Source organism: Equus przewalskii, chromosome 9 (assembly GCF_037783145.1).
Source record: "Equus przewalskii isolate Varuska chromosome 9, EquPr2, whole genome shotgun sequence".
NCBI classification, from domain to species: domain Eukaryota; kingdom Metazoa; phylum Chordata; class Mammalia; order Perissodactyla; family Equidae; genus Equus; species Equus przewalskii.
In genome coordinates, this window is record NC_091839.1 from 64,702,235 (window position 1) to 64,766,498 (window position 64,264).

General features: G+C 36.1%; 1 protein-coding gene across 1 annotated transcript; it reads left to right on the plus strand.

Annotated features, from left to right (window-relative positions):
• The first annotated feature begins 27,260 nt into the window (after positions 1 to 27,260).
• Positions 27,261 to 46,414, plus strand: LOC103549615 (amine sulfotransferase-like). The gene is made up of 6 exons (XM_008518063.2): positions 27,261 to 27,406; positions 29,210 to 29,418; positions 35,062 to 35,188; positions 36,041 to 36,135; positions 43,599 to 43,785; positions 45,249 to 46,414. The coding sequence occupies exons 1-6, from the start codon at positions 27,265 to 27,267 to the stop codon at positions 45,368 to 45,370; spliced, it is 882 nt and encodes a 293-aa protein (XP_008516285.2). The 5' UTR covers positions 27,261 to 27,264; the 3' UTR covers positions 45,371 to 46,414.
• The last annotated feature ends 17,850 nt before the right edge of the window (positions 46,415 to 64,264 follow it).

Consider the following 64,264-nt stretch of genomic DNA (forward strand, 5'->3'; position numbering starts at 1 on the left):
TTGTCATACAACCATTGCTTATGTAAAAGTGACAGTGGTATCACTGAGTAACTTACGTCATGCATCCTGGTCCTGCCCCTCTAAGGCAGACAATAATACCAGTTATTAATATAGGAAAGCTGGGAAGGGGAGTCAAAAGTTCCATTTGGATATTTGAAATTTGAAATCTCTGTTAGATGTAGAATGGGAGACATCAAATAGATAGTTTATATGACTCTAGAATCAAGGGGAGAAGTAAACTACGTAGAGATTGTACTTAAAGTTATGTGATTGGATAATATTACCTAGGGATTAACTGCAGAGCAGGAAGAGGAGAAGACCAAGCCAAATACATGGGAATCATCATCACTTGGAGGTTGGACAGAGATGGAGAAGCCAGGAAAGAGGAAGGAGCAGTGTCTCAGAATGACATTGCATAAATTAGAGAAAACCCCAGATAACATTTCCTCAATAGCAGAGGGATTGAGTTTTTCTCACAAACCATGCAGGCCCAAGATCAGAATGAACAAGTCACATGGACTTCTCATCTCAAAGCTGTCATCAAGGACTTGTAGTCTTCACACTTTTCTACTCTGACATGATAATCCACCTCCATGTCCCAGACGGCTACCAATTTTGCTTTCCCAGGGTCTCTTTAAAAGAGTGAAGGAATCTTTTCCCAGAAGACACTCAATAAACTTCTTCTCCTGTGTCGCTGGCCAGAAGTATATCACGTATCTGTGGCAAATCAATCACTGCCAGGAGACTGGGACCAATATGATTGGCTTGGACCAGCCCAATTGTACTCCTTCAACTGGTGATTAAACTGTTTGTCCTGAAACACATAAAGGAAAGATTTCCAAACTAAATGGGAGCTCTGTTGATATGAAAGAAAAGAAGAGGGAATAGTTGTTGGATAGTATAAGTATCCCTTGAGGTAGACTGAAAGCCGGGGATCTAGGGTTTGGTTAGGTAGGAAAAGAAATTGTTTAGAGAAGGAGAAAGTGACCAACTGTCAGATGCACTGATAGACTGAGGAAGATGATAGAGAATTGATCCCTTGATTTGGAAACTTATAAGAAATGTGACATTGACATTGAGGGTTCAATGAAAGAGTGGGGACAGAAGCTCAATACTGTTAAGAAGTTTAGCTCAAAGGAGGCCCAGAAAAGGAGCCAAAGAGAATGATCTAATAAAGAAGAGATAATTAGTGATGAATGGAAAGAAGGAAATAATTTCTCAAACAAAATGATTAAGGACAGAACAAGGTTTCTCAATAGCAGCACTATTGACATTTTGGGACACATAATTCTTTGTTATGAGGGGCTGCCCTGTGCACTGTAGGGCATTTAACAGCATCCTTGACCCCACCCTAGTCAAAGATGCCTCCAGACAGTTCTGAATATCCTCTGGAGAACACGATCATTCCAACTTGAGAACCAGTAGGGTAAATGAAAGGGGATCTTAACCACGAGCGGAAGGGCCGACCTCTAATAAGAGCAAAAGACAGTTTACACATTTCACTTTCTCTTCTTAAAGAAGGAAGGCAGTGAGTAGACACCAATAAGGATAGATATTCTGATTTGCAAGTCATTAACTGAGGGTAGTAGATAGGTGGAGCAGAATGTTATTGAGATTTGTGAAGAGAAAAGAAAGTATCAGAAAAAAAGTGAGAAAGCAGAAATTTTAGAGAAGTAGAATATGAGAATTGTGGCTCTAAATTTAAAGACCAGGCATAACTTTTAAGTATTTGTCTTTTTTTTTTTTTTTTTTTTTGGTGAGGAAGATTGGCCCTGAGCTAACATCTGTTGCTGATCTTTCCCTATTCCACATGTGGGACTCCACCACAGCATGGCTTGATGAGCTGTGTTTAGGGCTGCATGTGGGATTTGAGCCCGTGAACCCCAGACCACCAAAGTGAAACATACAAACTTAACCACTACACCACCAGGCTGGACCCTGTATTTTTCGTTTTTTCCCTAATCACTATCAGATTCTTGAACATAGATATGGATACATAACAATTGTGTATAAACAGAGTTAGAGTTTGCCAGCTCATTATAGTAGAGATGAATGGAGCAAGAGAATTTAAACAAAAGGGATTACAGTGTTAAAATATGAAGTCTATGGTGGGCAATGAGAAAAGTGAGGGTACATGAGGGTGATGGAGAGTGAAGAAATGTAGGATGAGGAGACCGGAGATCTGAATAATGCTGACACATCACTGGAATAGGAACACCAGAAAAGGACTAAGAAGGATAGGAGGCGGCAGTCAGATAACAACATGCTTGAAATCACAATTTAAGTTAGGGCAATGTCTGGTGATTTCTTTACTCAGTCATTCAAAGTTTACTTGCCAGGCACTGTTCTAAGCACTGCAAACACAGCAGAGAACGAACTTCTACCCCCTCGTGGTTTTACGTTCTAGTTAGAACGATAGAAAATGAAGAAACAAATAAATATATATTACATCAGTGGTCAGTAAGTGCAATAAATAAATAAAGGCAAGCTTATAATAACTGGGTTAAAAAGACGGTAACTGAGGTTGTTTGAGGAGAAGTTGAAGAAATCAACCTGAGAGGCCTGCAGGGCTAGGACAAGAGAAAGCAAGGGCAGAGCCTGAGGAGTAAACTAGACGGAGGCCAATCCTGCACTCGCACAACCCGGAGACCTAGTCCCTCCTTCAAGTGTGTGCCCAGGGGCCTTGTTTGCCTCACCCTTCCTGGCCCTGCTGGAAGACCATCCACATGAACTTTGAAATAATCCCATGAGTGACAGGAGTCAAGGTAGAAAGGAAGGTAATGAGCCACGAACTGACATTCTCAGTGGATGGAGGTGACTGACCCAGGGAGGGAGGGAGAGGGGAAGAGAGAATCACTCCATAGAGAAGAGTGATTTGCTCTGAAATTCCTTTAAACTTCAAAGGAACTAGGCACTTTGAGGGAGAAAGAGGACAAAATCAACTGGAAGTGTCAAAGGGAAGCAGGGAGGGCACTAAGAGCAAAGAAGGTAAGGAATAGCCCATGGCTGAATTAGTAACACACCTAGTTAAAAGAGTATAAATATTAGAGTTAACATATTATATATGATATGTATTCTAATATTCTCTTTAATGTAAATTATTCATATATACTCTTTAATTTTTAAATTAGCTGTATTACACATATATCCAAAAAAAAAAAAGACAAGGTGAGAAATAAAAGTCAAATGTTAGAAAATAAGAATTCAAATGGCTATTGAAAATTAAAGTCTGTAAAATGCTGCATTTGCGAACAGCTGGATGAATGGAGCATCAGTGCAATGAGAGGAAATAATGAAAAGGGCAGTTACCTTTCAGCAGTCACAGGCTTTCTGTTTCCTACTTTGGCTTTTTTGTTCTTCAGTTCTCTTGGAATCAAGTAGTGCGGCAGGTGGGTAGAGAATAGATGAGGAGATGGTCTTTCACCAAAATCTATCTTTTGAAAGAAGTGCTCAGGAAAGGGTACGTGATCAACTGTTTCCAGATTTTTGGTTCTTTTGCGATGTTCTTCAAAATAAATCTAGCACAATAAATGCGGAAAACAGACGATTCCAGTAAGATATTATTTTTTTTTTGTTTTCAATAGCACAGGAATTTTCCAAAATTGTAAATAGATATGCCATCAGGTCTTAAATCATGTAAAATTTGTTATTATGCTTGGTATAATGATAATTTCGTCTGGATGGGATTTTTTTTGTTTAAAGCGTAGTTTGGGTAGAAGACAGCAAATATTGCTGTTATTTTTCCTTTTAAGGAGAAGGTCCATTCAAAACTCCATGGGCATTTGTCACATAAATTTATTCTTGCCTCCTTCTCTGTGCTTTCTTCTGCTTCACATAAGGTACTTTTAAATTGTCCTATATGCCTACTTTTATATTTTTTTCCTCAGCCCCAGTCCTACAGTGTTAGCTAACGTAAGCACAGAAAAATAGAATTCCACTGAAGTAACTTTTAATATTTCCTACCTTCCCCATGTTTTCTCACATTGCCCATGATTTCTACTTAAGGAAATATGTTTATTATAAATACCTAAAGGAGAACCTGTGACACCCACATGTAGACAGAAGAGGAAAGATGATAGCTAAAGTGGGACCCCTGGTTTTTAGTGGGATATGAGAAATCCTCGTGATGACTATTTCAGTTAATTTTAATTAGAGTGGACACTTGTGACCAAATATGTGGGTGAAACTGGCTGCTTTACTCTCCTCACATTTCTTTTGCTTGTTTTATATAAGTAACTATCAAGACTTAAAAGACACCGGCTATAAATGTCGTGCTTCCGATGTTTCCAGTCCAATGTTTTGAAAGGACTTAACCTACCAAAAAGGTCAGAAGTCCCAGTGGGGATACTAACCAGATTTCTGAAGTGAGAAATCTTACTGGCCCCCCATCAATTCCAATCCTAGCCTTTCTTCCCAAAGACCTCAGCACTCGTGCTAAACAACTGCACCTGATGAGCGAGATCATCGCGGGGCATACGTTCCCTGCTGGCAGGCACAGGTGGTGTCTGCCTTATCTGGTCCTCTGACTGCCTTAGTATTGGTGGTTATGGTTTTCCAGTGGTGCCCCAAGAAGACTATGACCACGTGTGCCTACATAGTATCATGGCTGGAGCTAAAACACAATGAAAACTCATTGTTAGGAAGCTCAAAAGGGGTTTCTTACATCTTCCTCCTTTCCCATGTAACAGATACTACTTCTGCAGGAGGAATCACAGCTTCGGGGGGACTGAAGGGTTACCAGTCTTGACCTTAACAGGTCCGCAGGGATTCAGGAATATGAGGACTGGAAGACTGCGTCCCCCAGGCAAAATAGGCTTCATTCTTCTCCCCCGCCCCACTTCTGCTTCTATTTCTCCTCCCCTTTCCCTCCCCCAATCCTTTTTCGTGCTTCTGTCTCTCTCTTTCTTTTTTTTTCCCCCTTTTTGGGCAACAGGTGTTATTGGAAAGTGATATTAATCATTCTTTTCTATTCATGCCATATTAATACCACTGATTCATTCCAGGCCCTCCCTTATCTGTTTATTCTTTTATTCTCATTTCCTACTTCCATTCCTACCCCTGTCTAAACCATAAGCAATCAGTCCTTGGGGTCTAAAGTTCAACCTTCTGTTTTAATGTATTCTTATGAAATGTGTATTGTTGTGTGTACCCGTATTTTCAATCTATGTGCATCATTTCTTACTTTTTCCACTATGCACCATGGCTTTAAGCTCCATTTTTGTGCTACTGCTGATCCATTGCTCCTAATGTCTGCTGCCTGATATTCATGGTGCACAACCCTGCATTGACCTATCCACTTTCTCAATGATGGACACCCCACCACAAACAACGCTGCAATGAACATCCTCACTCATGTTCCCTATAGACCTGTATGAGATTTTCTTTAGGATAAATATTCAGGAGAGGAATCTCTTGGTATGTTGTACTTTGTCCAGGTAGTGGCAGATTTCTGTCCAGGTAGTGGCAGATTGCCCTCCAGAGAATGGCTGCTTCAATATACTCTCCCATTGACAATATGCTAATACATGCAGATATCTATCCACTGCTTGCCAGCTATCAGCATTACTCATCTTTCTAATTCTTGTCAGTCTAATAGGTATAAAGTAATATCTCATTGTTAGCCAATTCTGCGTTTCTATGTTTATTTTGGGGGGGGGGTGGGTAATTTTATTCCGCAAATTTTCAGTTCATTTCTTTGGCTATTTTTGTACTGGGATTTCTTTCCTCTTCTTGTTGATTTGTAGTCTTTATATATTCTAGATATTAATCCTTTTTTTATTTTACACATTGCAAATATTTTCTCTCACACTGTCATCTATTAAATTTGTCCTTGGAATTCTCTGTAAAGTAAAATCCAAAATTCTTAATTTCCATGTAACTGAATTTATCAAATATATTGCCCAGATTTTCTGCTTTGAATATTTATTTACGAAGCTCTTCCTTATTCCTAGGTCACAATGTTTATCTTGTACATTTTTTCCTAAAATAATTAGCTAGTTTTAGCTTTAATATTAATGTCTTAAATACAAGTAGAGTTTACTGTTGTATGTGGTGCTAGGGATCCAGTTGTATTTTCTCCATAGAGCATACCAGCTTTCCCAACACTAAAGAACCCAACCTTTCCCCATTAATAGGTGAACAATGCTTAAATTTATATTGAATTCCCTTATAAATATAGACTTATTTCCCAGGTATTTCCTGTTTATTTTGCTTATTTGTTTTTGTGTGAATACTATACTGTTTTCCTAACTATAGCCTTGCAAACGTGCAAATATGTGGTATATTATAAGGTGATAAATATTATATTTATATTAGAAAATAAAACAGCAAATAAAATTACAAGTTTTTTGAGTAACGCTGAAGTTTTAGTTATGACCATCCAGAATGCCTTCACTGACAACATAATATTTAAATAAGGACACAAAGGAGGGGAGCGAGTAATCCATGCAGATAACTAGGGGAAAAGCATTCCAAGAAAGAGAAACAGTGAGTACAAATAGCCTGAAGCAGAACCATGTCTATTATATTTCATTAAGAGCAGAAAAACCAGTGTCACACTGGTAAAAATATTAAGAATATTTTTTCTACCCAAATTTATAGGAAAATCAATACCAATCCTTGTCAAATTCTTCCAAAAAATAGAAGAGGGTGGAATACTTCCAAACTCTTTTTGCAATGCCAGCATTACCCTGATAGCAAAATGATACGAAAAATTACAGGAAAAGAAAATTACAGGCCATTATCCTTGATGAACATGGATGCTAAAATCCTCAACAAAATATTAGCAAACGGAATTCAGCAATACATTAAAAGGATCATGCACTATAATATAGTGGGATTTATCTCAGGGAATAAGGATAGTTCAACATCTGCAAATCAATCAAGGTGATACATCGCATTAACAAATTGAAGGATGAAAAACGTATTATCATCTCAATAGATGCAGAAAAAGCATTTGACGAAATTCAACGTTCATTCACAATCAAGCTCAACAAAGTGGGTATACAGGGAACATACATCAACATAACAAGGGCCATATACAAGCCCACAGCCATCATGCTTAATGGTAAACATTTGAAATCTTTTCCTCTAAGATCCAGAACAAGACAAGGATGCCCACTCTCACTACTTGTATTGGAAATCCTAACCAAAGCAATGAGGGAAGAAAAAGAAATAAAAGGCACTCAAATTGCAAAGGAAGAAGTAAAATTGTCTCATTTGCAGAAGACATGATTCTATGTATAGAAAACTCTAAAGCCTTCGCCAAAGAACTATTAGAACTAATATATGAATTCATTAAAGTCACAGAATACAAAATCAATATAAAAAATGAGTTGCATTTGTATATACTAACACCAAGCCAGCAGAAAGAGAAAACAATCTCATTTATGATAGTATCAAAAAGAATAAAGTACCTAGGAATAATTTTAACCAAAGAAGTGAAAGATCAGTACATTGAAGACTATGAGACATTGATAAAAGAAATTAAAGAAGAAACAAATAAATGGAAAGATATTCCATTTTCATGAATTGGAAAAATTCATATTGCTAAAATGTCTATACTGCACAAAGCAATCTACAGATTCAATGCAAGCCCTATCAACATTCCAATAGAATTTTTCACAGAAATAGAACAAACAATCCTAAATTTTGTGTGGAACCACAAAAGACCTGGAATTGCCAAAGCAATCTTGAAAAAGAACAAAGCTGCAGGCATCACACTTCCTGATTTCAAATTCTTTTACAAAATTATAGTAATCAAAACAGTATGGCATTGGTCTTTGAAATGATATTTTTGGATATGACACCAAAAACAAATGCAACATTTGGGACTACTTGAAACTAAAAAGCTTCTGTACAGCAAAGGAAACCATCAACAAAATGAAAAAGCAACCCTCAGAGTGGGGGAAAATATTTGTAAATCATATGTCAGATAAGGGGTTAATATACAAAATATATAAATAACCCATACAACTCAATGGCAAATAAACAAACAATTTGATCAAAAAATGAGCAGAGACCCGAATAAACATTTTTCCAAAGAAGACACACAAATGGCCAGCAGGGACATGGAAAGGTGCTCAGCATCGCTAATCATCAGGGAAATGCAAATCAAAACTACAATGAGGTATCACCTCGCACCTGTTAGAAAGACTGTCATCAAAAAGACAAGAGATAGCAAGTGTTGGCAAGGGTATGGAGAAAAGGCAACCCTTGTGCACTGTTGGTGGGAATGTAAATTGATACAGCCACTATGGAAAACAGTATGAAGCTTCTTCAAAAAATTAAAAGTAGGACTACCATATGATCCAGCAATTCCACTTTTGGGTACATATCTGAAGGAAACAAAAACACTAACTCAAAAAGATATATGCAACTCTATGTCCATGGGAGTATTATTTATTTATTTCCAAGACATGGAAACAACGTAAAAGTCCATTGATGGATGAATGGACAAAAAATATGTGGTATATATAGTATACCATGAAATATTATTTGGCCATATAAAAAGAAGAAATCCTGCCACTTCTGACAACATGAATGGAACTCTACGGCATTATGCTAAATCAAATAAGTCAGACAGAGAAAGACAATTACTGTATGGTCTCACTTACACGTGGAATCTAAAAAAACCCAAGCTCATAGAAACAATGAACAGATTAGTGATTACAGAGACGAGGGGTGGGTGTGAGGGTAATGGGTGAAGGTGGTCAAAATGTACAAACTGCCAGTTACAAGATTAACATGTTCTTGGGATGTAATGTACAACATGGTGACTATTGTTTCCAAAACTGTATTGCATATTTGAAAGCTGTTAAGAGAGTAAATCTTAAAAGTTCTCAAGACAAAAAAAACATTTATAACTATATGCGGTGATGAATGTTAACCAAACTTGCTGTGGTGAGCATTTCACTATATATAAATATATATATATATACAATTTCACTATATATATAAATATATATATCAAACTGTTACATTGTACACTTTAAACTAACACAATGTTATACGTCAATTACATTTCAATAAAACATGGAAAAAATGTTTTTTAAAAAGTTACTGATACGTATAAAGTAAAATCTGAATGTCAAAGTGTGTCAGCTTCATACGCTTGTCCACTCCCCATACAGAAGTACTGCCAACAATTGGTAGGTATACTTGAAATTTTTGTTTATACTGAAGAGGTCCAAATATGCCACCCCAAATGTGCCACTTTGGCATATTATTTTGAGCTGAAATCACATGAGAAACAGCAGGTGAAAGAATGGCTTTCTGAACTCCCTCTTTTACCTAAAAGCAGGTAGTTAAATTTCCCACGAGAAAAGTACCAGTACCTGTGCCAGGAAGAAAAGAAAATTCTTATCACCAGAGAATGAGAATCAACCCAAAAGTGGATCTGTACCATAAACCCACTCAAATAACCCTTATTTTCCACTAGTTTCCTTATTTATTTCCTACTTACCGTCCCACAATTTACTGCCCCTTACACAAGCCCCTTTGTCTAGTCACATGCCCACATTTTTATCGTTCATTGTATAAAAAGATATATAAGCTTTTAGGCCTAATGGCTTCTCTGGGTCTTTATTTTCCTTCTGAGACTCCTATGCACATGTAAAAATGTTAAACAAATGTGTACGCGTTTCTTCTGTTATTGTGTCCTACATCAGATTCTTAGGCCAGTCACAGAACCTGAGAGGGTAGAAGGAAGCATTTCCTCCCCTACAATAAACACTAATATGCATCCATCCATTCATATATCATTTTTCTACACTCAGTCAAATTATGTGGTTTGTGTTGTTTTTCTTTCTCTGTTTCTGTCTCTGTGTCTCTTCCTTGTCCTTGGGGGAATGCACATGCCCCACATCTGAGCTTCTACTTGATTGTAAACTGGATAGGAAGGAACACTGGGCATGTGATGTGTAAAATTACACACTATGGAACGTTGAGGCCTATGGTACAACAGGTGAGAATTATAACTAGAATGGCGATAAATCACAGTCCATTCAAGTGAGCCATTAAGGCTATTTTTAAATATATATCAGTATCTAATTCTTGATGTTCAAGAGCACCATGAAATGCAGTGAAAATAAAGAAATTGCCTTTAGCAACAGGTAGTCCAGGAGCCAGAACATTCACATCTAAAGGAAGTGGTACTTCAATTAAAAATACTTTGGGAAGTGGCAGGGAGAATGTGAATACATGTTAAAAAGTGGGACAAATAAATAGATCAAAAATATTTATGGTAGCCAAAATATACTGCTTCTGTGTGCAATGTGGAACCCAGTCAAGTGGGAGTTGTGATGAAGAAGAGATTGGGCTGCTTGGAGCTTGTGTAGAGTTGTGTGGACATTATAAGAATAGGAAATATTTTTTTCTTCTCATATTTTACTGAACTAATAGGGAATAAAGAAACACAACAAAAAGACAAAAAGGGACATATCGTGAGTGGGCTCTATTCCTGGGGAGATAAAATATTTAAAGGTAGGGAAAAGTTTAGTGTGATCACAAGAGGGAGGAGAATAGAAAACAAACAAGCTAGACCTAAAATCTCCTTCTACTATCAGACATTACATAAATTCTACTGTCTCATATTATATTTATATTAGATACGACTGTAAATAATACTGCCACAGTGAATTATATCTTTGTTATAGTATAATATGTTCCTAAATCTCTGAATAAATACATTGGACCCATATCATGGCTAGGTTTATTGAAAATCAAAGCAACACAATTACAAAATATTTTTCCCTTCCATGTAAGATGAGATATCTTACATACATTTAGCCTAGTGTTTAGAAAAATCACCAAACAACTAAAACTACATAACTAGTGCAGTACAGATAAGCGAAGTGGAGCACAGTATGTCACTGCAGACGGTGCCCCTTTGGTATGTGAATTGTTTTGAACTGAAGGCAATTAAGACCCAGCAAACTCAAGAAAAGCTTTTTACCTCTCCCTTAAGTGTCTGAAGGAATTCAGATGGGGCCTGTACTAGGAAGGGAGCTTTTACTAGAGATTACCTTTTATATCAGAAGACTTATCTGCATGGCTAGACAAACTTCTGTCTATGAAACATTTGTTCTTCTCATCTTCCTGTGAATTGTCTTGCTCCCCTCTGAACCCGCAGCCCCCTACTACCTTCACCTTAGCTCAAGATGGTATACAAGCCTCATCGCCAGACTGTCTTTAAGTTTTCATATCATTGTGGGGCTCCCATAGATATCTAATCAAATTTGTTTTTCTTCTGATAATATGTCTTACATGAATTTAATTATTAGACAAGCCAAAGAACCTAGAAGAGTGAAGGAAAAACTTTTCCACCCTACACAAGAGTGCAACTACACGCCACAGGAGTTAGCTGAAACGAAGAGTGAATTCTGATGCAAATGCAAGTAAGAAGCGTAATTGTGTTGCTGCTCTTGGAGAAAGATACAGACGAAGACTAAATATTGCACAAAGAGATGTATTGATTGAACGGTTAACAGCGCTCCAAGAATCAATAATTCACTGAAAAGGAAGAATTAGGCTGATGCTGACATGCACATCTTCCAATAGACAGGTGCAAAATTCTGATCAATTGACCAGAAATAATGGATGGTAAATGGTTTAAATAGCTCAAAGCTACTCAGGACTGCTGGGTAGGGTTCAAAGTCTCAGCTTTGGAATAACTCCATAAAGCAAGGATGCTTTTTCTTGCTGTTCCACTCATGACTCTCTTGTGTCCACAGACTACCAGTAAAACGGTTTGAGTTGCTTCCACTTCAGTAGCACTACTATCGGGGCCTTTAAATCTTTGTGTTGTTTCTTATGAAACAGAATTAAGAATAGATATACTATGAGGAATCAAGAACATGAGGGAAGAAATCCATGTCTACAAGTAGCAAATAGTTTTACTTTGAAGGATTAGGCATTTTTTTTTAAATTCTACAATATTTTTGACAAAAATATAATGCTTATTTGACTACCCATCATGATTTTTCTGCTGTTATTCCCTTCAGTTGGGCAAATGTTGGTAGAGTCTTCATACCACTATATCACAGAGGTAGAGATAGGTCCTGGGGTCAGTTCCTCAGGTACTGTTTTGTGTCATCTTTTCAAGGCTTCCACACTCAATTATGTCGGTTTGTCTTCTAAAGCATGGCCATAAAAGATAAATATTCTAAGGTCTATTCAACTTCCCTATATGTTCACTTGCATCATTGACCTTATCTGCTGCTTCTCTTCTATTGTTAGTGCTTCTTGAGTAAGAGTTATTTCTTCCAGTGTACTAAGGCAAATCATGACTCTTTTGCATGTGTTGATGTTACACTGGGCACACTATCTGGTTTGGAACATAACTTAAGTCCTCCCTAACATATTTCCCCTCACCCCTATTCTCTAGGCACTGCCACAGGCAAAGCCAGCTGGTATTTCTTGGAACTACTCTTAGTAGCTTTGGAGTTCACAGCTTCATCTTTCCTACTGTCAGCTTTCATTAGATAAAAATTTGATCCAAAGGAAGGTTTCAATCTCTTTTATTGGAGAAATTTTTACTGCTAAGAAAATAAGGGTTTAATGTGACAGAAATTTGACCTTGTAATTATTCAGATTCGCTTTTCTCACAGTGATTTCTCAACTTAAAAAAGTAGCCCATTTCATGAAGACGTAGCCTGTTAATGGTTGGAAAAGAAGAACTGTGACTCCCTTACTAAGGTGAATAACTGAGGAGAGTTAACTGAAACTTAGGGTTGTTGAACTTTTAATTTTTTTGCTAATCTCCTAAGAGTGTAAAGATGAAAATAGTACCAGCTTAAGGTGTTTAAGCGCAACTTCTGTCCTGTTACTGACTGACCACTAAGCTATGATGGACCAGACTCAAATATGAAACATGACTTTTCAAAAAACTCTGAGTGGAGACATCAAAGACTGTATGCTGCTGGGGAAACAAACTCCACAGAATTAGTTCTAGAACTCACTAAAGAAAACAATGAAAAAGAAAGCAACGCAAAAAAGTCGGAAACAACAGCCACTTCCAGGAGGAGATTAGAATCCAGAGTTACCTAAAATGTCCAGTTTTCAACAAAAAATACCATACACCAAGAAACCGCAAAATGTGACAAATATGCAGGGAAAAAAGAGAAGTTAATAAAACTGTCTCTGAATGGACCCAGAGGCTGGATTTTGAAAACAAAGAAGCTATTAAAAATATGTTCTATTTGATGAGTCACTAGAAGAGCTCAACAGCAAGTTTGACCTAGCAGAAGAGAGCATCAGGGAACGTGAAGTTAGATCAATAGTGATTATCCCGTCTGAAGAATAGAAAGACAAAAGAATGAAGAAAAATGGACACAGCATCAGAGACCTGTGAAAAACATTAAGCATACCAACATATGTGTAAGAAGGAGAGAAAAGGGAAGAAAAAATATTTGCAGAAATTGTGCCCCAAAGCTTCCCTAGTTTGACAAAAAAACATTAATCTACACATCTGTGAAGTTCAGCAAACAACAGGTAAGATAAACATGAACAGATCTTAATAGATTAAGACAATCAAGACAATGGTGGCCTCTGAGGTATGCGAGATTTACAGGAAAAGGGTATGTGGGAACTTTCTGGGTTCAGAGAAATGTATCTATTTTACAAAATCCATCAACATGCATGTCCTTTTCCTTGTCAGCCTCTAAATAAGCAATTCTTTCTATGTGTCAAATCAGAGACAGAGTGAGACACAAGTCAAAAGGATTTTTTAAGGAAGTCTCTTTTGTTTTCTACTCAGTAGAAATTGCTGGCACTGGTTTTTGGCCATCTGCAGGTACAGCTTGGTTTTAAAATTTTGCATTAGTTTTCTGTTACTGCTGTGAGAAACTATACAAACTTAGCGCCTTATAACCACATAATTTCATTACCTTACACTTCTGTACTCCAGAAGTCCAAAATAGGTCTTACTGCGATAAAAGCATGGTGTTGGCAGGGCTGTGCTCCTTTCTGGAGTCTCTAGGGGAGAATTCCTTTTCATGCCTTTTCCAGCTTCTGGAGGCCCACCTGTATTCTGTGCTCATGGCTTCTCCCTTCATCTTCAAAGCCAGCCCTGCTGGATCCCTCTGACCTTTCTTCCTTCATCCTTTCTTTCTTCCTTTCAGTCCACGTCGGCAGCATTTCTGCTGCCACAAACTTTTTTCCCAGCTGTATTGAGGTATACTTGGCAAATAAAGTTGTGGATTTCTGAATTGTACAATGTGATGATTTGATATATGTATACATTGTGAAATATTTACCATAATAGTGTTAATCAATACATTCTTCACCTCACACAGTTACTTTTTTTTTTTTTTTTTTTTTGATGAGAACACTTAGGATCTAGTCTCTTAGGAACTTTCAAGTGTACAATACGATATTATTAACTACAGTCAACATGCTGTATATTAGATCCTCAAAATTTACTTATCTTATATGACTCACATCTTCCATTTCCCTACCTCTCAGCCCTTGGCAACCACCAGTTTACTCTATGAGTTCTATGAGTTCAACTTTCCCTTTTTTTAGATTCCACATTTAAGTGATACCATACAGTATTTGTCTTTGTCTGGCTTGTGTCACTTAACATAATGCCCTGTAGCTTCATCCATGTTGTTAAAAATAACAGGATTTCCTTCTTTTATATGGTTAAATAATGTTCCATTGTGTCTGTACATTGTCTATGCCCATTCGTCTGTCAATGGACACTTAGGTTGTTTCTAATACCATGTTCCTCATTTCCATCTGAGCCCAAATTTCAAATGGTGAAAGAATACTGTTAACCTCGCTTCCTGCCCTGTTCTCCATCTCATTCTACAACATTTAGGAGGGGGTGGACAAATCAAGGTTTATCAACAGTTAATATCTGGAACGGCTAAGTCTTGAGGGTCTATGGCCTCCAAGTGATAGATGTTAAATCTGAGACTACCAGGATGAAGGAAAGATCATGATATGAGAAGTGGCCAGGGAGCTTGTCCATGAGGCTGAAAAAGCGTGTTGACAGAGGTACTATGGAGGTGTGCAGAAACAGAGGTGATGATATGTTATAATCCAACAGATTTAACAAAGGAAACAATAAACGAATCCGCAGGACCCTTTGCACTCATCCTGTTTAACCCATCATTCCAGTGATTATGAACTCAAGAAGCCTGAAACTCAAATAATCCATGACTTTCTCATACTTATTGCAATAGACCGCTAGGCTTGTCATAATAAAGTAACACAGACTGGGTGGTTTACACAACAGAAATTTATTTTCTCACAATTCCTGAGGCTAGAAGCCCAAGATCAACGGTTGGCAGGGTTGGTTTCTTCTGATGTCTCTCTCTTTGACCTACAGATGGCCATCTTTTCCTCTTTGTTCTTCATGTGCTCTTCCCTCTGTGTGTGCTTCTCTGTCCCAACCTTTTCTTATATGGACAGCAGTCATATTGGTTTAGGGCCCACCCTAATGACCTTATTTTAACTTAATTACCTCGTAAAGGTGCTATCTCCAAATATAGTCACATTCAAGGTACTGAGTATTAGGGCTTCAACATATAAATTGGGGTGGGTGGGTGGGGCACAACTGAACCCATATCTTATCCAGCCTGTTAATGGACAGAGTTAGAAGCAGAAAGTGGTTTTCTGACTGACTGGCCTCTGAACTTTTTTTCATAATCCAGAAAGCTAGTAGATGTGAAAATTAACAGTAGTGAAACACAAAAGAATATAGATTAAAATAATTAACATTTAATGCCACTTTACCATATGCCAAGCAGTGTTTCAAATGTTAAGTTGTATTTTTCCATTTAATCATGAATATCAATCATCTTATGTCACGGTACTCTTATTATCCTCATTGTATATTACTAGTGTGGACAACATTTGAATTTAAGGTGCCTGGTTCCAGCATACACTCTCAACATTTGCCTATAGTGCCTCCTTAAAACCTAAAAATATAATAATTTTATTTAAATATTTATGAAGAATTTGGACCCATGATATAACTGTTACTTCAGAAATACAGGGGAAGGAACAGCAGAAATAATATCTAATGTTTATAACACTTTCACAAGTGCAAACTCAGCTCATCCTCTGAGTGCATACACTCAACAATCCCTTTAGATGGTTGGATTATTTCCACTTATTCCTTTATATTGCCTTTCTACCGTTTTCTGCTCTGCTCTTACCTGGAGCTGCCACTGTATCAATGGGCAGCTTTGCCTTCTGGCTTCTGGTTTGATTCCACCAATGGCCCTGGATGAAGGTTTGAGGCTGGTAGGAGGCTGAATTGGGAGGGCTTCTTCCTGGTTCCCTGCTTGGAATGTCTCAGAAGCCTAGCTGTGTCCCTATGTCCTATGAGGAAACCACCTACACACAACTCTCTGGGTTCCGTTTACAGATATTTCCTCTTGTCTCTATTAGGCCTTAAGTACCCTTCAGGTTTCCCCGATGCCAGTCCACATCAGTGTGAAGAACCTTTTTATTAAACGTTCATCAATCTGAGTTGCCATCTAGTTCCTGTGGGTGAAAGGGTAATATGTGCTATTATGATTCCAATTTAAAGGGGCATTATTTATAATTCTCATTAAGGAACTTGGGGTTTAGAAGAGGTACACATGTGGCCCAAGGCCCAGTGAGTTGCAGAATTGGGATTCAAATACGGCCCTACTGCTTAACCATCATACTGGACAGCAATAAAGAACATGTTGGAAATAGAGTCAAATAATATATAATAAATTACGTTAACTATAATAATTTTTATATTTTTCAAGAGAAATGGAGTGATATAGAATCTTTGTGAGTAAATACTTTATAGGTTTGCCATCTTAATTAGAAGACAATGTTTAAAGCAATTGACTTATTTGTTTATTTATGATGAACAAGTATTCGCTGATTGCTCCTTCTGTGCTAGACCCTGAGGTTATAATGGAAATATAAAACTAGTCCCTGCTCTCAAAGAAATTAAAACTTACACCCAGCATGATTGTGCAACCATTCAAATGAATACAAATGAGTTAAGCAAGAGATAGTGAACAAGTGAAAAAATTAAGCCATGTGATAAACAAGGTATCAAATTATGGAGTTGTTCCAATTTAGTAAAATAAAATTCGGGCAAAGGGCTTTGGAATAGCACTAAAAACTGACTCTAAGAACAGCTAGCTTTAGAATTATGTACTTGGCACCAAAGTATACTTTAATTTGCCATATTTTACAATTGCAGGAACCGAGATTTAGATCAGTTAAATAACCTGCCATTCAAATAGTACTTCAGAGAACTGCGATAAGACACCAGGGCTGGTCTTCACCTGAAGCCTAAGTGGTTCTTATCTACCACGTAATCCCTAGTCCTGAACATACACATGGAGGTCAGGGAGAATTTGGTACCAGTGCCCCCAAGTTCTCACCTCTTCCTTTGTCTTAAACCAATTTCCTCCTCATCATTTGAAGCATGAGAAGAATGGTAGCTCCTCCAAATTCTCTAATAATACTCTTTTCATGTAAAATACTTTTATACAAAAATATTTGAAACTTAGCTAAAACAAACTTGTGAGAAAATTTGTAAGACGGCTGTAAATAGAATACACAAAAATTGACTTTTTTACTTGGGCATGTGTCAGTTTGGGCTCTCCATGAAGTGGTCACTAAAAAACTAGAAACTCAAGAGATTTCTTGGGGTTATACCTGTGAAGGCTAAAGAGGCGAGAACAAGAGCAGGTGGGGAGTCCCTCCAGACTGTGACACAGTTCTGACACTTGTGAAAGGAGAAAGGAAAAGAAGGGGAGGGAGGGCCTCAAACTTTTATGCAGCTCTGAAAAAGGCTTGTCAAGGCCAACGAGAGGGCCAGAGCCAAGATTTTCCATTAGAACAATCCTCTGTCAAGCATAAAGGGCCTGGAACTAATACCACTTCCACATTCACTGCCTTAAAGCAGCCAGGGGAGACTGTGACTTCAGTGTGGAAGCTGTTACAGATCCAAAGCGGAGAAACTGGAGCCCTTCAGCCAAGTACAATCTCCATAGTAGGTTCTCTTAGTAGAGCATAGAGGTTCCATAGTAGGTTCTCTTGAAGAGCAATCAGAGAGGTGCACTTCCCAGGTTGGGAGAGACCAGTTCCAGTTACAAATAGAAATGGAGGGAAAAGCAAAAACTTACACAACATGCAAATACTATAAAATACTTAACAAGTAATTTAACAAAAATGGTACAAGGACTTTATGAAGATAATTCGGAAAAAAATACCTGATAAAATGATGAGATGTGCTTCCTATAGAGAGAGCATTAAGTTTAAAAAGATATTAACATTTCTCGTATTTACTTATACACTTCTCGTAACAACAGTCAAAAACCTAATGACACTTTTGAAAAACTAAACAAAGTAAACATTAAAAAATATGTGTGAGACTCTTCAAAGACATTTTCAAAAAGAGTGAACAGCAGTGTACATACAATAGGCAACATATCCTACAACATATTTAAAATATTATAAAAGTATAATCAATATAGGGTGGCAGTAGGACAGAAATAGATAAAAGTCTAGAAATGAATCTTAGTACACATATGAAATAATATGTGACTTCAAATCATAGGGGGATTTACTCACAAAATGATTGAATAATGATTGAACTAAAATTAATTCCTATTGATATTATCAATTATGAAACTAATATTCCTGATAAACTAAATATTTGAAATTAAAAAAATAATTGTAAAGGAAAGAGAAGTACATATATCATATTGTTTTCTATTTTCTTGGAGTAAGTTAGACTTTTCTAAGTGAGACAACAAATCTAAATGCCATAAAAGAAAAAATTGACAGATCTCATTACTTCAAAACGTGCATTTGTGTATACAGAAAGATATCATAAATAGCATGGAATGACACGCCACTCACCCATAGGGGTAATGAGTACATCACCTTTTAGCATCCATATCTTAGCCCTATGTAAGAGACCCCAGCAGCCACTGGGAGAAAAATAGGAAGAATTTAAAGAAAAAAGTGGTAGGATCACTTTAAAAGATTCACAGCATATATACATATATATATATATATATATATAACACATTTTATGAGAAAGATTGGCCCTGAGCTAACATATGTTGCCAATCTTCTCTGTTTTGCTTGAGGAAGATTGTCGCTGAGCCAACATCTGTGCCAATCCTCTTCTGTTTTTCATAGGGGATCCAGCCACAGCATGGCCTGACGAGTGGTGCCAGGTCCATGCTTGGGATCCAAAGCTGCAAACCCCTGGCCTCCAAAGGGGAGAGTGTGAACTTAACCACTATGCCACCAGACTGGCCCCTATATTCTTTTCTAAGTCCCTCTGGAGCTTAAAATATGGTTACCCAACTAATGAATTCTTTACAAGAATCAGAGGAGAAAGTGATCATCAAAATTGAGACCAGAATTAGTGACCTGAAAGATGAAAAACAAAATATTGAAAGCATAGACAGAAATGGAAATCAAGAATTGAAAATTTGAGAGCTTTTAAATTTGAGAAGAGGTCCGGGAGACCTGCTGTGATAGTAGTAATTCTAGAAGGAGCAGAATTAAGAGGATGGTTTCCTTGTTTCTCAGACAGATCAGTTTCTGAACCAGCTAGGTCACGTATCAGTTGTCTGACCGACAGTTAATCTTTGGACGTCTCACTTTTAGCGGTGATGTTGGCAACATCCAACTCACTGGTTTATTTTAAAGCTAAATATTATGATGAGTTTTAGTTTTCTATTGCTGCATGACAAATTACCAGAAGTTTATACTTTAAAACTTCATCCATTTATTATCTTAGAGTTCTTTAGATCAGAGATTCAGCATGGCATGGCTGAGTTCTTTGCTTAGGGTCTCACAAGGGTGAAATCAAGGTGTTGGCAGGGCTGTGGTCCTTTTTGAAGGCTCTAGGGGAAGAATCCACTGTCAAGTTTATTCAGCTTTGTGGAAGAATTTAGTTCCTTGTGGTCATAGGAGTGAGGTCCATGTTTCCTTGACAAATGGCACCTTCCATCTTCAAGCCGGTAATGGCCTGTTGAATCCTTCTTGTGCTTCAAATCTCTCTGACTTTTTCTTCTGCCTTACAGGTTCATTGGATAACACTGGGCCTACCTGGATAATCCAGGATAGTCTCCAAACTTTAAGGCCAACTAATTGTTAACTGTAATGACATTTGCAAAGTCCCTTTTGACATGTAAGACCACATATGCACCGTTGTAGGGAATAGGTCACGGGAACTTCTTGCACGGGGGATGGGGAGTGATAATTCTGCCTATGACAGAATGCATGTTTGAAGCCCAATGTTTAATGTATGGAAGGTGCTCATCATTTTCTATGAGGTAACAAGATGTCCTTTTGTTCACTCTCCTCTGCCTTTTATAGGGATGGCTAGAGAAGGAATTGGGAAAAGTCCCTATCCCCTTCTTAATCAACTCTTTTTCTCCATTCTGAAGCTTTAAATTCTTGGAGTAACAGAATCCAGGAAGGCAGTATGTGATGGGTAGAAAAGTAGTGCAAAGTTTCAAATACAGAAAGGCGTAAGGCCACAAAAATGAGGACACCTCACAATTAAAGAATAGCATGGACTTGTTCACTCACTAACTATTAAAAATGGACATTCATATCAGAATCCTTGTCAATAGAGACCGTGGCAAAGTGAAGTGGGAAGTGGGAAAAGTGGGAAGCTATTCAGAAGGGTGCAGTCTGGCAAAGGAAGCCCAGTGGGCCTGTGGGCTCAGATGGCCAGTAACATCATCAATATTCCAGACTGCTGACCAGGTATTATACCACGTATGTTACCCTCCACACTTCCAAGTGAGAAACTGGGCCTCTCATCTCTACACCCTGAGAAGGTACCAAGAGGAGAGAACCAGGAGTCTGGGACATGTGAACATGGATAATAATACTGATAGAGAACACTAGGGGGCCTTTCATTGTTTTATTATGAAATACAAAAAGAATAGATAATACTATAGTGAACAGTGTACCCACCAACCGTCTTTAGAAGAAAGATGTGGCCTCACCCTCATTGTATTCCTCTCCACATGAACTCAACCACCTCACACAGAGACAAAAGTAACTACTTTACTGCCTTTGGTCCACAGATACGTGTTTCTTCTACTTGATCAGATGTTGTCAAACTGCTTTCCAAATTGGTTGTACTCCTTTTTACTTCCACTGTTAATACTTGAGAGTTCCTACTGCTCCACATCCTTTCCTGCATTAAGATCACCACTTTCTGCTAATCAAATGGATATGAAGTAGTTTTAATTTGTATTTTCATGATATTAGCAAATAGAGCATTTAAGAATATTTTTTAATTCCTTATTTAATTCCTTCTTTGTGATTGTTTATTCATAATTTTTGTCCATTGTGTTATTTATATTTTTCTTACCAATTTATAGGAATATTTATACATAATGAATTCTACTCTTTGATAGTTACATGCATTACAAATAATCTCTATTCTATGGAATTTGGGTGAAATTTTAATTTTTATATAATCTCAAACAAATAAATGGTATAAAAATAGGACAAGGAATTTTGTGTACCCTTTAACCATAATCCCCAATTATTTATATTATGTCTCAGTTGAGTTATCATTATCTCTCTCTTTCTCTCTACTATTTGTAAAATCATGCCCCATGATTACTAACTACTTGTGTGTGTATTTCCTACAAATAAAGACATTCACACAGAATAGTTACCAAAATCGGAGAATGTAACATTGACACAATACTATTATATAGCCTACAAATATATTCAAATTTTTTCATTTGTCACAATTATGGCCTTTATGTATATTTGTTTTACCTGGGACAGGATCAAATCCAGGATCAGGCATTACATTTAGTTGTCATGTCTTTTTAGTCTGCTTTAATTTGGAATATTTTCTTTCTTTTCTTGGTTTTACTTGACCTTCGTATTTCTGAATAGTATATGTAAGAATGTTGTTCATTGAGTTTGTTTCCTTGTGATAGAGTAAGTCTGTACATTTTGACAAGAATATGCTAAAATTATGTGTCCGCAGTGATCATAATAAGACGCCCAATAATTTGGTATATCTCAATATTAGTGATGTTAGCTTTGATAACTTGGTTAAAATAGTGTCTTCCAGGGTTTTACACTGTAAATTTTACTCTTGCCTTTTGTTACCCACAAATTAATAATTGTGGGGATATACTTTGAGAACATGTAAATACCCTGTTCCTTGTTCAAACATTTATTCACTACTTTTATCATAAATAGATGATTTTCCCTATCATTTCTTCTATATTTATTGCTTGGGAGTCTAGTCGAAAGAAGGTATTTCTCTTGTCATTCATTTATATTGAAATAGATTAGGTGCTGTCAAACAGCTGTGGGCCAAGTTCAGCCTGTCACTTGTTTTTGTCTGGCCTGTGAGCTAAGAACACTTTTACAACTTATGATGGTTGAAAAATTATTAAAAGAAGAAGAATTTGTGACACATGGAAATTGGATGAAATTCAAATTTCAGTGTAAATGAATGAAGTTTCATTGGTGCATATGCTCATTCATTCTATGTATGTCCTTTGCTGGCTTTGTGCTACTATGGCCCAGTTGTGTAATGTGACAAAGACCATATATGGCACTCTACATGCTCATTGCTTGGTGCTGCTGCTTGAGCCACCACAAATCACAATGATGTCATTACAAATCAACAGTAATTTCATGTGCCATGTGTATGGTCAGACTCTGATGTTTTACTTTTGAATTACCAGTGTATACCCTTCAAGTAAAAAGAAGAAAATAAAGGAAAAGTAGACTTTGAATTTTACGCTTTTAAGGGTCAGTGGAGTATGGATTACCTTTATTGAAGAAATTGGTAAAGCATAGTGTTTATTATACAATGACACTAGATCTGTGCTGAAAGAATACAATATACATCAATATTACCAGAGTAAGCAGTCATCACAATATTCCACATTCATAAGAAAGAAATGGCTAGAACAATTTAAAAGATTTAAACAGAATATCTCCTCACAGCAGAGTTGTTCCACAAAAATGAAAATGAAGCTTCAATCAAAATAAATTTGTCGGTGACTTATTTGCTAACCAAGCAAGGTAAGTTATTTGCTGAAGTTGAGTTAATTACATTGAGTTTGAATAAAGCACCTAAAGAAATGTGTCCAAAGAAAATAAACTTCCCAAAGACTATATGGACTGCACCCACCACCCCATGAGTTTACTAGTGTCTTTAGGAGACCTGTGCTATGAAGAATTGTTTTAAATTAATATTATAGTTTGAATTTTGTTAGTAAAAAATTATGGAAAATTTTACTCTCTTGCTATATAAGCAACTACATGATATCTTTGATGTTGCCACTTGGCCGGCAAAGCTAAAGCATTAACTGTCTTGCCCTTTACCACAAAAGGTTGCCTCCTCCTGGTATAGGCTCATAGTTTTTTGGTTTTTTTTAAAGTTTTATTCAAAAGGTTATGATCCATACTATCATTATTTATTTTAATATTCAAATGTCCCAGAATTGGTCAGATGCAATATAGCCAAGCTGACCCTGGTGGCCTTTTGACAAGTCTCCACATTCTTTGAGTATTTGTTTACTTTCTAGTACAATAAGATGTACCAGGCTCATTTTTACTTTCCTTGCCCTCCTTCTGCAATCAGCCATTTCTCCTGATTCCTGTAAACAGAGAATGGTATTTAGAATCCAAGATCTTGGTTTTCTTCAGTGTGCTGATTGCTCACTGATTCTCATTGTTTTTAGGTCCCCCAGCAGATAGAGCTAGGAAATATACGTTTTGATGTGATATGATATGATGTGGTCCTATGACCTCAAATCTTTGAGTTCTTAAAGGATATAAAAAGACTAGAAAAATTGCTTATGTGGAGTGAGGAAGAGGAACAAGTCATTGTACCACAACTGTACAGGGCTTTCCAAGTCCTCTCTTCGATTTTGCCTTTTCAGACCGTTATTGGAATAGTGCATGCCCTCCAGAATCTTGGAAAACTAAGATTTCACTAAGCATTGGAAAATTCCATGGAAACAAAATGATTAGCAGTATTCTTAGTTTTCAAATGTATCACATCATTGTTTGGTATGGAATTGAGGAAACTAAGACAATTCTTCAGTCACAGATACACTACTGTCTTTCACTCTGGTGTAGGTACAGACTGGTTTAGAGATAGAGAACAGGGAAAGATCTCAAGAATCTCAAAAGGACTTTAAAGCATTTAGGCCAATGAAAATTCATGCTATGAAATCAGAAATTCTTGGCTGAGCTCTTCATTTTAATAAGTAGTCTATTCCTATTGATTTCTACTTTTGGGCTATGCCATTCTCACAAAACGGATTATTGTCTTAATTTACAAACACTGTGAAACAAGAGACAAGCTGAACATTTACAAGCTTCGATTACCCTCAGATTAAACCCTATTTCCTTATTAGTGAAGATACATGAAAGGATAAAAATTCTCCCCTAGGATCAAATTCTGTGTTTAGAGGAACCTGAGAATCATTATCAAACAGCAGCTTATGTAGGCAAAGGCGACTGAAGAATGGGTGAAAGCTCTGAGGGAGATGTTGGACGGGTCTGAGACAAATGCCAATTATCTTAGAACACAGAAAAGATGGGCCGAATGTTCTGTAATGTCTACTTTAAAAGAAAAAGAGGAGTGGAAGGGCATCACTTAGGATGGACAACGCTGGGCATTTTGGAAAATCAATTTAAATACTCAGTGAGTTTATAAGCTCCTTGGAAACTCCCATAGCCATAGCTAGTTGAACATAGGATGGTGCAAATAAAGACTCGAAAACAGAACACCAGCCCTCAAAGACAGGTCTCAAAGATTTACTAACCAGCCTTCACTCCCAAGGAACTTGTTGTTATAGCTTTCAAATGCATCTTGTTGTTTGTGATGTAGTTACTAAAGTTAAGTAAATATGACTACTGGTTACATGCAGTTTTCTTTATTACCTCCATCAGTTTTGACTCCTTTGCTGTTTCCAGAGTAACCAGATATCTTTTTCCTAATGTCAACATCTTACCTAATTTGTTTATCCAAACTGAGTTCCCTGCTGACTCCCTAGAACACTACTCATTGGCTGAGACAATCTATGTAAGAAGTATTTCTTTCTCAGCAACACATCAATATTTGCCATCCTTAAAATCATTATCAGAAGTGGATTTCCTACAGCTGATCTGCAACAGTGAGTAGTCAAAGGGTAGACTTTGAGCCTCTTTCAAGTCTCACCCTCTTTTCAGCATACAAATGTATTTATTTTGTTCTCCTCAATTTTTCTGTTTTTCCTCATTTTCTTTTGGACGTCAGTACAAGAACAAGAGGGAGACCCCAGACAGTTTTTTTCTCTCTATACGATCACTTTCTTACCTATTCATCAAAGAGATGCAAATAATATGTCACTTGCCAATGACAAGATCCCCCACTAATCTATCGCAAACCCCACTCTTTTCTCCTTGTTTCTGTGACACAACAGCTCTTAATAATTCTCTGTCTCCTGAGACTGTGCAAGACAGACTAAAGGCAATAATAAATAGCAAAAAAGGAGCTGTTTTTGGAATATTGGTGAGAGCTGCCTGACACTCTTTCCTCTTTTCTCAGCATCCAGAGTTTCTGGAATTGGTTTTGAGAGTCTGTGAGTGGCCTTGTCGGGTGTCTGGAGGTGTGCTAGTGACTCACACTTTCATCTTTGCCTTTCACTTCAACTTTGTTTCCTACTTCGTGACTTCTCCATTTGTCCACGTTATACCGTATAAATTCTCCCTTACACAGTCCAAATGCTGAGTTCCCCAAAGATTTTTCTGGAAAACCTGGGATGTCAATGTCAAAATAGCTGTCCATCTGCCTGTATTGAAACCATTCTTTGTGGTTTATCAACCAGTCTATTCTGTTCTCAATTCTCATTATTTGAGGTTGTCTGGACTTCATCTCCAGTGAGGAAACCTCTAGCAGGTTAGTAAGGTCTTAATTGGGAGTCAAATAACATCCCACAAAGGCTTCTCCAGAAGTTTAGATAAAACATCCACTGAAAGCAAGACAGTGTTTCACCACTATTTTGATGCTTGTTTTTTGATGTGAATGGAGGGGTTCTTAAAATGCAGATTTCTGGGACACACTCCCCACAAATTCTGATTCTACCAGTCTGATTTAGGGCCAAGAACAGGAATGTTTCCTCAGAAACCCAAATGGTTGTAAAACAAGTGATTTTCTACTCTTACTCAGCAAAACTCTAACTTCTGGCTTTCCTCTATTGTTCAGGTGATTTGGATTGTTTGCAAAGGAATTTAAATGTTGTTTTCTGACATGCAATTTAGACAAAGCCCTCTTTACAACTTTTAATAAATTCATTTTTTTTGGTGTGCACGGAAATTTTTAAAAACTACATAACCAAAATATATACTGGGTCTAACTTAATGTTATTTGAACTTCTTGGGTTCCCTCATCTATTTAACATTCAAGAATAGATTTCTCAGGCAGAGCTAATAGAGAAATGCTTGATTGGTCCAATTTTTGAACAGATATGTCTTTATTTACTTCCTATTTTGATTTTCTTATATAAATTTACTTTAGATTTCTGATTAAAAAAATCTATTGGAAAATGTAATAACTATATGATATCTTGCAACAATAAAAGGACAATATTTCCAAAGTAAAACCAATTCCTATTACTTATTCAGAGCATTTTTCACAATTTGTTTGAAACAGCATATCAGACCCCAAAGCCTTAGAAGATTCTTTCAGAGTTAGCAGATTATTCACGTTCCAGAAAAGCAAAAGAGTGATAAAAGCTACATTCATTAAAAGTTTCCCATTTCTATAACAATTAAAAAATGTAAGGAATAAAAATCTAAAACACTAAGAAATTATATGGTAGAGTGATTAAAAGCATGGACTTTCTGGCCAAATAGTCCAGCATCAAATCTTGCCAGCTCTGCCAGCTGGGCAACCTTGAACTCTTTGCAGAACCTCCTGTGCTTTAATTTCCTTATCTATATGTTTTGAAACATGATATTACCTCCCTCATGGGGATTTAGTTAAAGCTGTTTAGATTCTTAGTATGTTAGTTTCCTCATCTTTCCAACAGTGATAATAACAATACTTCTAGCAACGTTGAATTGCTGTGAAGATTAGATGATTTATTATACGTAAGGTGTTTAGCATGGCAAATGAGTTGATACACATACAACATTTAGATGGTGCTTGGCACATATTGAACAATCAATAAGTGTTAGTTATCATTATAACACACTAAGAACTTGAAAAGGATTTTATCTGTTTTTACTTACAGGTGAATAACTATGGACAACACAGATGCATATTTATTGAACTTTAAAGGCTGTTATTTTGAACGTTCTTTTGTTGATGTTGACCTACTAGAAAATCTAGATGATTTTGAAATTAGAGATGATGATGTCTTCATAATTACCTATCCAAAATCTGGTAAGTTGGAGGAGTGGACCATCTGTTACCAGTCTTCACGCTGGTTTGCCAATACATGTGTACAAAGGTGCCCTTTTCCATACGTTGACAGTAGCCCAAACTACATTTAGACAACAATTTAGGGTCAGAACAACAGTTAAAGAAATCTCAAACTCTGTGACATTAAGTCCACGTGAGATGCATATATCGTCATTTCTAACGTCACTTATGAGGAAAACAAATATTGAGCCAAGACCAGAAACATGGTAAATGCTGACCTGTTGGCCTGGTCTGAGAATGGAAAAAACACATATTTAAAACCCAGGAGGATTTTTCTTAGCCCCATATCTTACTCAGAACTAATTCCTAATATGCCTTTCAGTTACTATAATTCCTTTGTATTTCTCTATAATACTGAAATAATTTTAAACTAAAATAAATTGCCTACAAATCTTACATTCCAAAAAAATCTTGTTTTTTTCATTGTGCTTTTTAGAACATAGGATGGTTGGTGCCACTGAAACAATGTTGCATGGAGTGGTTAACGTTGCTCAAATATACATTGGATCCAAGTCAATACAAAAACGTTATTCCTGATTTTCATGAAAATGCTCCAGTTCCTCCTCTTCAATCTGCTTTGAAATTCATGCTCTTACTTATTTCTCCAAATTAGTACTCCATTGCCTCATCCACAGATTCCTCCGCTCTGGGAAACATACAACTGGTATTTTTTTCTTCCTCCCTTAGACGTTGGTAGCATCTCAGTTTGCCTATTTTTAGGTCAAGCACTGCAGTCATAAGAGTCTTTCCTTCACCCTTAATCCAGCCCAAATGTTTGGGACACCACACAGCAGTCCTCAGTACAGCCTATAGGGTTCTTGATCCTTTTGAAGGGGATATTGGTGTGTCTCCCCAGGAATCACCATAAATTGTATCAAATCTATCATGTACATAAATCAATTGAGTAGTGTCATTTGTAAGGTTTTTAGCATCTCACATCCTTTTAGAACATTGATGGTAAATTCATGAACATAGATACAAAAATTCTAAATCAAATGTAGGCAAAAGAAATTTAGTAATGTCAAAAAAAATACGCTATGACCAAAGTGGATTTAAAGTGAGAGTGAAGATTGTTTTAAAAATTTGTGAATGTAGTTCACCTATATTACTAGACTATAGGAGAAAGCCTGAATTATCATCTTAGCAGATGCAGAACAAGCATTCAATAAAATTCAGCATCCATTCACGATGGAAACCAGCTGCAAATTAGGGAGAAAAGGGAACTTCTTTAACCGGATAAACAGAATCTACCAAACATAAACATCATGTGCAATTGTGAAACATTGAAACTGTTACATTTAAAATCAGGAAGAAGACAGGAATGCTTCAATATTCAATATTGTATGGGAAGACCACACTACACAATATGAAAAAAAAAAGATATGAGATGGGCCTTGAGCTTTAATTGTCTATACTTCTAAAAGATCAGGCTTTAAGAAAGGAGAGTAAGAAAGGAGAAATGGAGGTAACCACAGAAAATAACAGAAAGAGACCCCACATGAAGCACAGGAAACAGACAAAAAGCTGAAGGATTAATCTGAATCACTCCTATCATGGACTCAGAACAACCACAGCTGCTCAGAGTGAAAAAGGAACTAAGAGCCCTTGATTTTATCTTTACTAATTTTAATGTAAAATGCAACCACAAAAACTTGGACAAATTCATGTGTGTACTTAGAGTGGTTAAAAGAAATAAAAACCCTTACTATTGAGAGTTATTAAGAATTAATTCAAGGTTGAAAACAAGATTATTTGTTTTTACAGGTACCATCTGGACTCAGCAGATATTAAGCTTGATTTATTTTGAGGGACATCGTAACAGAACTGAAATGGTGGACACAATTGATAGAGTCCCCTTCCTCGAATACAATGTACACAAAATGGACCATCAGAAGAGACCATCACCTCGCCTCTTCTCTTCCCACCTCCCATATTATTTAGCACCAAAAGGTCTCAAGAACAAAAGAGCTAAAGTATGTCACAGAAATTGCTTATGATGAATCTTTTACACAAACAAAAATACTTTCTTCCAATTTTCTTCTCCAGCACCACTCATACACGTTCTTTCAAATGTGGTTATTATTAGCTTTATATCATTTTATACATTAAAAATACATATAGAATCATAAGTATTTATGTAAATTGGGTCATCACACACACAGTTTGCAGTGTAATTTTATAACATATAGCCAAGATTCTTGTATTCTTTTTCAGCACTTAAAATTCTATTCTATTAATGGTTCAGTAGGATTTTATTGTATGGTTATATAATAATGAACATGTATTGATGGACAGGTAGGTTGCAACAAATTTATATATCACATTGCAATAAATATTCTGATAGATCTTTGCACTTTTTGATCTGCTAAACCGTTTCCCTAAAAACAGAGTTTTCAGGTTAAAGTGTCCAAATATTTTAAGTGACGGTAGGTATTATCTACTTGCCTTCTATAATCTATCAATTTACACTTCATCAAATAGCAGATAAACATGTTTTTTTCCTCACACAATTACTAGTGACTGGAATGATCAACATTTGCTAATGTTCTAGGAATAAAAATCTCATCCTTGAGTAATTAGCATTTTAATAAGTAATAAATAACTTGGTTTTAATGTTTGAATATCTTCTATTATATTTCTGGGCTTTGAAATATCTTTTACATTCTTTGCCTGTTTTCCTTTAGCTTATCTGTTATTTACTCTTTTATAGTAAATGAGACAAACATTTTCCGAATTAATAGTTTACCTTTAAAAATAATTGAATGCTTTTAATTTTATTTAACCAAGCTGTTAATCTTTCTTTCATAGCTTCTAGCATTTGTGTCTTGCTAAGAAAACATTTCGCCACCACAAAGATTATGCATATACTTTCCAGGGTTTTCCTAATTTTTATGTTTTTAGTTTTTACATTTAATTGTAAATTATATCTGACACTGCATGTGATTTGAAATATGACTGTTGCATGGTATTTGCCAAGGGTATTAGCCAATTCACCCGATATGATTTGTTTAAGCATTTACTCTTTTTTGTGTGTGTGTGAGAAAGATTGGCCTGAGCTAACATCTGTTGCCAAGCTTCCTTTTTTTTTTTTTCTCCCGAAAGCCCCAGTACGTAGTTGTATATCCTAGTTACAGCTCTGTCTAGCTCCTCTATGTGGGATGCCGCCTCAGCATGGCTTGATGCCCAGGATCTGGGCCGGTGAAACTCTGCCCGCCGAAATGGAACGCGTGAACGTAACCACTTGGCCACAGGCCGCCCCAGCATTTACTCTTTCCCTACTGTTTTGAACTGTACAGTTTGATATGCTGTTTCCATAGTCGCTCCCTCTCATTCTGGATTCTTTATTCCAAGAATTGATAGATTTGTTTAATATGTGGCAGTTCTTCACTGTTTTAAATATTGTAACTGATAAGGCAAATCGTTATAAATTTATCTTTTGTTTTTCTTTTTTTCCGAAGAAGATTTGCCCTGAGCCAACATCTGTTGCCAATCTTCCTCTTTTTGCTGAGGAAAACTGGCCCTTAACTAACATCCGTGCTCATCTTCCCCTGTTTTATGTGGGACGCCTGCTACAGCACGGCTTGGCAAGTGGTGCATAGGTCTGCACCTGGGATCTGAACTGGCAAACCCTAGGCCGCGGAGGCAGAACGTGCAAACTTAACTGCTGTACCTTTGGGCTGGCCCCAATCTTCCCTTTTTTTTGCTTGAGGAAGATTAGCCCTGAGCTAACATCTCTGCCAGTATTGGTCGCTGCCACAGCGTGACCAACTAGTGGTGCAAGCCAGCACCTGGTACGTGAAACTGTGAACCCGAGCCACCAAAGTGGAGTGCTCCGAACCCAATCACTATGCCACGCGGCTGATCTCAACTTTCTTTTTTAATATATTAACTCCCCATTGATGTTAACACAGTCAATGAAATAGATTAAATATATAGATTATTTCTGGGACAATCGTTAACATTGCAGTATCCCCACATCCATCCAGCATCATTTTATTTCTTTTTATTTATCAGATCTACATTTATGGGCCCCAAATGTGCTATTTTGTTCTTTGTTTGCTTTTTACATATTTCTTTCCTAAATTTCCAGTTTTTTAAAAAATTTTTTCATGGATATTATGAACTGGAAAACTTTTTCACTACTATCTTTTCTGTTAGTTACCGCTGTTACAAAGAAAAAGCATTTGGTTTTGTACTCAGACCCCCTTAATCTCTTTTATTAATTTTCCGTTTATTCTCTGGAACAGATTTCATCTTAAAATAGTAATATGGTTTATTTTCCATTACTTTTCAATGTTTACACTTCCTTTTTTTCTCTTTTGGTAGTTAAAATCTGCAGAAAAAATAGAATAATGTAGGTGGTAAATGTTCTGCTGTCCTTGACTCTGGCATTTTTAGTATCTTTCCTTGTTGTTTTGTTTTGTTTTGTTTTACAATTGATTTTTGAGGCACATCTTGCTGAGAAATTTTTTCTCTTCTTGTTTACGTAGGGGTTTACTTTTACCTTTGTTTTGTCTTTGTTCTGAAAAGATCTAATCACATAAAATGCTTTTTTTGGCAACTTTGAAGATGCCATGTCTTTTCCCCATTTGATCTATAGTGAAATGAAATGCATTAACAATTTAATGATGTTCTATTTCTGGAATAAATCCTATTTGCTTATAGTATAGCACTTGTTTAATGTAGTGCTGGAAGAATTTTGTTAATTTACTCAGGAATTTAGTCTGTAATTATTTTAAAACTGGTCTTCAATTTTCTATGATTGCTCTATCTTCATTAGATTTTAGCATCACTGTAATTCTAGTAAAATAAATTTTTAAGCTTTTTGTATTTTTGCTAAGTTATTACGTAGTTTAAAAAATATACATTAATTGAATGTTTTGAAGATTTGATTAAAGTCCATTATAAATTTATCCGATGCTGTGAGCTTCTCAGTTCTACAATATTTTCATTTTTCTCATCAGGTTCTTTAAATTAGCTTCCTTTCTCTATACTGATGTTATAATTTTGTTTTCAAAGCAAATTATCCACATTTCATCTACATTTCAAAACATGGAAAATTATTACAATACATTAGCATATTCTTTCACGATCTGATGAATTTTCTCCAATTTTGTGATTACATCTTTTTCATCCACTTGTAATGATGAAAAATTTTATATTCTTTCCTTTTCACATTTTTCAGGATATCGGCAGTTTATGTTTTTTTTCCTCCAAAGAACTCTCTTCTTTTTGAAACATAATTTAATATTTTCTACTTCATTGATTTCTGTTTTCATTTTAAATAATTATTTCTTCATATTTTGTTTGCATTTATTTTTCTGCTTTCTTTAGTTAAATGATTAGCATTATCTGTATACAGTGTTTAATTTTTAAATATTGACATTTTAAAATGAGGACTGTCCTTTGTAACATTGCTATAGAGATAATTTTGTTATATCTATAATCTATCATTTCAATTTTAGTTTTCTAATTGGTCCGAGTTATTTTGAGGATTTTTTCTCCAAGTGTTTATGTATTTTCTTTTTTAACTTTGTCATCATTGATTATTAGTATTATGGCACTATCCATAGGTGATAGTACTAAAAGAGTTCTAACTTATGAAGTTCATTAAAAAGTTTTATGGCCAATTTAAGAAGGATTACTGTGAATCACTACTATCATGGACTCAGAGCAACCATTTCTCTTTTTGCTTCATTTAGAATTCGATTTCAGGAAGTTAGTTAAAAATGTCAAAAGATTTAGTACACTTGATCAAACAGAAACATAGTCACTGTGAAACAAAGCTTAGTTATCCATTCAGCCAAGCTGACAATTAAAATATTTCAAAGGCAAATACAGAAAGCTATTCAGTTGTAAAAATAACTTAACTCTTTTAATAGAGAAGGCTCAGTTTCTTTTTTCTAAGTAATCAAAGACTTGATAAAAACAACATGGAGCACAGACAACAAATGAGACACAGAATCTTTGTTTCCTAGACAGATTACATCAAAGGTAAACAACTTTGTTCACAATTGCTTATTAAGAGCAGACTAATGACCTAACTAACTTTGTGATTTTAACAGAGGGAAAACCAAATTGTAATGGTGCACCAGTATACTTTTGATGTTAAAATTCTCTCTCTTTTTTTTCACTTAAATAAATCCATTCCAAGCTAAGCCTGTTTGAAAGTACATAAAATTCTTTTCTCAAGATTCCTTTTCCACGAACCTACTACAATTTTCAATATCTATTTAGGTTTTGTCCTATCTTCTTCCTTTCTTTTTCGGGAACAATCATTTTACTTTAGACCAGATGGAATCCGTCTTTGCCTTTAGATTTCCTAAGACATTTCAACCACGAGGGGACAGTTTCCCAGCTGTTGCAAAACACGGGGAATTACATGCTTTCCCCACTTTTGAACAGAACAGAATGACTTAACAAGAAGCTTCCACAAACAAAATATAGGCATTACAATAAAGTCAGAGAGCTCAAATTGAAAAGAGAGTGGAGCTCAGATCTGAGGGAGACTTACCCTCAAATTCCAGGGTCGATGAGAAAGCAGTGATATCAATGGACTCTCTGGGTACCAGCACCTGTTTGCTTATCGGCCTCAGAGTCATTAAGGGTCTGCTTTGGATCCCTCTTCTGATGCCATAAAACGTCAAAAGTTCAGAAATAACAGAATTCAAACAGATAAATCACTGAAGTAGTAATTAGTAAATGTTTATTGTGCACACACCTAAAAGACAGTTTGCAAATCAAGAGCACTCAAACCAAAACATGGAATGAGGCTCCAGGGTATGTTGTTATGAAGCAGCTTATGTAGTGAGAAAGCAGTGGCTGTTTATTCTTCACAGTAATTGGTCGTAACATTAGAATTTTATAAATGATAAGGAATTGGTCAGTGATTACCTCATATCAACCTTGGCAACCAGGTTAAGTTTGCTTATGATTTTCAGAGGCATAGCGTGAAATGATCCAGGTCAAGTTAATCTTGCAAAAGAAACTACATTAGACTCTGGGAATTTTCAAGGCTGGTCTTTGTTTTTCATTTTAACACTTTAAATGATTTTTTCCTGTTAAGGAAATCCTTCTCTTCTCCAAGATCAGAAATATATTCTCTCTTTTTTAGATGTCAAAGTTTTACTTTCATATTTAAAGCTTAAGCCATTTGTAAATGATTTTTGTGTATGTTGTGAGGTAAAAATCCATTCTCTTTTTTTTCCCCCATGTGGATAATTATTTGTTTCAACATCATCTGTTAAGTATTTTTTCCTTTATTCGTTGCACTCCAGTGCTACCTTGGCTGTGTATCTAGTATCACTTAATTATCATGAGAGCATATTGAAAGAACTCTTATGCAGGTAATTTGCAATATTAATCAAACTTAGAAATTAATAATTTCACCTTTAGAAATTAGTCCTGTATGCTTGTACATGTGAAAGGTCTTGTGAATAAAGTTATTTATTGCAACAGTCTTTGCAATAGCAAGAAATTGGGGATACTCAATATCCCTGAGTAGTAAACTGGATGAAATAAATTATTATGCATTTATATAATGAAATACTATGTTAGTGTTAAAAAAACTGTAAGAATAACCAAGAATTATTAAGAATATATTATCTCCTTTGCAGATTCTTTACATCTACAGAAACCCCAAGGATGTTTTGATCTCATATTTTCACTTTTCAAATTTGTTGGTTACATTAGAAGCTACAGATAACATAGAACAGTTCATGAAAAAGTTTCTAGATGGAAAAGGTAACTCTGAATTTATTTATTAAACAACACGTTTGTGAGGCAATGTTGCCACGTAGCAAATTCTCAAACTTAGGGAACATAATTTAGAAATATGGAAAAGGGTAATGATTGAAAGTGGAAGGCACACACGTGGTTACTATTGTCTGTCAACTTAATCTGCCACCCACTGGATTTGCCAGCCTCACCAGGACCACCTTGGGGATTGTCAAGGTTACAAAGACATATTGTTTAAGAGAGATTTTAACCCAATCGTAATAAAACCACAAATGGCCTAGCAATTCAAACTAGCTTGATTCATGTGTTTCTGAAGAGCTCTGCTCAGGGTAGATGTAGTTTTGTGCTCTGTCATGGACCTGTGTTCGGCCTTATGTGGCAGCTGTGGAATTTTCATTCCAACAATGAGGAAGATAGATTGATACAAGAGTCTTGAGGAGTGTGGACTTGGGGCTCCCATTCATTTTGAAGATTATATTCAGGTTCTCTCTCGCTGTAGACAGATATAATTGCTATGCAGAGATCGTAGAATAGACAGTAAGAGGAGAAATAAAGACATGTGATTTCAGGTGGGGGAAGAAGGAAAAGGAAGAAGCTTATCTGAAAGAAATCTTCAAAATTAGTTCTCTCGGCTTCTTTTTTCTGCATTGCTGCTTTCCTAGACACATAGGAAAAGCAAGTTTCTACTAAAAGCATGTAATTGTTCCCCAGAACACCATTTTTAAAAGACAGCATGGATGTTCAGTGGTGGAGCTTTATTTTTCCTTCTGAGAATTCCAGAACAGAAAAGAAAGGCTATAGATTGCTGTTCAATACGTACAACATCTTTACCTTATTACTTATTAATTTTCCCCACAGTGATAGGAAGCCTTTGGTTTGATCACATCAGAGGCTGGTATGAGCACAAACATGACTTCAATATTCTGTTCATGATGTATGAGGAGATGAAGAAGGTAAGAGGAGAAGGTTTTTGTTTTTTATTATTTCTATGAAACTCTTTCTCATTTTGTTTTCAATGAACCACATTCCCCTAGTTATCTTCGTACCTAACTATTTCTTAGCCTTCTTTTGGGGTGTCTAATTTCCTGCCCATCCCCTAATCACTGGTCTTCTTGAGGACTGTCCTCTCATGGTACACAGTCATCTTTTATAATTTCTTTCCATATAACCGTGTGTAGCAAGAAAAGCAAACTTAAGTGTCTAGAGCACCAGTGGCTTTAAACAAAGAAAGGGCACTGTGGAGTTCTGGGGTGAGTAGCCACTGAGATATGGCTAATGAAACAGAGGTGAATGTGTGTCCTGTGATGCAAATTCTTCTTGTATTTTTAAGAGAATCTTGCAAGGTAGCTGTCCTGTGAAATCACATAATGTTTACATACTGGCATCCATTGAAAGCTGCCTTAAAACATCGCATAAATTTAAAAAAACACATTTGAAGTTCACTATTTTGTGATCTCTGATTGATATTTGATTTATTATCTCATTTCTAAAAATTGAGAGCCTACCATGTCACAGGCATTAAATTCTGAGAAAAAGAGGAATGAACCTTTTATTCCTACAGTTTATAAGCCAATAGGAAGACAGGTATTCCCCAAGAAGATATTTATAATTAAAAGTGTGATAAGTGTTGTTAAGAATAGCTGCGGGTGTGATATCAGTATATGGAGTAAGGGGATCTGGTATAATCGAAGGTGATAGGCAATGTTTTTGGAAACAGCAAGCTAACGAATATGAATTAACAAAGGGAGAAAGGGTAAAAGAGAGTTCTAAGCATCAAAAAGAGAATGTGCAAATTCCCTGAAGCATAAAGTACATAACACCCTTGAAGAACTGAAGGAAGAAGTTAAAAGCAAGTGGAAGTGATAAAAGATTAAGATAGACAGGTTTCCAGGAGCCAGATTGTGCAAGGTCTGTAGATTATGTTAAAGACGGTGATTACTTTAACCTTAAAAAACATTAAGGAGCCCTTTAAGAATTATAAGAAAGATAGCAATGTGATAGAATTAATATTTTTAGAATATCATTCTCATTCATGTATTGAAAAGTGACAATAGTGAATATAGGCAAACTTGTTACAGACCAGTGTGCTAATCCACTGAAAATCAGTGGTTCTTTTGACTGAAAGGTATTGTTGAGTTCAGAGAGAATGCTAAGTTTAAGACATATTTAGGAGTTAAAAAGGAAAGGGATTATATATAGGAAAAATGAAAGAGAGAGATGTCAAGGATGCTTCCTATATTCCCGGTTTATGTTTATATATTTGTGTTTACATAATCGTGTCATTCATGAAGGTGTTTAGGGAACACCGAAGCAGAGTAAGGCTAGAGGGAGAAGATTATGAGATTGGTTTTGACATCTGGAGTTCAAAGTAACTTAGCAGTATCCAGATGAAGGTATTGGAAATAAGTGGAAAACACAAGTCTAAAGGCCAAAGAAGAGGTTTGTGCTGAGAATATCAATAATATTAATTTGGGCATCATCACTGTATAGAATATAACTGAAACTATGAATGTAAATAAAACTGAAAGTGTCAAGGGAGTGGGCAGAGGGAAAGGGAGAACGAAAGGGAAAAGGAGGGAGAGAGGGAGAAGAAAGTAGAAACTAGAATCTATTACTGAGAGACCTTAAGACATGGAGTCTTGATAGAGAAGGGTGAGCCCACCAAGGGAACAGAAAAGGAACAATCAGAAAGGCAGGAAGAAAACAAGGAGCGTGTGGTGACAGAGAATCCAAGTGGGTGTGCCAAGAGTGGTCTTCAATATCCTTTGAAGATATTTAAGGCTGTTGAGAAGTCCAGTAAAAAAAGAGAGTTAAAATTTCCATTAAATCAAGTGACATGAAGTATATAGTATGAGATACTGCAAACCAGGCTGGAGTAGATTGCACAATAAATTGATGAATCCCAGATATACATCGCCAGCCCAGTCGCATATATATGTTGTAACTGTCTTCTATATACTTACTTTTATGTGCAGTATAGAATTTATCGCCTCCCAACAAAAACTGCTTCTCCTCCCATGAATTGCACTTGTAATTTAAGTGACCTAAATCAGAAACCGAGATTCATGCTTAACACCTCCTTCACCCTTACATCTTCATTTCATCAATCAGTCACTAAGTCATGTGAATTCTGTCTCTGAAATCTTTGTGGAAGACACAACTTATCTCACTCCTTTTGCCTCTTCCCTGGTCCAGGTCACTATCATCTTTTGCTTAGTTTCTACAGTAGCTTTTCTAATTGGTCCACCTACCTAAAATCTCCCCTCATCGTCATATATTTTCCATTCTTCAATCAGAGTGACCATCTCAAATGCAAATTTGATTCCTTCCATACTTTTACACTAGAGTTCCTCTGCAAGAATGTGCTTACAACGAAAGCATTCATAAACAATAGAATTTACTGAAAATTTGGACAAAGAGACCTCAGCTATGCAAAATGTCTTGAATATTTCTCTATTCTGTCATCAATATATTATCACCTGATATCACTTTTCTCTTACTTTCCATCAAGTAGCACTTTGTTTATTTTTTCATCTAGGTTTTTCAACAGTCTTTCAAAGAAAAAATTTTTTTTTTTTTTTACCATATAATAGGAAGAGAATCTTTTTTCAATTTCCCCTGTCAGGAAAGATAGATCTTAGTCAAGTCAAGTGTTTCTCTTAAAGCTCTATCAAGAAAAGGATCCCAATTTTCTCAAGCAATGAGGTATCCATCAATGTTGTAATAGACTTCGAGATCTTCCCTTGGAAATTTTTTTGTTAATTTTGGCTAATACTGTTTATGACTGATTCTCCAATGGTAATTGCATCAGAAACACCCAAAGCCCATATGGTTTATCCCAGAAGATTTTGAACATTTCCCACTGACTTAGAGGTGGTATCTCTGGAACATAGTATCTATAAAAAAATCATTTACCACTTTCCTGTTTCAAGTGTTGAGCTGTCTGTAGTTTGAATGGAGGGAAATGACTATACTGTTTGAGGTTTCATATTTAGATGATAAAACTGTAAATAAAAGTAAAGAAGTAGTTATTATAAACATAAGAATAGCGGTCATTTTCAAGGTGGAGGGTAATGTTTACGATTAGGAAAGGGATTTGTTTGGTGTGGTTCTGGAATACTGGCATTATTCAGTTTCTTGACATGCATTTGGAACCATGAGTGTTCACTTCATAATAATTCATTAAGCTGCACAATTGTTTTATGCCTTTTCTGCATGTGTGTTTTATTTTAAAATGTAAAAAAATCTTAAGAAAGTTTTATTTATCTTAAAAGAACTGAGGAGCAGAGTTTAGTGGCCTAACCTGGGGACAACCTAATACAGTGAAAGATTGAACCTTTCCCCTCTCATCATCTGTCCTTTATATGTTGTACTTGGTTGAAACTTGCATTAAGAAATTCATGCATACCCACGGGCCTGGGTGTAGTAATGTCTGGAGACTGAAGCAGTAGGGTGGTAAAGGAGAGCAGTGCTCCTTGTCGTCAATGAAGTACAGCTTACTGTTTGGTGGGATCCAGCGCAGGATGATGGACAGTGAAAGCGGCAGTGTTGAGGAATGGCTCACATGCTGAGGAAAGATCACAAGTAGAGAACTTCAGAGACATGGGAAAGAGTCTTCCAAGCTGTCTTCCAAGCAAAGAATGCTTTTTAGAGAAAGCTGTTCTCTGTTTTGTCTCTCCATGATGTGTCATTCTGAATGTTTCCTTCTGTCCCTGGCTCCCAGTTTGTTATTTCTGCATTCATCTGAGTCTCATGTGCTGTTAGAATTATTCACCAAGATCTTCATCTCTATTCAGGACTTGGGATCGATTTTCAATCTGTTATATTATGTTTTATATTTTATAGGTTTTTATCAAATTTTTATTTTTGTGTTTTATCACCTTGAATTCCGTAAGCATAGTTATGTGAAAATTCTTTTTGATAGTTGCAGTATCTGTAACATCTATCATTCTATTTCCCTGTTTTTACCTCTGCTGGGTTTTAGCTACAGCGTCTCATCTCTTCATGTTCTTGCATATTTTGATTGCATGTCAGTCGTTTCATATAAAAATTTTTGTAGAAATAATTTGATAACTAGGGTCCTATTATTTTAGTCACCAATCACACTCAACCTCTTCCACTGACTGTTATCACCTAAGAGGTAAGTACTAAGATACTCAGCAAGCTCAGTGGGGCCTTTCATCCTGTCTCCAACCTGCCTTTCCAGCTACATCACTTGTGAGTCTATCAAGTACGAAGCACACTGGAGTTCAGTTTTCATTGAATATGGAAGGAATTTCAAGTTTCTGTAACTTGGGACTTACTTTTATACTCAGAAAGGAATTCTCCTGATTTTACAGAGACATTTCTTATCCTTCCTTCTTGAAATGGAAGAAATGTTTTTTCTTCTTGAAAATTGCTCTAACTTCTTCAAGGTAAAATTAATCTCTTTTTCCTATGAGCTACCATTGCGCATTGTGTTTCTTTTTCCAATTTTGCCTCCAAAATGTCTGTAACATAAAATTTACCATTTTAACCATTTTTAAGTGTACAGTTTTGTGGCATTAAGTACATTCACATAGTTGTGAAACCATCATGCCTATCCATGTCCAGAGCTTTCTTCCTCTTGTAGAACTGAAACTTTATATCTCAAAACAATAACTCCACATTCTCCTCTCCTCCCAGCCCTCGGCAACCACCCTTCTATTTTCTGTCTCTTAGAATTGGATTACTCTAAGCGTCTCATCTGAGTGGAATCATAGTGTTTGTCTTTTTCTAACTGGCTTATTTCAGCTAGTATAATGTGATCAGAATTTATCTGTGTTGTAGCACATGACAGAGTTTCATTCCTTTTTAAGGTGGAATAATATTTCATTGTTTGCATATACCACAGTTTTTTATCCATTGATCCATTGGTGGACACATGCATTGCTTCCAGTTTGACAATTTTGAATAATGCTACTGTGAACATGAGTGTACAAATATGTGTTTCAGTCTCTGTTTTCAATTCTTTTGGATATATACCCACAAGGTGAATTGTTCGATCACATGGTAATTCTTTTCATAGGTTTTTGGGGAGCCACAATACTATGAGTACTATTTTCCATTAAAACAGCGCAATGTTACATTCACATTTATTTTTACTCCACACTTCCTATTTCTCCACATTCTCATCAACATTTGTTATTTTCTGTTTTTGTTTTTGTTTTTCTAAAATCATAGCTATTCTAATGGGTGTGAAGTGGTATCTCATTGTGGTTTTTGGCTTGTGTTTCCCTAATGATTAGAGATCTTGAGTATTTTCTCATATGCTTATTGACCTTTTGGATATATTCTTTGGAGAAATATCTACTTAACTCCTTTGCTCATATTTTAACTGCATGTTTGTTTTTTTTGTTGTAAAGTGTTGTTTGTTATGCTCTCTCAATATTAGCCTCATATCATATATACGATTTGGAAGTGTCTTGTAGTCCATGGGTTGCCTTTTCATTGTTATTGTTCATTGGTGCACAGAATTTTTTATTTTGACATAATCCATTTTATCTATTTTTTTTGTTGCATGTCCAAAGCATCATTGTCACTTCCAATGTCATGAAGCTTTTCTCCTATGTTTTCTTCTAAGAATTTTAAATTTTAGCTCTTATGTTTAGGTCTGATCCATTTTCAATTAATTTTTGTACATGGTATACTAGGAAGGAGTCCAAGTTTATCTTTTGCGTGTAGATATCCAGTTTTTTAAACAGCATTTGCTGAAAAGACTGTCTTTCCCCATTGAACAGTCTTGGTACACTTGTCAAAGTTCATTTCGCCTTATATATGAAAGTTTCTTTCTGGGCTCTCTATTCTGTTCTTTTTGTCTATGTGTCTCTCTTTGTGCCAGTACCACCCTGTTTTGATAACTGTGGATTTGCAGCAGTAAATTTTGAAATCAGGAAGTGTGATGCCTCCAACTTTGTTCTTCTTTTTCAAGATTGTTTTGGCTATTCTGGGTCCCTTGAGATTCCATATGAATTTTAGGATGAATTTCTCTATCTTCAGAAAATATCACTCAGATATTGCTAGAGATTGCAGTGAATCTAAGGATCACTTTAGAAAGTATTTACATCTTGACATTATTAATTCTTCCAATACATTAACACAGGATGTTTTTCCAGTTATTTCAGTTTTCTTTAATTTTGTTTAGCTATGTTTTGTAGTTTTCAGTACACAAGTCTCACCTCCTTAGTTTTTATTCTTAAGTATTTTATTCTTTTTGATGCGTTCACAAATGGATTTCTTTTCTAGATTTCTTTTTTTGACTCTTCATTGTTAGTGTATAGAAATACAACTGATTTTTGCATGTTTTTTGTATACTTTGACTTTGCTGAACTTGTTTAGGACTTCTAACAGTTTTTTTGTGAACTTTTTATTGTATTCTGTATATAAAATTATGTTTTCTGTGAACAGAGATAATTTTACTTCTTCCTTTCCTGTTTGGATGCCTTTATTTCTTTTTCTTGCTTAATTTCTCTGGGTGGAACCTCTAGTGCTATAGTGAATAGAAGCGTTGAGAATGGGGATCCTTGCCTTGTTCCTGATCTTAGCAGAATGTCTTTCATCTTTCACCATTGAGTATGGAAAGGTTTTGAGTATTGTCAAATGCTTTTTTCTGCATCAATTGAGATGATCATGTGGGTTTTTTCCCCCCATTCTTCTTTAACTGTCATGTAGTACATTGATTAATTTTCATATGTTGAAACTTCTTTGCTTTCTAGGAGTAAATGCCACTTGAAAATGGTATATATTTTCAGTATGTTGTTAAATTCGTTTTGCTGGTAAGTTGTTGAGGATTTTTGCATCTTACCTTTCTTAAGTGATGTTGTTCTTTAGTTTTCTTTTCTTGTAGTGTCTTTGTCTGGTTTTGGTATCAAAGTAATGATAGCCTTACTAAATGAGTTAGAAGTGTTTCCTCTTCAATGTTTTGAGAGTTTGATGATTGGTGTCAATTCTTCTTTAAATGTTTGGTAGACGTCAACAGTGAAGCCTTCCAGACCTGGTTTTTCTTTCTTGGGCCCTTTGTATTTAGTTACTTGCCTTCCTCTATCCCTCATGAAATTGTAAACTCTTAACAAGCACATATAGCATATTATTGTTCTCATAAACTTCCCCAGCACCTAGCACAGTTTCTGAAACATATAGGATTTTCTAAATGTATTGGTTGAATTGATGAATGAAGGTGAGCTGTCCTAATAAAATCAAGCAGTAGGAAACTCTAACAAAGCTGGCAATCGTGGCTTTCGTTTTCATAGAAAGAATAAGGAAGTACACATCCTTGTCAAACTTTAGACTTAGGATAAGCCCAATTACCTTTAGGTTTTCAAAATGTGACAAAATGTTTGAATGGAACTCATGTATTCCTTGTAAGCTGAATACTTTCTCATACCCACAATTCCTTCAGGATCTCAGAAGTTCTGTGCTTAAAATCAGCAGCTTTCTTGAGAAAGAACTGAGTGAAGAGGACCTGGAAGCTGTTGTGAGAAAGGCTACATTTCAGAACATGAAGTTTGATCCACAAGCAAATTATGATCATGTTATAAAACATGAAATCGGGACAAGAACAAATGAGGGCTATTTCCTGCGCAAAGGTGATCCTCAATGGTTTACAGAAGCAAAAGTATTGAGAGTTCCCTTGAGTCCCAGGCCCTTACAGTAATTAAGGAGTGCTGCCATCATATCCCTCTAAGTACTGCCATGTGGGCCCTAGAGAAAATCAAACATCCTAACTGAAAGTGGCCATGAAAAGTATCCCAGCAAACCAAACAGTCCTTTACTACAGAGCCTGACACTTAGCCCTGACAAATAAACATTAGATTCCTTCCTTCTAGTCCACATTATCTACTCTTTAAAATTTGTTAGCAAGTGTTACCTGAAGGCTAAGGATATATGTGATGAGAGCTCCAATTCTTATTTTCCTATATTTCTTCTGGAATATTTTAGAAGTAAACAATATAAATTTTATTGTGGTGAACCAAGTTTGTATTTCTGTTATTATCTCATGCATCAGATTTTTTCATTGTAAAAAGTAGATTGATATTTAATTAACTGAACCTGGCATGAATTCAATTATTCAACAACATGCAAGAAATTTTCTTGTGCTCTTATAACATGCCAGGAGTAGTTAAGAATGAATATATTCTTTTCCTGATGCTCCTTAAGTTCAAAATTTTTAATTTAATCTTTTTAATGTACATCAGTCTAAAAGATAATTTGCACTTCTCTATTTTATTAGTATTTTACTTTCTAATTTATTCATAGCTGCATTATGATTATGGACGTTAATTCTTAATTATGTAAAGATTTATTAAAATTTCTGTAGATATTGATTTTTAAAAAATTATTGCTTAGTCTTTAATCCCATTTATTACCAAACTTGACTTCTCATTGCTCAATTAAATCAGATATAAAGTAATTCTCATGCTCATAATAGCTTGCTACCTGTTCCAAATGCCAATAATAATGTTTACATAAGAAAATTTGATAGATGAAGATGTCAAATTATTAATCTTCATTACAAAATTTGCTTAATGATAGCTTCAAACCTTTATCAAGTGAAACTGCAGCAATGACAGCTCTAACTACCTCTACGACCCTCACTTCATTACTTGAAAATGTTTGGATTTCAGTTCTTTCAACTTTAAGAATAAAGAAATACTTACTTTTAGGGTTTGGTTAAGATTTATACTGCATGATAGATGTAGTTTGCCAGGTATGGTGCCCAGCAATTAGTAAAATATATTTAAATATTCTAATCTTTTCATATATTTTAGTTTTGTTTTTCCTTCCAAAGAAAGGCTGTAATTTAATGGTAGTGGTTGTTGGAGGTCTATCAGATAGGGAGGTGGGCTGTAACTCTATTTCCTGTGTTACTGTGTTCCTAAGTTTGTTTCCTAGCTCATCCCGCATAAGGAAAGGTGAAGTATCAAAGCACACAGAGAACTAACAGATATTTAGCTTGGCCTGGAGAAGAGATTAAAGAGGGTTGCAGGAAACTTTGCCCTGACGGTGCTACTTCCTCACCCAGATGCTGTTCGTGTGCTTATCTCACTAGGTACCATTGGAGACTGGAAAAATCACTTGACTGTGGAGCAAAATGAGAGATTCGACAGAATATTCCAAAGGAAGATGAAAGATTTTCCCTTGAAGTTCATCTGGGATATAAATGAGGAGTAGAAGTAGTTCAAAAGAATCATATAGAAAATCTACTAGCTAGAGAGAATATTTTAATATAGATATTAACTTGTGCTTCTCGTACAAGAGTTAACTATAAAACTTTATTGATTAAAAAATGAGTGAACTATGCTTAGATTAGTTGCCATGGATTTGATAAACACTTTGAAATTTCAAAAATTACATTGATTTGGGAGATAGTCTGCACTGATAGCCTGTAGGATACAGGAAAAACAGAAAGCACGCAACATGAATTGTAAGTGTCTTGAGACACTCTTCTGTGGTGTGTATTTTTTAAAAATCTACGATTCAGTAATGGTGAATGAAACATTAAAAATCCTTCTATGTTTACTATTAAACTTTAATCCTTTGGCTTAAAATCAATGTGAATGTCAAAATAGAGAATTCACATGTCTCTGTTTAACAATTTACCAGATCACAAAGTTTGCACTGGAGTTCAAGGGTCACAGATAGATTAATCATCTAACGGTTCAATCACTTCACCATTTTGATGAAAAGATATAATTGCATCCTAATGCACAAAGATACATGCACCCCTATGTTCATCGCAGCATTATTCACAATCGCCAAGGCTCGGAAGCAATCTAGGTGCCCATAAAGGGACGAATGGATAAAAAAGATGTGGTATATACTCACAATGGAATACTATTCAGCCATAAGAAATGATGAAATCCGGTCATTTGTGACCACATGGATGGACCTTGAGGGTATTATGCTAAGTGAAATAAGTCAGAGGGAGAAAATCAAATACCATGTGATTTTACTTATAAGTAGAAGATAAAAACAACAACGAACAAACATAGCAACAGAGATTGGATTGATGGGTACCGGAGGGGAAGCAGGGAGGGAGGAGGGCAAAAGGGGAGATTAGGCACGCATGTGTGGTGATGGATTATAATTAGTCTTTGGGTGGTGAACATGATGTAATCTACACAGAATTCAAAATATGCTATGATGTACATCTGAAAGTTATATAATGTTATAATCCACTGTTACTGCCATAAAAATAAAAATTAAAAACTATAATTGTGTCTATAGCATATCATTCAATAAACTAATTTCACATGTGTTTAATAACTAAATATTTAAGGCAAAATCATTCTGAATGACTGGAAAACTGTAGGTGAATCTGTTAATTCTGAAATAGAAACTTTTGAAGCTTAAAAGCAGTAGAAGAAACTTAAAAGGAAAAATTTAGTAAATTTACAATCGTAAACATTTTAATCCACAGCCACCAATAACAGTCAACTAATGGAAACAACCCAATGTCCATGTACAGTAAAGTAAATAAGGAAATTATGTCCTCTTATAGAAGGAAACACTATACATCAGAAAGGATGCATGAATTACAACTATGTAGAAAACACATATGAACCTCAGAAGCTTTATATTCAGTGGAAAAAGCCAGACACTTATTGCACAATTTACTGTATAGATTAAAACACAAGGAAAATTAATCTATGATTTAGAAGGAAAGTGGTTAGCTTTGGGGGATGGTGTTATAACTGGACAGGCCAATGAGAGAATTCCTGAGGTCTTGGTCATAATCTGTTTCTTGATCTTACTGCTGATTCCATAGGTGTGCTCACGTTGTGAACATTTCTGGAGCTGTGCACATGTGAGTGCGAATTTGTCTGTATTTTTGTCATATTTTAATGAAATATGTGAAATAATTCATACACGTGAAAACTTTCTGTGAGAACAAATCAAGGAAAAGTTTGCAGTTTGCAGTTTACAGAAAAGACAAAACATTAATTACTAACTAGCCAAAGTTTAAAAATTGGGGAATTGTCAATGTTAGAGAGAGTATGGTGAAATAAGCATTCTCATATAATTTTATAGTAATTAAAATCAGTTCAAATCCTCTTTATAGCAATTTTGAAACAAAATCAGATCTTAAAAATTGTCACATCCTATGATCCTATAATTTCATTTCTAGGAAACTTGAACTCCTATACAATGTTTCTCAATTTTCTGAAATTTTTATTTTACTTTCACTACATTTATTTTTTGAACTAGCATAATTTTCCAGGTCCATGCCATAGGCTTGTTTTTATTGCACAGATAAAACATTTATTTACATCTTATTTGCACTTTGTTGAAAATAAGAATAATCTATTTCTGACTAGTTTGTGCAAAATAGGGTAGTTCACGAAAATGATTGATGGAACCCCAAAAGAAGAATTATCTGGCAGTTCTTGAAGAATTGACACCAAGAAGTATGAATTAATCAGGGATTCACGTATCTTTTCAGCTTCTTTTTTCCTCTCTCTCTTGTCAGAGCTTCATGGTCTCTCATTTCTCTGTCCTTCATGTGAAGGATGCATTCTTCTCTCCCTCTGTCTCTGAAGATTGGTCTTACTTTGGTATGATGGCAGTCATACATTACGTCCAAATGACCTCAGTTCAAACAACAAACAGAGAAAAGGCTAATGTTCTTGAGTTGCAATTTCGGGGAGAGAAAATAAATGGTGTGGGTTAGGTCACTTAGTTTCCCTGAGCAGTCAACCCAAGGTCAAGGCAAAATAGTTATCGAGTACGAACACTACACGTAGAATCTGTAGCATCCTTGAGAGGATGAGATAGTGAAAATATCTCCATTATGCTTGTCATAGCTTGAATTCCATCCTTTAAAAAGATATATTGATGTCCTAACCCCCATTACCTTAAGTTGTGGCGTTATTTGGCAATAGGGTCATCTTAGATGCAATTAGTTCTATTCAGATACTGGAGGGAGTGGGCCCTTAATCCAATACAACTGGCATCCCTATAAGGAGAGGAAAGGGATAGAGGGTGAAGACAGTCACGTAACAACAGAGGCTGAGTTTGGAGTGATGCATCTAGAAGCCAAAGATTCCGGCAAACACCAGAACCCAGAAGAAGCAAGGGATGATTCTCTCCTACACTTATCAGAGGAAGTATGGCCTTGTTGACATCTTGATTTTGGACTTCTAGCCTCTAGAACTGTGAGATAATACATTCCTGTTGTTTTAAGCCACCTGCATATTGATTTGTTCTTACAGAAGCCCTAGGAAACTAATAAAATACCTACAACTTAAGGAAATAATTGCTACACTAAACCAGAGCCATTAGAGCAGGTTCTGGAGCCAAACCAAAGGAGTCAGTAAGTAATGTAGTGCTCATTAGTTCTGATGCATGAGGTAAATATACAAATACATGTCAGCAATCACTGTAGTAATAATTGGAGATTTAAGTCTGTTCTCATCAGTCTTATTCAGCAAAGTACTGGAAAGCCTAGCTAGGAGACTAGGGCAAGCAAAGGAAATAAAAGACATAAATTGGAGAGGAAGAGGCAAGGATTGTCCGTTTGCAAATGACATGATGACCTATGCAGAAAATTCTGAGGTATTAGCAAAAAATCTGCTAGAACTAATAAGTGAGTATGGCAAAATTGTAAAATACAAATTGTTGTGTTTGTTTGGTGAGAAAGATTGGCCCTGAGCTGATTTCCATTGCCAGTCTTCCTCTTTTCTTTCTCTTAAGAAGATTTTCCCTGAGCTAACATCCATGTCAATCTTCCTCTATTTTGCATGTGGGATGCTACCACAGCATGGTTTGATGAGTGGTGTGTAGTTCCACACCCAGTATAAAATGTAGTATATCCATACAAGGGAATTACATTCAGCCACCAAACCCAGTCCACCAAAACCAGGGCCATCAAAGCAGAGTGTACAAACTCAACCACTATGCTACCGGGCCACCCTGCAAAATGCAAGTTCTTGACATGCAAAAATCAATCATATTTTTATATGCTAGCAAAGAACAATTGAAAAATTAAAAACATTATACCATATACAATTGCTCAAAAAAAAAGAGAAACGTTTGGTGCATGTCTAAGAAAACATGTGCGGAGTCTGCATGCTGATGAACAAAATATTGTAATAACAGAAATCAAGGAAAACTAAATTAAATGTAGCAATATACTATGTTCATTGACTTTAAAATTTATCACAGTAAAGAAGTCAGTTTTGCACAAATTGATCTATAGGTTAATGAAATTCCTACGAAAATCCAAATAGGATTTTAAGATTTCCTATATAGCAACAGTTGATTAAGACAGCATGGTTTAGGCAGAAGAATAGACACATAGACCAATGGAACACAACAGAGATTCCATATATAGAGCTGCACACATACACCAGTTTAATTTTGACAATGGATCAAAGCAATTCCATGGAGAAGGATAGGTTTTTCAATGAATGGAGATGTAATAAGTGGACATTCACAGAAAAAGACAATAACACTTGACCTAAATCTCATACCTTATAAAAGTTAACTCAAAATGTATTTTGTATCTAAATATTAATCTATAACACTTTTAGGAGAAAATATTCATTATCTAGACATAGGCAAAAAGTTCTTAGATGTGACATCAAAGCCATGATCTATAAAAGAAAGATATGATAAATTAAACTTGGTCAAAATTAAAAAAAAAATCTTTTGCACTGCAGCAGACCTTGTTAAGAGATGGAAGGAAAAGCCATAGACTGAGAGAAAATATTTGCACATCACATATCTGATAAAGGACTTGTATTTAGAGTATAATGAATTCCCTAAACTCATCAGTAAGAAAATAAACAATCCAATTATAAAATAGGACAAAGACTTGAAAGACACTTTATCAAAGAGAATAAAGGAATGGCAAACAAGCACTAGAAAAGTTGTATACTACTATCAGCCATTAGTGAAAGGGAAATTAAACCTACTATGAGATACCACTACACACTTATTAGGATACATTAAAAAATATTAACAATACCGTGTTCAGGCAAAGATGTGGATCAAACGGATCTCTCCTACATTGCTGGTGAATATAAAAAATGGTGCAGCCATTTTGGAAGACAGTTTGGCAATTTTTAATAAAATTAAACATATACTTACCATACAACTCAGCAATCTCACTGCTGGGTATTTATCCTAGAGAATGAAAACTCATACTCATACACAAAGTTGTATATAAATTGTCATAGCATCTCTTTGTAATATTCCAAAATTAGATGTATCCCAAATGTTCTTCAATGGGTGAATGGATAAGAAACTATAGTATATCCATACAAGGGAATTCCATTCAGCAACAAGAAGGCATGAGCAAAGCACAATAACTTGGAAGGATTGCAAGGGCATTACACTAAGTGAGGAAGGCCAAACTCAAAAGGTTACCTTGGTTCTGATTCAAATTTTTTACTTTCTCAAAGTGATAAAATTATAGTGATGGAGAACCAGTGATATCCAGGTGTTACAGCTGGGAGGTGGAGGTGACTAACAAGAAGCAATGCAAAGAAGACTCTTAGTGGTGACGGGACAGTTTGTATCCTGATTATGCTGATGGTTACATGAATCTACACCTGATAAAGTTTTATAGAACTCTAATCAATTTACACCACCAAAACAATGCATGTAAACTTAAATAATGTGTGTATTTGAGTTAATAGTATTGTGCCAATGACAACTTCCTGCTTTTGGTAATGTACTATGGTTATGGAAGTAATTATCATTGGGGAAGCTTAGAGAAAGGAACACTAGGATTCTCTGTGGTATCTTTGCATCTTCTTGTGAGTCTTAAAGTCTTTGTTACTAAAAATTATAAAATAGAATAACCAACAAAATCTTGAAGAAGAACAAAGCTGGAGAATATCAAGATCTATTTTCAAACTTTTTATTTTTAAGTAAGACATCTACAGAAGTTTTTCAAAGGTATCAGTGTCCCTCTTTTCTCTCACAGTGAGAAAGCTATACCAATAATACACTTACTAATTCGTTCAACCCCAATGTACATGTTAAATGGTTTAAGAATTAATATATCATACTTCTATGAGAAAGAAATTTACCAACTGTAGTATAGTGTTGGAATTCAGTTTATTTTGCCTTTAGCCTTACGTTACTTAGACAAAATACTGGTTTCTAAAGTTATTTAGATCAGATCCTTTTTTCCCCATCCCATTCAATGGGGTTATGGCATACCTTTGGAGTACAATTAAATTCACTTGTCACAAGTTAAATCCCATCCTGGCTTCCTCTAAAGTCGTGATAGCTTTTAAAATTAAATACATTAAAAGCCACTCTTTGTGTCAAAATGGATACATACAGTCCTGTAACCTCCACCTCAGTACCTACCAGGGCCTGAAAAGGCTCATGTGGCTGGCCCAGGTCTAGCTGGAGTCTCATCCCACACTGCTGTCCTTTTCATTTTCTATTCTACAGTCACCTGTCAATTCCTACAGTGCCACAATCCTTCTGACTTATAGGCCTTCACCCAGATCTGTACTCTCTGCAAGAAGCTTTCCCTGATTCCTTAACATAGGGTAGGTCACCCAGTTACAAGGTCATTGGTTCATCTAACTTTCTATATTACATTTATTGTGGTCGATAGTTCTATATTTATGTGGGTTTTTTGTTTAACATCTCTCCTCTCTCCACTCTCAAGCTGAGGCTAATTGTTCTATGAGAAAAGGGACTTTGACTACTGTATCACAGAGCCTGATACACAGTAGTCGTGAAATAAATATTTGTTCAATGAGTTCAGTCTTGAAGGAGAAATAAAAGTAACTAGACAGACAAAGAAGAAAAATTATTCCTGGGAAAACAATTAGGAGTATGAAAGCTTACAAGAGGAAGGAGAGCATCTTGATTTGTGAATCGCCAAAGAGTTCAGTGTGGCCAGAGGTCAGTGTGCAGGCAATAAGAGATAGATATCAAGAGCAAAGGTTAATTTGAGGACAGTATCCAGGAAAATCACCTAAGGACTCTAAGATGAAAAGAAGGTGGCTACAGAAGTGAATAAACCCAGGAACCTGACAGGTAATGCACCTAATTCTTTTAAAAAGAAGGAAATATTAATATTTCCACTATTATTTTAAAAATTATGAGTGGATTTCTAAGTGAACGGCAGACTATGACAAGCATATGTGTGTGTGAATTGAGTAGTGTTAAAATTTCTAAAATCTGAATAATTCCAGAAAAATTGCTGATGTACAGGATCATTTATGCTCTTCATATCAATTATTCCTAAATGGGATGCATCTCACTAAAGAGAAAATTTCTGCAAAATCTTCGACAAAGCAAAATCCGTTGTCTCTATCTGGTCTTGATCTCTGCAGAACGATTTGTGTTCCAGCTGTAGTAGCTGTGTTTGTTGGGGGGTAAGTATTGCAAACAACCTATTTCTGTTGATGAAGCTGTATATGGATGAATAATCAGACCAAGTCCAATTCAGATGGTTCAGTAGTACAGTCACTTAATTCAAGCTTTTTTCTACAAGGAAGAAATAACCAAAGTAACTATCATATACTAAGCTTATTAAAGAGCTATTGTGATAAAAGAGAAGCAAAAAAATGCTATAAGGAAACAAAGACCCTGAGATTGAAGGCCTTTGGAATGATGGTACACCCAAGTGGCTGACAGATCTTGGTTTGCTTCATTGTGACAACAATTCTTCCATTGTCATCAAAGGGAAAAAAGAGAACCATTATGAAGCATTCTGCTAGGGACAGAGTGAGTTGTAACCTGAAGGGCTATATTCATGAAAAGCTGCTGTGCAAACAGCCTTTCCACCAGTCCCACATTTATATGGTTTTTCTCTCTTGGTAAATAGGGGCATGGGATTTAAAAAATTGTCTGTAAGTTAAGAAGCAGGAAATCTGTTTCCTCTAAATAGCCGAGCCCAAAGTTTACAAATTCAAATCAAGGAAAAAAATGTGCCTAAGATTGAATTCAAAGTTTAAACAAAGCAAACACAGGGCAAAAAGAATCAAAGGATCAGAAAAGCAACTGCATTGGTTTTGCATATTTGTGTAATTCTAATGCACAAATGTTTCTGCTTCTTTGAATTTAAAGTTCTTCATTAATATTCTAGATAAATTTAATAGGAAGATCTTGCATCTTTTCCTGAAAAATCTGTCAAATCTCTCACTCTATGACAGTCATATGAATTTTCCAATCTCCAATTGTGCCTAGAAAGAGAACAAAAAAGGCACTTATCAATGTATTACTATGTGGATTAGAGTGAACACACACATGCTGTTGACAGCAGGGTATTTCTCAGTTTTCTCTTTTTGTGAATTGTGGCTCTACTCTGATTTTTCATTTAGTGGTTACTGTGAGGATTGGATGAAAGATGTTGGAGATGAGATAGTCCATTTTCTTATAGCCTCTTATCTCCATTAACTTAAGTAGGTTCCTTCCTTTTCCTCTCTTATTCTGAGTAATTACTATTACAAATGGTCCTGTTTTTAATTTTGTGAGTTTGTGGCTAAGTTGAAGTGTTTGTCATTAATTTTGATGCTTTCTTTCCCTTTCTCTTTTAAGTTTTAATTGAGTCTTTGCCTCCTTGTTCTGGTAGGGAGCTGTAGGTTTCTGAGTATGTCTATTTATCTCCTCGCTCAGCTCTTTCTAGACCTTTACATTTTTGTTGCTGGTGTGAGGTCATCTTTAACTATTTCTTGTAGGGGAGGTCTAGTGGCCATGAACTCCCTCAGCTTTTATTTATCTGGGGAAGCTTTTATTTCTCCATCATATCTGAAGGAAAGTTTTGCTAGATAGAGTATTCTTAGCTGAAAGTTTTTGTCTTTCAGTATTTTGAATATGCCATTCCATTATCTCCTGGCCTGTAGGGTTTCTGCTGAGAAATCTGCTGAAAGCTTCATAGGGTTTTCTTTGTACATTATTTTCTTCTGCATTGCTGCTCCTAATATTTTCTCTTTATCATTCACTTTTGTAATTTTTACTATGACATGCCTTAGAGGAGGTTTTTTAGCATTGATGAAATTAGGCATGACACAAGCTTCATTTACTTGTAAATCTGGAACAATCATCAGGTTTGGGAAGTCCTCGGCAATGATTTCTTTGAAGAAACTCTCTGCTCCTTTCTCCATTCTTCCGCCTCTGGAATACCTTTGACCCGTATGTTGCCTTTCCTAATTGAGTTGGATATTTCTCTAAGAATTCCTTCATTTAAAAAAAGTCTTAGTTTTGTCTCCTACTCCACGTGTATAATTTCTACATTTTTATCCTCTAGAAGATTAATTCTTTCCTCCATAATATCAGTTCTATTTCTTAAGAATTTTATGTTATTTTTTATTTCATTAATTGTGTTTTTCATATCCAGAATTTCTGCTTGATTTTTTAATAGTTTCAGTCTCTTTGGTGAAGAGATTCATTTTATTGCTAAGCTCCTTGAATTGTCTTCCTGTCTTTTCTTGTAAGTCACTGATTTCCTTATGACAGCTATTTTGAATTCTTTGTCATTTAGGTTGTACATTTCTGTGTCTGCAGGTTTGGTTTCTGGAGAATTGTCATTTTCCTTCAGGTCTGAATTGTTGCTGCATTTTCTCATGGTATTTGATTAATCTTTTGTTGGGGCATTTGAGGTGTTCTTACGATGCAGATTCCACCTGTTACCACTAGGGGGAAACAGGAGCAGAGTTTCTGGCCCTGCCCTGTCTACTGGAAGCTCTAGGGGTAATACGGGTGCTTGCCCCAGCCAGGAGTGCATTCAGGTGCTTGTATGGACTGTGCTTGGCGGGTGGAGCTTTCTTGCTGGATGAGCTAGGGTCACTCTTCGGCACCTCAGGGGCACTATGAGCTCCCCCTCCTCACCAGAAAAGTGATCACGAGTGGGCTAAAAGCTGATGCTGCCTCTTCCCACAGCCACTCAGGACAAGTTCCCTCTTTGGGGGCTCAGCAGCACTATGAGTACTTGGTGCGTGAGCCTGGGGTGTGTTTGCCCCAGCGTGTAGATCTGCTGCAGTCTCTGCTTGAGGTCCATGGAGCTGCTGTCCTTGGTGGGTGGGGCTTCCTCGCTGGGACCTGAGCTAGGACCATGTGGCCACCACAGTTCAACTTCTTATAAGGAAAATGAGATTGCCACAGAGAATGTAAATCATTCCTGGAATGGGCTGAGCACTGCTTCCAGAACACCACCAGGGTCTTTAGCAAGAAAGAAAAGAAAGCTGAAATGCAGGCAATGACTAATGGCTGCTACCTGCCCAGTGTATATATAACTAGATTGCATTAAAATCTGCCCCTACGTCACAATACTAGGCCTAGGCTCTCCTGTTGAGTCCACATCATCTACCAAAGAGAGGTTTAAGTATCTGGTTGGCTTTTCCACCCTCCTCACAACATGGTCCCATCCAGTGTCTCCAGCCACGGCTCCTGATATTCTCATCCCGGGCCTGTTCCCATCAAGCTTCAGAGATACTCACCTTCTGACATCTCAGTGGCCTGATGTCTCACACATTCCATGCAACTATAGTGTTCCATATGCTGCTTCTTTTTTCTAGACTTTATATCTCCAGCTTGGTCCATCTAGAAAACGACTGTTTCTCCTATAAGACCCCAAACAAATTTTTCTTCTTTCTGGAAACTTTCTGTGAATTCTGTTACATAATTACTCTCTCCTAATAGGTCCTTATTCAACTCCCAGCACTGATGGCACTGTCATCCCTCTGTTCAGTTGCACCATCACCCAGGGCAATGTCTGACATTTACTAGCTACTCCTAAAATGTTTACTGAGTTAACACAGATAAAGTGAAATGTGAATGCTCCTAAAATGAACCCAAACAACACTACAACAGCAGACAAGTGAAAGATTAACTTACTAAAAAGGAATAAGAAAGTCACTTCTCACTTTCCAACTCCAAATTTACAATCAGCCTAAAACCCTACATTTTTCTCTCTCATAATGACATAGCCGTAATATTTGTATGTGTTCTTTCTTATAATTTGCATAATTTTCATACTCTATTTCAAGATCTCAGAAATTCTGTGTTAAAAGTCTTCAAAATTCTGGGGAAAGAACTGAATGAGGTGCCCCTGGATGCTGTTGTGAGACAGGTCTCATTTCAGAACATGACCCATTAGCAAATTATGAAAATATACTAAACAGCCCACCTGAGGGCAAAAGAAAAGAAGACCCTTTCCTTCTCGAAGGTGGTGTTCAGCAGTGAATTGTTGTCTTGGACTATTTTGCAAAATGACCCAAGTGTAGCCTCTGGGGTTCTTGCCGGAATTTCTAAAAATGGAGCCTTCATGGTTCTCTTCCCTCTAGAGAGTTGACTGCCCATGATTTCTGCTTGGTGCTCTTCATGAGAGTATGTTATTTGGTCCCTGATGGTATCTGATGAGTAACCTAAAATTACAAGGTCTTTATATGGCCCCTGAGAATCTACCAGTGCCTGGCACAGTGCCTGCCACAAAATGCGTGTTCATTTAGTATTAGACTCTCTCCTCATTAACATGAACACAGCACTGAAGAGGAGGTAATGATGGGTCTGTTGGACATCACTAGCCCCTCTTACATCTACGTGATTTATCCTGAATCTCCCTCAGAAAGCACAAATTCTCTCTTTGGTTCTTGGGAGGGATTATAATATGTCTTTTATTAAACTAGAATCTCACATCATAAATTTTTTAGTAATATCTCATTTATCTGGCTTCCGGTGATTGAATTTTTAGAATGAATGAATTCTTGATTCAGCCAATAAATGTGAATGCTAAAATACTTTTGTTACTTTATCCTATCATTCTTTATTATACTTTATGAATTTTTAATATTCTACATGGGAAATTTGTAATACAAACTACAGACAAGGATTTTGCCCTTAATTATAGGATTATATTCCTCCATGTCAAATAGCAATAAATACTGGCTTTGTATTCTCTAAGTTAGTATTTCTCTCCCTTCAACTCTTAGATACAACGTTTCTCCTTCTCTTAAACAATTTGAAGCACTGGTAACACTGAACCAACCTGAAGAGGGGACATGACCTTTACCATTATCCCCATCTCACCTTATTGTGTTCTAGGTGCTAAGGTCATTGCCAATTGCCAGTACTGTTGCACTTGCATTTTGTTTTTCTTTGAAAACAAAATTTTCTCTGTTTACATGTCTTTAACAAACCTGAAACTGAGACACTGAAATGGCTAATAAGAAAAATAGGAGTTTGCAAAATTTCTTTGTAGAAGTGAAGCATATTCCCATATATCTAATTTGCAGATACAAAAACACTTCTCTCTTTAATGTTCCTACCCAAACGTCACTTGCATTGACTTTAGCACTCTTGCTCTAAGCTTCTGCTTGTGTTTTGGGATTGTTCAGTATTTTAATTTCCTTCAGTTGTTTATTTTCATTTAAATGTATTTTTAAAATCAGTGTTTTAATCCTTGCTTCTTCTATCAGTTGCTCTTGGTCATCATAAGTCTCTATAAGTTTAATTTAAGGCTGTCTCATTCCCAAATTGGTAAAGATGGAGTAATTTCAGCTCTTCCATTATAAACTGTACGACCCTGGGCTATTTTTCAAAAATCTCTCTGAGTCTCCACATCCTCTTGAGTAATATTAGCTCAATGATGTCTGATCTTGTGTCATGTCCTCGTCAGTAATGTCGTGTCAATATTATCCGATCTTGTGTAATTTTTAAAAGACTTCCATATAATGCAACAATCAATGTGAACCTGCAACAAAATAATGATCAAGTTGTAGTAATTTTCAACTTTCCCAGGTGGCTAACAGCTGAGAAGGTGGGCTAATTATATCTAAGTATACTATAATTGCAATGATAAGTTTGTTTACCTGCTTCCCATAAAGTGGGAGAGTGGAGTCATCGCCATGTGGCGGAGCAACTAGGAACTTAGTGGGGAGAAAAAGAAAGTGGGAAAATAATGTCGCTCCCAACACTAACTTGTCATACCCTCAACTCCCTTCAAAATTCACTGAAGGAACTTCCTTCTTTTTCCTCCCAGGTACAATTGGAAACTGGAAAAATCGCATGACTGTGGAGCAGAATGAAAGGTTTGACAAGATTTTCCAAAGGAAGATGAAGGATTTTCCCTTGAAGTTCATCTGGGATACAAATGAAGAACAGAATTCTAAGCTCAGTGCAAAAAGAACTAAGAAAGTACTTTCAGAAAACAAGTATATTTAATTACACACTCTAATCTTTGCCTATCATTGGATCATTATAGAAAAACCTCAGTGATGAATAAATAATGATCTAGTAGTCTTTACATCATTTGCCATCTGTAGGCTGTGTTGTATTTCCAGGGATTCCTCAGTTTCTGATCAAAAGAGGATTCTTCTTATTGTTTTGCATGTAATTATGGAATCATTTTTATTTTACTTTCAGTGATTCCTAAATTTTTGTTCGAAAGGGGAGGTCATCATGTGATCAATTTATTATCTTGAAATGGAAGCCTACCAATTTTTAAAAACTACTGATAGTGTTTTTTCATATTTAAGATTTTAATTTTTATGTAATCAAATATATCAACCTTTTATTTAATGGCTTCTAGGTTTGATTTTTACTTAGGGGAGCCGTTATCCCACATATTTTCAGATATTCATAAATTATATCCTTATTTAATCTGCATATATTGTTTTACATTTCACTGAGGAAGATTTGTCCTGAGCTAACATCTGTGCCAATCTTCCTTCATTTTGTATGTGGGTCACCACCACAGCATGGCTGACAACTGGTAAAGGTCTGCATGCAGGCTCGGAACCCACAAACCTGGGCCTCCGAAGTGGAGCACACCAAACCTAACCACTACGTGATGATGCTGGCCCCTGATCTGCATATATTCTTATGTTTTAAGAAAACTATTTTTTCAAAAAATAGCAAATTGATCCAATATCATTTATTGAATAGTCCATCATTTTCTTACTGATTAAATTAGACATTATCATATTCTAACTAATTATATGGATGTGAGTTGACTCATGTATAATGATGCATTATTCTGCTGAAGTACTAGCTTTTCTTTTGTCAAAGCCATGATGTTTTAATTTCTAAAATAAATTCATAAGATTTCATAAAGGATCATACTGGAATTTTGTTCAGTAATGTTTTACACTTACACAGTAATTTAAAACCTGATCTCATTACAAATTGCATCTTCCCATCCAGAAATATTGCACCCTCACCATTTATTTGTCTTTTCTTTCAGACTGTAAAGACACATGGTCCTTACAGAAGCCTCGCTCATTTCCTGTTAAGTTTATTCCTAAGCGTTTACAGATAGTATTTGTAGCTGTTGAGAGTAGGATATTATTTCAGTTGTATTTTCCAGCTGCTTATTGCTGCTCATGGACTTTTGCTGACTCATCCACAACTGGAGTTCTGGAATGAATTCTCACTGAGCGGGAAGCAGTGCAGCTAGTCTGAGATCAGCAGTAGTGCAGATGCTGCCACCAGCAACCATCAGATTCTGAAGACCCACTGGTAGATCTCTGCTTATTCGTGCCCAACTTGGGGTTGCCGCTGCCTCACCTGCTTTAATATCAACTTTCTCATTACTCTATTCATCTTTCCTGAGAAACACACACAATTTCTTTCAGAAGATGCTGCTTTAAACAAGGAGATAGGGCCCTGATTCTTCACTGGGACAGGATTTCTCATTTTCTTGCCCCCTCATGGTACACCACCTCCTGCCTTTCCGAGTTGCTTTCTTTCCATGGATCTTAATTTCTACAGGTGTGGGCTTAGGCAGGGACATATGTCTTGCGAAAACCATTCCTTTTCTCCTTCTTTCTCCTTTTCTCTTCTTAAACAAGAGTTTGGTTTGGTAGTGGGAAGGAAACCTTATGCTTTAAAAAAATCAATATTGGCATTTTCTTGTTACAAGATACTGAGTTTAGAATTGTATATGGATTATCTCTTTTATTATCAAGAAAAACCTTATGAGGAGGTGCCATTTCATAAATAAGAAAACAAGTGGTATGGAGAGAGGTCAATTAAATTTCCCAAGGACAGATATTTAGTAAGTGTTAGCACTATGATTCAAAACCTGCTCTGACTGACTCTAGAACTGAAAAGTAGCTGGATTACATGGTAGATCAATCCTTAGTTTTCTGAGGATACTCCAAACTGCTTTCCATAGTGGCTGCCCCAGTTTGCACTGCCACCAGCAGGGAACAAGTGTTCCCCTCTCTCCACACCCTCTCCAACATTTGTTGTTTCCTGTCTTGTTAATTATAGCCATTCTGACCGAGTGAGGTGATATCTCATTGTAGTTTTGATTTGCATTTCCCTGATAGCTAATGATGTTGAGCATCTTTTCATATGCCTGTTGGCCATCTGTGTATCTTCTTTGGAGAAATCTCTCTTGAGATCTTTTGCCCATTTTCTAATTGGATTGTTGGTTTTGTTGTTGTTGAGCTGTATGAGTTCTTTGTATATTTTGGATATTAACCCCTTATCTGATATGTGGTTTGCAAATGTCTTCTCCCAATTGTTAGGTTGTCTTTTCTTTTTGTTGATGGTTTCCTTTGCTGTGCAGAAGCTTTTCAATTTGATGTAGACCCATTTGTTCACTTTTTCTTTTGTTTCCCTTGCCCGGTCAGACATGGGACTTGAAAATATGCTGCTGAGGCCAATGTCATAGAGCGTACTGCCTATGTTTTCTTCTAGAAGTCTCACGGTTTCGGGTCTTACAGTCAAGTCTTTAATCCATTTTGAGTTGATTTTTGTGCATGATGTAAGGGAATGGTCTACTTTCATTCTTTTGCATGCGGCTGTCCAGTTTTCCCAACACCATTTATTGAAGAGACTCTCCGTTCTCCATCGTATGCTCTTGGCTCCCTTGTCGAATATTAGCTGTCCATAAACGCGTGGGTTTACTTCTGGGCTCTCAATTTTGTTCCATTGATCTGTGTGTCTGTTTTTGTGCCAGTACCATGCTGTTTTGGTTACTATGGCTTTGTAGTATAATTTGAAATTGGGGAGTGTGATACTTCCAGCTTTGTTCTTTTTTCTCAGGAATCCTTTGGCTATTCGGGGTCTTTTGTTGTTCCATATAAATTTTAGGATTCTTTGTTCTATTTCTGTAAAAAATGTTGTTGGAACTTCGATAGGGATTGTGTTGAATCTATAGATTGCTTTAGGAAGAATGGACATTTTAACAATGTTAATTCTTCCAATCCAAGAGCACAGAATATCTTTCCATTTCTTTGTGTCTTCTTCGATTTCTTTCAACAATGTCTTATAGTTTTCAGTGTACAGTTCTGTCACCTCTTTTGTTAAGTATATTCCTAGGTATTTTATTCTTTTTGCTGCAATTGTAAATGGGATTGTATTCTTAATTTCTCTTTCTCCTACTTCGTTGTTAGTGTAGAGAAACGCAACCGTTTTTTGTACATTGATTTTGTATCCCGCAACTTGACTGTAATCCTTTATTATTTCTAAAAGTTTTTTAGTGGACTCTTTCGGGTTTTCTAGATATAAAATCATGTCTTCTGCAAAGAGTGACAGTTTCACTTCTTCTTTTCCAATGTGGAGCCCTTTTATTTCTTTTTCTTGCCTGACTGCTCTGGCTAGGACTTCCAGTACTATGTTAAATAAGAGTGGTGACAGTGGGCATCCTTGTCTGGTTCCTGTTCTTAGAGGGATAGCTTTCAGTTTTTCTCCATTGAGAATGATATTTGCTGTGGGTTTGTCATATATGGCCTTTATTATGTTGAGGTATTTTCCTTCTATACCCATTTTATTTAGAGTTTTTATCATAAATGGATGCTATATCTTGTCAAATGCTTTCTCTGCATCTATTGAGATGATCGTGTGACTTTTCTTCTTCATTTTGTTAATGTGGCGTATCACGTTGATAGATTTGCGGATGTTGAACCATCCCTGCATCCCCGGAATGAAACCCACTTGATCATGATGTATGATCTTTTTAATGTATTGTTGTATTCGATTTGCTAGTATTTTGTTGAGGATTTTTGCATCGATATTCATCAGTGATATTGGTCTGTAATTTTCTTTTTTTGTGTTGTCCTTGTCTGGTTTTGGTATCAGGATAATGTTGGCTTCGTAGAAGGAGTTAGGAAGCCTCCCCTCCTCTTCAATTTTTTGGAAGAGTTTGAGAAGGATAGGTATTAGGTCTTCTTTGAAAGTTTGGTAGAATTCACCAGGGAAGCCATGTGGTCCTGGACTTTTGTTTTTTGGGAGGTTTTTATTTCTTGTTTCGATCTCCTTACTGGTGATCGGTCTATTCAAATTTTCTACATCTCCTTGGTCCAGCTTTGGAAGGTTGTATGTTTCTAAGAATTTATCCATTTCCTCTAAATTATCCAATTTGTTGGTGTATAGCTTTTCATAGTATTCTCTTATTATCTTTTGCATTTCTGAGGTGTGCGTTGTAATCTCTCCTCTTTCATTTCTGATTTATTTATTTGAGCCTTCTCTCTTTTTTTCTTGGTGAGTCTAGCTAAGGGTTTCTCAATTTTGTTTATCTTTTCGAAGAACCAGCTCTTGGTTTCATTAATTTTTTCTATTGTTTTTTAAGTCTCTATTTCGTTTATTTCTGCTCTGATTTTTATTATTTCCTTCCTTCTGCTTATTTTGGGCTTTGTTTGTTGTTCTTTTTCCAGTACCTTTAGGTGCACTTTTAGATTGTCTATGTGGGATTTTTCTTCTTTGTTGAGGTAGGCCTGAATTGCTATAAACTTCCCTCGTAGAACCGCTTTTGCTGTATCCCACAGATTTTGGCATGTCGTGTTTTCATTTTCATTTGTATCCAGCAATTTTTTTATTTCTTCTTTGATTTCTTCATTGACCCAATCATTGTTCCGTAGCATTTTGTTCCATCTCCACATTTTTATGGCTTTTCTGGTTTTCTTTCTGTAGTTGATTTCCAGTTTCATACCTTTGTGGTCAGAAAAGATGCATGGTATTATTTCGATCTTCTTAAATTTATTGAGACTTGTTTTGTGGCCTAATATGTGATCAATCCTGGAGAATGTTCCATGGGCATTTGAAAAGAATGTGTATTCTGTGGTTTTTGGATGGAATGTTCTGTATACATCTACTAAGTCCATCTGGTCTAATGTGTCCTTTAAGGCGAGTGTTTCTTTATTGATCTTCTGTTTGGATATTCTATCCATTGGTGTAAGTGGAGTGCTAAAGTCCCCTACTATTATTGTGTTACTGTCTATTTCTCGTCTTATGTCTGTTAATAACTGCTTTATATATTTAAGTGCTCCTATATTGGGTGCGTAGATATTTACAAGTGTTATAGTTTCTTGTCAGATTGTTCCCTTTATCATTATGTAGTGCCCGTCTTTGTCTCTTATTACAGTTTTTGATTTAAAGTCTATTTTGTCTGATATAAGTATTGCTACCCCTGCTTTCTTTTCTTTGCCATTTGCATGGAATATCTTTTTCCATCCTTTCACTTTCAGTTTGTGAGTGTCTGTAGGTCTGAAGTGTGTCTCTCGTATGCAGCATATACATGGATCTTGTTTTTTTATCCAGTTGGTCACCCTATGGCATTTGATTGGAGCATTTAGTCCATTGACATTTAAAGTAGCTATTGATAAATATGTATTTATTGCCATTTTGTCACTTTTTCTTTTTTTGGGGTGTTTTAGTAGTTCTTCTCAGTTCCTTTCTTTTTCTCTTGCTCTCTTCACTTGTGGTTTGATGGCTATCTTTTGTAATATGTTTGATTTCTTTTGTCTTACTTTTTCTCCTGCTTGTTATAGGTTTCTGGTTTGTGGTTACCATGAGGATCCTATTTAATATACTACGCATATAACAGTCTATTGACTTCTTTCTAAAAGCTCTACTATTTCACTCCTCTCCTCCCAGGTTATATGTTTTTCACATCATATATAGTCTTTTGTTTAGTGTGTGTATATCCACTACCCTCTTATCATTGAAATAGGTAATTTTAGTACACTTGTCTTTTAACCTCCATATTACCTTCACAGGTAGTTGACCTGCTGCCTTTACTATACTTTTACCTTACAAGTGATTTTATTGCCTGTTTTTTCTTGTTGTTGTTTTGAGCTTTTTTGATAATTTTTTTTCTTTTAACTCTATTTGTGGTCATTGCTTTCCCACTTAAATAAGTCCCTT

Bases quoted from the DNA above. Each gene is read 5' to 3' on its own strand.
- LOC103549615 (XM_008518063.2), top strand. From the start codon at position 27,265: ATGGACAACACAGATGCATATTTATTGAACTTTAAAGGCTGTTATTTT. The intron at 27,407-29,209 runs GTAAGTTGGAGG...TTGTTTTTACAG, and splicing joins AATTACCTATCCAAAATCTG to GTACCATCTGGACTCAGCAG. The intron at 35,189-36,040 runs GTAACTCTGAAT...TTTTCCCCACAG, and splicing joins AAAGTTTCTAGATGGAAAAG to TGATAGGAAGCCTTTGGTTT.